General features: G+C 41.8%; 3 protein-coding genes and 1 pseudogene across 18 annotated transcripts; 2 read left to right on the top strand and 2 right to left on the bottom strand.

Annotated features, from left to right (window-relative positions):
- LOC127756262 (uncharacterized) overlaps nucleotides 1–36 on the top strand; it is an 8,382-nt pseudogene extending 8,346 nt beyond the window's left edge.
- A 12,100-nt stretch (nucleotides 37–12,136) lies between these two features.
- On the top strand, nucleotides 12,137–28,413 carry LOC127757003 (telomerase reverse transcriptase). Of its 11 annotated transcripts, XM_052282397.1 has the most exons (13): nucleotides 12,149–12,487; nucleotides 13,527–14,040; nucleotides 14,172–14,252; nucleotides 15,380–15,445; nucleotides 15,529–15,708; nucleotides 18,367–18,996; nucleotides 19,796–19,922; nucleotides 20,811–20,940; nucleotides 22,297–22,396; nucleotides 24,622–25,704; nucleotides 26,296–26,798; nucleotides 27,259–27,525; nucleotides 27,687–28,413. In XM_052282397.1, exons 2-13 carry the CDS (start codon nucleotides 13,705–13,707, stop codon nucleotides 27,958–27,960), a joined length of 3,777 nt encoding a protein of 1,258 aa, XP_052138357.1. In that variant the 5' UTR covers nucleotides 12,149–12,487; nucleotides 13,527–13,704; the 3' UTR covers nucleotides 27,961–28,413. The 11 variants fall into 11 exon arrangements, with proteins under 11 accessions (XP_052138366.1, XP_052138367.1, XP_052138369.1 ...); XM_052282398.1 differs by lacking the exon at nucleotides 27,259–27,525 and having other exon boundaries at nucleotides 12,148–12,487; XM_052282400.1 differs by lacking the exons at nucleotides 13,527–14,040; nucleotides 14,172–14,252 and having other exon boundaries at nucleotides 12,151–12,487.
- Nucleotides 28,414–33,238: 4,825 nt separating this feature from the next.
- Nucleotides 33,239–41,190, bottom strand: LOC127757631 (chloroplast sensor kinase, chloroplastic). Of its 6 annotated transcripts, none has more exons than XR_008013502.1 (11): nucleotides 40,580–41,190; nucleotides 39,272–39,439; nucleotides 38,520–38,831; nucleotides 38,097–38,162; nucleotides 37,957–38,025; nucleotides 37,751–37,843; nucleotides 37,176–37,378; nucleotides 35,012–35,285; nucleotides 34,227–34,510; nucleotides 34,062–34,137; nucleotides 33,239–33,846 (listed from the first exon to the last, which is right to left on the bottom strand). XR_008013502.1 is itself a non-coding variant. In XM_052283194.1 (10 exons), exons 1-9 carry the CDS (start codon nucleotides 40,982–40,984, stop codon nucleotides 34,265–34,267), a joined length of 1,836 nt encoding a protein of 611 aa, XP_052139154.1. In that variant the 5' UTR covers nucleotides 40,985–41,190; the 3' UTR covers nucleotides 33,320–33,846; nucleotides 34,227–34,264. The 6 variants fall into 6 exon arrangements, 4 of the variants coding, with proteins under 4 accessions (XP_052139154.1, XP_052139153.1, XP_052139152.1 ...); XR_008013501.1 differs by having other exon boundaries at nucleotides 33,321–33,846; nucleotides 34,062–34,134; XM_052283194.1 differs by lacking the exon at nucleotides 34,062–34,137 and having other exon boundaries at nucleotides 33,320–33,846.
- A 28,725-nt stretch (nucleotides 41,191–69,915) lies between these two features.
- LOC127757692 (ribulose bisphosphate carboxylase small subunit, chloroplastic-like) lies at nucleotides 69,916–70,880 on the bottom strand. The gene is made up of 2 exons (XM_052283258.1): nucleotides 70,656–70,880; nucleotides 69,916–70,552 (listed from the first exon to the last, which is right to left on the bottom strand). Exons 1-2 carry the CDS (start codon nucleotides 70,800–70,802, stop codon nucleotides 70,172–70,174), a joined length of 528 nt encoding a protein of 175 aa, XP_052139218.1. The 5' UTR covers nucleotides 70,803–70,880; the 3' UTR covers nucleotides 69,916–70,171.
- Nucleotides 70,881–71,557: the final 677 nt, after the last annotated feature.

Genomic DNA, 71,557 nt, shown 5'->3' with positions numbered 1-71,557 from the left:
TTTTGCCGAAGCCAGGAGTTCAATCATATAAGTTAGTCTTATTTCAACCTAGTTCACAAATCTAGATTAGTTAGATGGTTTAAGTCTATAGCAAAATATTAGAGTTGAGACACTCTATAGCTTCTGCTGTAATAGTTAGCCACAATCTTGTAAATTCCCCTATTAATTTATGTAATAACATCTCCTTTGGAGCCTTGTTCAATGTACGCAATGAAGATCCAGATTGTTGAAGCTGTATCAGTCTACTGATCCAGGGCTTGATACAGTTAAACATGTCGGTTTCCGAATCATTAGTTTTGGGATCCGACAGCACGTCCGGCTCGCTTCCCCCGTTTCGTTTTCTGATGCTCTTTTATTTTGGGGGATTCTTGAATTGAGGATAAAGGGATGACATGGAGGTGCTCAACGAGCCGCTCTACGCTAATTTCCTACACGTCACTGGCGTCGACAGGCCATATCACGCGGAGCTTCTTTCTAACATGGTAAACCTTGACAAAGGTTTGACCATTACTACTTATTGACGGTCGTTAGCGATCAGCTTTACCCGTCAATATTACTAAAATAAAGGAGAACTAGTTATGCTTACAATGCATATTCATGTTAGAATAAGAAATATTCCACTAGCACTAGGTTTTCTAACCTTTTGTATAGAATGAGCATAAATGGAGGAGAATCGATAGCAAAATAGACGATCAATCAATCCGACGCTGTCGTGAATCAGACTTAGAGGAAGATGGGCCAAGAACTCAGAAATAACATACTCACAAGTCTACGGGGAGAAACACACGAGGAGACCACTAGCCAAAACCTGGGCTGGTTGGGCCGACCCCTGGTTCAGCCAAATCTCAGGTTCGGCCAAACCCCTCTCGTAGCCGTTTGATCCAGGGCTTTGCCTGGACGTTGTAGATTAGACCCCAATGACGGTTGGAGGGTATTTCTGACCATTCCAACCGTCACAACCGTCATTGGGAGGCTATAAAAGGGGCTCTCATCCTCACTTCTTCCACACACCTCAAGCGAGAAGAATCAAGCTCTCTCTCTAGTTTAGTACTAGAATAGGAATAGAATAGGAGTCTTAATTCGAGAAGTCTTCAGAAGGATTCGGGTATGATTCTAGTAGCTCTGCTCTCTTTTGTAAGACTTATACTTTATTTAGAATATTCTTCTTTATACTACTCTGGTATTGTATTACTTTTCGAGTATATGTATACCAACTTTATTATATATTCAAGTTATATTGATTATGATGCTAGCTTATCTGGGAAATGCAATGGTGTGGGTATAATGATCGTGTATACGATTGCTCTATGTCATGACGATGATATTAGAGTAGTATTTGGTAATTTAAGCGTAGTGTTTAGATTACTGGATATCATTTTTTTGGGTTATATGCTGCGAATACGTTGAGGTGGGCCGCTGATGCTGACAGCTCAGTACGGGTATTCCATCGCGCGTGTATATAGTCCTAGGTTACTTTCATGGGGAGGGTACTCCTCCGTATTTAGCCCTATAATATACCATGAGTGTTTCTACGCCATTGCTGGAAATTATATTTCTAGTAATGTCGTTGAGAAATACCAACACTACTCCAATCACACTACTACTATTTCCAATCACACTACTATTATTGCTATTGGAGAATGAAATTTTTTGTTGTGTGATCTTTGCGGCATTTAGTAATGGATGTTATTTTGAAGTAGCGGTCGTTTGGAATTGAACCAAATCAGCTGTAATCATGCTCTTATGACATGATTAAAAGAATGGGGAGGTGGATTCGTGAATTACCTTTTTCTCTTTTTTTTTCTTCTAGCACTTTCCTGGCTATTTGGACCTTTCTGTCGAAATGTTCTCAATGTCTTAATTAGACTATTTCCATTTTAATATCGAAAATAATACAGTGCACCATATTCGTGTGTGCTTTTTTAAAATAGCTCTGCTAAGTTACCATAAATTTCTGTACTATCAATATGCATGCAGCATGGAGCCTTCTATATAATAGAATCACTAAGGAATACTTCTAGTCTGATCCTGATGGTAACAAAGTTATCAGTGAAGTCACCTTTTGGGCAGGGAAGAGAATATATTGTTACTACAAGGTAGATTTTTATTTTCTAAAATGTTGCTCAATGATATATAAATGATCCCTTAATCCCTTAATCTTTTGTTTGTAGCACATTGCAAAACAACACAATATCAGTTGCATGTAGCTAGAATAAGGTTAATGTGCTCTTCTTCTCGATTATTCCTTTTCGTTCCATAAAATATGTATGATTAGTCACAGTGGCATCTAACTTCTTCCCTTTATGAAGGAATGTAGAAATATACTTACTCAGATGGAGATATGATGGCTAACTGCTTACTATTGAGCTGATGTATTTCTGAAGTAGTAAAGTCGTTGGTAGGATGTTTCAAAGAAACTAATGATGTACCACGCAATGACATAAATCAGGAAAGGATTGTTGGCAACTTTTTGTGACAAGTTGGCAAGCACGATTGTAGCACCTAAAGCTTTGCGGTGATCCTAGATTCGCCAACCACCCTAATCTAGCAAGCGCTAAATCAAGATGGGTTTTGATAAACTAAACCGGCTTGTGGAGCCGATCTAGATGGAACGGTAGATAATTACCCGTCTCGTGGGCAAAACGGAAGGTTTTCAGGACAAACCTACAAAGAGGTGTCGCACTCTCGTAGTAGTGGCGGACGATTTACAGCACAAATCGACAAAGATGGACAAACTAAACTAGAACTAGAAGCAATATGAAAAAACGATTCTATTGATTGATTGTATGATTGTCTTTACAATTGAACCGGCCTTGTCCCTTATATAGGGGTTGGTCTTGCCCTCTACAGGCCCTCCTCCACGTCCAACTCGGGATAAAAACCAAAGGAAACCCGAAACATGCCTTCCCAAGCAAGGAAATCTCGAGACCCGACAAAACAGACTCGGGCTAGAACTTTGCCGGTCAGACCGGCCACACACCGCCGGTCTGACCGGCCAACACACGGCGGTTTGACTGGCCTTCTCAGAGGAAAACGGGCAAAACTTCCGAACTTTGGCAATTTCCCTATTTCAATCCTAGGTGCCAAATTTAGGTGTAAACAAGGATTAGTTGGAGTTGCATGCTATAGTCCTTATTTGTATGGTATTATTTGTTCAAGTTATGATATGGACATACCTCTTTCTTTTTTGAGGAAAAAGCAAGAGATGTGCATACAAAGAAATGAAATAATAGCATTTTCATATCCATTTGAATTTATGCTTCTTGGAGTTCTAAGCTACTATGTATTTTAAATAGTACTGCTAAATCATAACTAAATACATGTTTTTTGTATGATGGATTCACTATATTTAAAGTCCTTAATTTCATGATGATGCTATGTCATCTTGGCATATGGTTAATTAATTGAAATATGATTTACTTGGTGGGTTGTGGGTACATGCATGATTTCATTTGGTGGTCGTGCCCATGACAATTAAGGACCAGTTCTCGAGAATCCCTGGAAGATATACTCATACTAACCACAAGCCAGATGGGCTCCAGGCTGAATCTTAAGTATAATCTTTTCTAGCTGACACACCGTTGGCAAGGTGTTAACAATGAAATTTGGTAAGCCCCTAAGAGAATTATCACATTACCAATAGTCAAATTCTTGCTATATTCGGTTAAGGAAATTAATCGAATAAAAGGATGCATATCCAGAAGTGACCGAGTTCAAGGAGGATGCGGCATGGCAAGTTATCTATTAATTAGAAATAGTTTGTTAGTTTCCTTTTATCTTTAGGAAAGTGTGTTTAGTGTCCTATAAGGACTTTATGTTTTCCTTTTATCTTTAGGAAAGTTTCTTTCTTGTCCTATAAGGACTAGTATCTCCCCATGGGTATAAATATGTACACCCGGGGTCATTGTAATTTATCTCTCGATCAATACTACTCTCGGCGCATCGCCATCCTCTCTCCTGAGGTTTTTACTTATCAACCGGCGGAATTTGGCACCTAACGCGGGGCTGCATCGGGTCAGTTCGATCTCCGGCGAAGGGGTAAGTCCTACGTTCCGCCGCCTTAGTGAATCTATTGGCTAAATTGGTGTTGTTCAAGGCTGCATTGCTTTCGATCTCTTGGATCGCTCTAGTTTGGTTGATATATTTTCTTACCTGATATCTCAATTCTATCCCTAATTGCATTGTGTTTAGAGACACATCGGTTTAGTTAGGACTGTCTCGGTAAGGTATGATCTTTTGTCTTAGCCGATATATCTCTACAATCACAATGATGTTCTAGATAGATGATAAGGACACAACTAGCTCGGATATAACCATGACTACCTTATGTATTAATCAACTAAAGGTGCATATGTTTTATATTAGATTTACTTGTTATATATTTGAACAAACGTTACTACACAATGAGTTTCATGTGTTTTTGTTTGCAGAGGTACTTGCTTGGGCGAAGGAAAAGAAACTGAGCGTAATGAATTCATGGATGATCAAAGAAGTTGATTGGGACCAAACCAAGACCTTCTCCAAGTCCACTTCCATCTTAACACGTCACTTTTGGTCCATAGAAGACAAGAGATAATGTTCTACATGTTTTGAATTCGGATTCGGGCCTCCTGACAGCATCAACTTCAAACGGACCTAGCCGCTAATCTAGAAGGAATTTCGGGGCCCATGAGTACTTGTTGGAAAGCTTATGGAGTCTACTTTCATATGGATTTGGTCCCACGTCAAAATTCCTACCGAGCTGTCAAGAATTTGCAAAACAAGCCACGTATCTCATCCAGTCCGAATCTGATTTGGGTTTTGGGCCTTGTAATTGTGTCGTGGGCTTAGCCCAAGGGGGTATGCGCCCTAGGCCAACCCTAGGACGTCCCTAATCACATTTATTCAGTAGCCGTCATCGTTTAGAGTCGGGTTTTGCTTAGATTATTCAGTCAAGAACAGTTTTGCCGCTAGATCGGTTTGTGGAACCCCAAATTCGAGCGCTTAATCATTCATATGCAATTGTGTTGCAATCTATCTTGTTATTGATTGTGTTCTTCGATTCGCATGCAAGGATTAGCCTTCTCGGCGAGGTCAACCGGGTTTCGGCATGGTTGATAACTAGAGGAGACGTGGTGCTGTGATTGCGGGGCTCAGTAGCGTGTTTGTTCAGAAGCTGGATCGAGTTGTGTCGCGACTCCGCCCAAATCATTGTTTATCAGAACCTTTCGGAAGATCGGGACCTGACATCCCCTCATCAATAGATTTGTTATATCCATCACATTAGACAGATCTATCAGCTTATCGAGGATTAGATTATCATATCCAATCTCGTGCTGCATCGGTTAGTTTCGACCTACTAGATTGTTGTTGATAATATAAACCTTGTTAAGCTGACAGATTCATGCTAATGTTTTATCGGGGTGCTAGCCGATAAATTATCTGGACGTTGCATCGGCTTACAATGATTACATACAAGTTGGCTTATCCAATTGCAACAAAGCTTTCACTGTTTATCTAATCGTTTGGATTTTACGACATCGGACCTTCAGCCGATGTATACTTTAACCTTCGAATCTTTACATGTTCTATCATATCATTGTTAGCCGATTGGTTTCTACCAGACTATATTATTGTTATATTATATTATCAACAGTCGATTGCCTTTATATTGTTATTTATATCAAGCGTTAGAATCTACATCAGAATTATAGCCGATAGCTCAAAACCCTATCCCAATCGGCTAGTATCGGCATCGGCCGGAATTAATCTATCGGCTTGTTAGCCGATCGGCTATTTGATCCGTTGTTTACATATCTTGTCAGTTGTAGGGTCAAACTGACTGGCACGCCCGCATCTCATCAACCTTTGGACCTGCACTAGAGCTAAGCAGATCTCCCAGGCCAGTTTGTGTTTTTCGCATCAACACAAGGGTAGGCGTGATGGAGTTTGGATGGACCTGGATTTTGGTCTATGCTGCTTCCGGATTTACCTAGGCATGAGCGGGGCTGCCCGCCCCTGGATTTTGGGGTGGGGGTGAAACCGGAGGTGGGTGTGCTAGTTAGGGTGGTTATATGGATGGTTTTGTCATGATTTCCCCCTTTGCAGTATCATGGTGGTACTTCGGGGTATGGTTTCATGTGTGGAATCATGTCTTGTGGTTAAAGTTGTACACCTCTGATCAGAGTAAAACTATTCGAATAGCCGTGCCCGCAGTTATTGGGCGGTCAACCAGCTCACCGTGATTAGTCTCACCTTAATAATTTTGCCTTAATGAACTGGTGTAGTTCAAGTGGTTTTTGCTGGGCCTGTCGCAACGTGGTTTAGCGTTGGACAGTGATGATGTTAATACTGCTTAATTATCTACTGTTTTACTGCTTTCAACTTATGATTTACAAATGTTGCTTTTACTGCAAAAATATCCTATGAGCCAATCCTTTGATTATCCTTGCATCATACCTTCCCCTTGGTATGACTTGTTGAGTACGGTGGTTGTACTCAGGCTTGCTTTATTTTTTCCAATCCCCCAGAAGTAGAAGTTGGTTCAAATGGTGAGTTCTATGAAGATTAGGCTTGTGCCAGCCGTCAAGAGTTTGCCTGTGGAGTTTTGGAGGAAGCTTCGCTTTGCTGAGAAGATTAAGTTTAGTTCTCTAGTTTTTCCGCTGCATATGAGTTTTATCTTGTTATTTTTGTAAGACGTGGAACTGTATCAAATTGTCATCTATGTACTCTGGTTGATGCCTGGACAGAGGTTAAATGCACAGATAGCCGGTGATTCGGGTTGTCGAATCCCTGGGCATGACAGAGACCACCATGCCTCCTCCCACCGCAGCCACAGTCGCCACAGCAGCCGCTGCTGCCGTATTCCAACCACCTGCTGTCGCCGGCCAGCCGCTAACGCCACCGTCACCACGAGCTCCGCGCCTGCTATCACCACCACGACGACCTCTCCCGCCGCTAGTGCCCCCATTGCCACAGCAGCCAACAGTCGCTGCACGTCGGCCAGCCACTGTTGCCGCCGCCGTCCAGTTGCTGTCTTCGCGCCGTTGCCTCCGTGCCGTCAGCTGTCACGACAAAAAATTTAGCCCAAATTTCCAGACTATTTTGTGTATTAAATCCCTATCCAGGACCAGCAAGGGTACATAAACGACAAATTAATATATAGATCCAAGCGTAAATAAAGCGTAAAATACTTATAGAAGAGGCACTTAGTCCTCACACCGAAACAAAAGCAGCAGCAATGGAAAAAGGCGATCCTAGCAGGGCTTCAGCTACACTCCATAGGCAGAACTCAACTGGGGTCTGAGCCTTGGTCCTCTAACTTCGTCTTCAGCTCAGAAGCATTATACTTCTGAAAAAGGGGGAAATAGCAAGCTGAGTACAACCACCGTACTCAGCAAGCCACACCAATGATGCAGACGTGCAAAAGGAGACAAAGGGAGGTTTGCGGTTGTTTGCATAAAGGCGGTTGTAAATCATTTTATTGAGCAAAACAGTAAAATAGTTGATTAATTAAGGTAATATTAAATCTCCACTGATCAATGCTACACCACATTGAACAGGCCCAACCAAACCACCTGAACTACACCGGTTCATTAACCAATTATTAAGGATGGGACTAATCACGGTGAATCTGGTCAATCGCCCATAACCGCGGGCACGGCTATTCGAATAGTTTTACTCTGGCCAGAGGTGCACAACTGTACACACAAGACACAATCCATCGGCATATCACCGCGTCATCATGTGCCCATGATGAGCATGTCACCATATCGAGTGATTGTGATAAGACCCTTCGCATAACTCTCCCCTAACCATCCACACCACGCTAAGGTTTCACCCCCACCCCCTACCCCGGAGGTGGGCAGTCCCCTCGTGCGCCGCGGTGAATTCGGCAGCTGGACAACCGAACACCCGGCCGACCCAACTCCATTACGCCCAGCCTCGCCACCGGTGCCTAGGAAATTGTCGAGCTATAATATAGATCAAGTAGTTACCCATTCCAGCTTGTGATAAGCACAGTAAGTCTTCCAGGGTTTCTTGTGAACCGGTCCTTAATTGCCATGGGTGCAACTAGCAAAACCATGCACCCACAGCCCACCATTTGGTCGCATTTTAGTTGGATAATTACGACCAATGAAACATGTTCGGATGTCTCGAGCACGCAACTCGTCAAGGTACTATAGGTCTAATAATGTAATTATCCCATTATGTGAGCTAGTGGTAATTAAGCATGGCTAAGCATATATGATTTTAGCTAGATCAACATAAGTATCACGAGCTAGATAATTTATCACCTAAGGTTGACAAAGGACGGGTAACAAGTAAACATGGCAAAAGCGAGCAAATAGGTTATACCTGATCCCATGTAATTAGCAAAACATGCATATTTATTTGCAAACAGTAAAATATTTATAAATTAGGCTCAATATGCTTAAGGGGAATGTGTGACATGCCTTGCTTCTTCACTTGGATCTTCTGAACTCTTTCCCTCGCGACCGCGAACTTCCGGAACGACGGAGTCTACACGCTGGCATGCAAAATGAGGAAAAACTCTAATAAAAACCAAGTAAATAGTACATAAAAAGTAAACAAACATGTAGAGCTCAATTTTAGATGAATTTTGCAAGTTGAATGGACCAATATGGAGTTCGTATGAATTAGATATGAATTTTAGAAGTTTTGAGCCATTTAAATCAATTTCTAGAATTAAATACGATTTATTGCACAATTATTAATTAATTTCTCATAAGAAAAGGGCTGTCGCTGACATCATTAAGGGGAGAGGCGCGCCAACAGGCGGGCCCCGCATGTCAGTGGCATAAGGGGAGGCACACGGTGGACTCGGTCCACCGCGGCGGGGGCGGCACTGTGGACCTGTACCACGGGAGTGGTCCACGGGACCGACGGCCTAGATCGGCCTGAAGCCGATCCAACGGCCACGGGCGGCGCGACAGGACACGGGCACGGCACAAAGCCGGCCCGGCCGAGCCACGGCGCGCGGCGGCGCGGCAACCAACGGCGATGGCCGGCGACGCAAGTAGCGGCGGTGCATGGCACGGGAGGCGGCCAACGAAGGGGGAAGGAGGAAAAAGAGAGGAGGAGTGCTCACCGAGCGCCATGGCGGCAAGGGGGCAACGGGCGGCGGTGAGGCCTTCTCAGGAAGATGACGCGGCGGCGCCTCAGCGATGACCGACGAAGGCGGTGGAGCGGCCAAGGTTCGGAGAGGGGTGACGGAGCCGATGGGGTGGTGGCGCGTCGCGACGAAGGCGCGCGGAAGCAGCGGGAATTGGCGGCTAGTGACAGGGAAATGGCGGTGAGGGCTCGGGTGCACGGTAGAAGTGGTGTTTTGGTGGAGTTCCGGCGGCGAGGAACGGAGGCCGGGGTGTGGTGGGGCGCTGCGAACGCTGTGGAGGCAGTAGTGTGGCCGAGCGAGGCGATGCTCGCCGGCGGGGAGCGGCTGGAGGCAATAGAAACGGTGATGGCTCAGCCTCGCGGTGGGAGCGGCGTTTCGGTGGCTTTTGGGGAAAATGGAGCGGTGGACGGGGTGGAGTTCGGCACGGCGGTGCTGATGGCGGTGGCGGCCTAGAGCAGAGGTGGCTAGGGCAACGGTGGTGAGCGGCTGGAGCTCGCCGGAAAGAGGCGGAGGTTGGTTGCGCGGTGGGAGCGATGTTTCGGTGGTGGTGGGGAAAAACGGAGCGGTGGCCGGGCTTGATCTCGCGGCGGCGAAGCCGGCAGTGGACGACCCAGGATTTGAACCCAGGGTAGGCCTAGCCAAAGAAAATCCAAATACAATACAATATGATTCGATATAAAATATGGTAAACGATACGTATATAACTCTAAATGGTTCGATACAAGTAGAAAATAACAAATAAGTTTAACTTTTAGGATAAAAGCTTGTAAGTCTAACTATTTTTTTATCAAATGAGGCAAATGAATCGGATGGATTAAATGCTGACATATAAAGAAGCAACTCCATACTAACTTCATCAAACCGATTCTCAAGCTCTTGACGAATTCTATCGATGACACCAATGTACACTTCTCTCCTATAGTGGTCATCAATTGTTTGTTCCAGGTAAAAACGGTGGGATCTTCCATGAGGCATATATTTAGCATCCATTGCGGGAATATCAATGGAATATTTGATGCAAAATGATGTAACCTTTCCTAAGAAACCTTCCCAACCATGCAAAAATGTCATATGAAGGGGGTAGTATGCTAGTAGTGGTCTACTACTACTAGAACTCTAGATTCTAGAAGGGGGAGAGGGACTGAGGGACTGAGGAAGTGAGGAATTGCTCACTGGAGAGGTGGACTGGCGGAGAGCCGAAGAGGGAGTGGCCGGTGGAGCACTGGCGCTGGGCTCTTGGGCGGCTACCGGCTGGGTGCGTGCTGCCACCGACGCACGTCGGGCAGGACCGCGGGAGCCAGGAGGCCGCCGGCCGGTCGCGCTGACGCGGGACAGAGAGAGTGTGGCCAGGCGGGGCGCGCCGGCGAGGGGCGGAGAGGGCGCGGCCGCACGGGCTCCGACGCGGCACGAAAAGGCAGTAGGAGGCGTGGCGCTGCGAGTCGCGGCCTCGCGGGAGCGCCGGCCGCCGGATTCACGGGCTCGCGGGAGCGCCGTCGCCTATCGGGAGTGGGAGGCCAGGAGAGTAAGTGGAGAGGGGAGATAAGAGAGTTAGGGTTTTCTTTTGTTGGGCCAAGCTTTCTTATGGGCCAAGAAAAATAAATACCTGTTCCTATCTGGGCCAAATTATAGGGTAGTCCTGGGCCTACCTAGACTACCCTTTGGTCCCGCCACTGGAAGCCGGTGGTGGCGGTGGCGTAGCACGGCAACGATAGGAGCCGCGGTGGCTCGTGGTTGGAGGACGCCAGTGGGCGGCGGAGCTCAGGCTGGCGTGGGAAGAACGGGAGAGCGTGGGGAACGGCGAGGAGGGGAAACAAGAGAGGATGGCCGGGATGCGTTTTATAGCGCTCGGCGGCCGGGATTGTGGCCGAGAGAGGCGGATTCGGGGTGGCAACCGGTAAGAGGTGGGGCGCCGACGTGGAGGAAATGGCGGCCGGATTTCGCGGGAAGGGGTGGGGGATGTGGGCGCGAGGTGGAGGAGGACCACGTGCGCGCGGTTAGATGCGGGCGGGGAGCGGGATGGTGCCTGGAATTTCGGCGACGTGGGCGGCCATGGCGACTGAAGCTGGCCGGCTGGAGGAAGGAGGAGTTGACAGGTGGAGTCGCCGAGCCCACCTGTTGGCGAGGGAGGGACAGAGGAGGTCGGGAGGGAGGCCAAATAGACTTTAGGGGAGGGGGGAGAGGGCCGAGCGGCGAGCTGGGCCGGGAAAGGAGGGGAGGGAGGGGGAGGCTGGCCTGAGAAGGGGAGGGTCGAAAGGAGGCTCAAAGGAAGGAGGAGATCTTAAATTGGTTTTTCAATTAATTTAATTGATTAAATGAACTTTGTGATGTTAAAATTAGATGTTGAGCTCCAAAAATTCACAGAAAAATCAAGAGAGTATATTAGGGCATAGAGAATATTATAAAATATTTCCGGCCAATGATTTTTAAAGGAAACTTTTAATTTCCTCAATAATTCACTTGATTAAATTGCTTTAACTTTTATTTAATTTGTAGAAAATGATTTATTAATTGATTTTTAATCCGGAACGAAAATCGGGGCGTTACATTAGCCACCGCCGCTGCCACCACAGGCGCTGCCGCGGCTGTCTCAGGCCACATCCGTAGTTGTCTCAGCCGCCGCCGCTGTTGCCCATCACCAGCCGCGTGGTCGGCCACCATTGTCTCCGCGACGGTGGCAGGGGGCAGGGAGTTAGGAGGTGCAATGGAGGTGGAGGAGGCAGAAAGCCACGGATGAACGGTGCGGCGAGCTGGTGACCCTAACGTGGAGAGCGGCGCAAGTGGCAACACTGATGATGTAAGAGCATTTCGAAGAAAGGGCTAAACAGGTTCCTAAAAATTAATTTTTGGGAATTTGGTTAAAACTAGGTCTGTTAATCACGGTTCTAAATTTTATCCCCTCCTAAAATTTGGGAAATTTGGGAAGCAGAACGCCCTCCTAATCGCAGGAATCACGCCAATTGTTTTACTGTCGGCGCCAAAAGTTTTTTTTTCCGTCCGCTTCCTTTTCCTCGTCGCGCCGTTTTTTTTCGAGAATTTTTTTTTCCGCCCGCTTCCTTTCCCTTCTCGCGCCTTTCTCCTCTCGCCGTTTTCTTTTTCGCGAGAAACAACAGCGCCCACGCCGCCACGCCGCCAGGCTAGGGTTTTGGGGCTCCTCGCGCCAGCTCTGTCCCGAGCGCCCGTCCGTCCAGGGCTCTGCCGGCCGTCCGTCCAGGGCTCCGCCGGCCGCCTATCCGGGGGACCGCCGGCCTGCCAGCCGTCCGTCCAGGGGCAGCGCCGCCGGCCGCCCGTCCAGGGCACCACCACCTCGCCATCGACCGTCCATCCAGGTCACCCCGACGACGACGTGTGCTGCTACTGCTGATTCACTTTGAGGTATTTTCAGAGAAACTCATTTCTACCTGTGCTCGTATGGTTTATACGCACTGTACAAGTGCTTGTGCCTGTCACCAATCGTTGCTGCTCGCTGCCGTTGCCTGGTTGCTTATGCCGCCGGCGCTGACAGAGGAACAGCTCTGCGTGCGTCTGCAGCACTGTGTCCTTCGCAAGGTTGTCTGGATCGGGATATTAGGTAGTATTGTTTTGCTCCAAGTATTATCGTATCGTAGTATTGGAATACTATGAGATTTTCTTTTTTTAAGTTTAATTAATATTTATATTAATTACATATATATTATGCAAATATAGACATTTATCATGAGAAACCACGTTGGTTTTGATATATTTAACTGATTTCTATATATACTTGAGCATATTCATTTACATTATTTCCAAACCATCTTATTTTAAATAATATTTTGTAGTATCGTAGGGATCGTAGAATCGGGATACCACCTAAGATTTCGTAGGATCGTGTAGTAATGAATAGTAGGATCGAGATACTATGAAAATTAGGATACTAGGTGGGATCGGTATCGTTTCGGCTTGGTAGGATCGTAGTATCATAAGATACTAGAATACGAATCGGGATACTGACAACCGGACTTCGTTCGATATCATATCGCTGCGCCTTATATAGCCTCACGAATTCGGACGTCAAAGGGTTTTTAAGTTGTATTTGGACGTCAAATATTAAAACACGTTTCTTATTGTATAAGGACGTCATTTTGAGAAAATGAAGGAAGCATATACTTTACACACTGTAATTATATACATACCACGTTTTGATATTGTATTTTTAGGTTAAATGAAATGAAGAACATTTAATCAATGTTAGCTAATTTGTGTTCAATGAAATTTTCTACGTAAATTATGTTTGTTTTTGTGGCTGCGCACGCCGCGCTCTCCCTTCTAGTAAAAATAAGATTATATAATATTGGATATAATGTGCTCACATTGTGGAAAACTTAATACTAATATTTGAGTTTGTTTATATTATTGCTGTGACATATAATTTGGGAAACACACATTACAGGTGCACGATAGCTGGTGGAAGGGAAAGGCCAAAAGGGAGAAGAAAACGAGAAAATAAAAGTTTCAGGCGCCGCTTCAAAATCCCGCCTCAAACGGTCAAAAGCCCCCGATCCCCCTTTCCCCTACCAGGCCTCTCCGCTGCCGCCTCGTCCTCCAACCCCCCTCACTTTCCTGTCGCGATGCCACGGTGGCGGCGGCGGCGTGTGGCACCCGGCGGCCAAGTTCCCCCAGAGCTACGCCTGGCTTATGGCGCCCGCGCGCTCACGCTCGGCCGCGCGGTTTTCTCCCTCCTGCCCTCGCCTCGACATCGTGAGTCCCCCTGTCCTGCGTGCCGGGGAAGAGTGGCCTCGGGGTGCCTCGCGTGCCGCCGCTGGGAGCACCTCCTCCGTGACGGGGACCCCGTCGCTTATCGCCGCCTCATCACACGAGCCGTCTGCGCCATTGCGGCCGACGATCTGTCCGCGCCCCCGCCGCCCCGGTACACTCCGGGCAACTCCGGGCATTCGCAGGCCAGGGTTTGTCCTGCTGCTCTCCTACTCTCGATCTTGCCTTACTTATGTGCTGCTTAGGGTGTGTACATTTCTCGTCTTCTATTGGTTATCTGAGGCTGCCCTTCTTTTTTGCCTGCATGGTGTTCGACTCACAGCTCGTTCGGGAGATGATGAAGTCGATCGTTGCGGATCAGTCTCATGGAACCAAGAACGTCCTCTGCAATGGTTTGCACGAGGTAAAGTTAAAAAGTGTATACCATGAGTTGACACTTCTTATTGCATCCATTATCCGTCATTCTACCTGTGGTGGTGGCCCTTTTCATACAAAATGGGTTACTGGGATTCCCGCAGACTGAGATCCCGTTGAAGTGCTGCCATGCCAGTATACATGGTATGGTTGTTACTAGTGAAAGAATAATTTTCAGTTAAAAAACTGTAAAATTATCCTAACCTAATTTGTTGGATATCCTTGTCTCCTTGGTGTTGGTGGTGTGAGGCATCTCTACGAGCATGTTCAATCTTGTTGGTCAAAAGGGGTCATTTCTGGCAATGAGTGAAAAATGATGAGATAATAAACAAAGTTCACACTTAAACTACCAATTTTATTACCTGAACCAGCCATTTATAGAATCAGATCATTAGATGTGGTAGTTAGTAACTAGCCAGTAAGCATTGAAATAAACCAATTATTCCATTGAAATACTGATAAACTACCATTTATTTGGCTCAACGACAACTATTTGGAAAAATAGGATGTTTGGATTCTGTTGGGGCTATTAACAATGTCGTTTAAGATGTGCTAAAGTTAGCTAATATTGAATAAAGGTAAGGACGTAGGGTTTTGTGAATACTTGGTCTTCGGTGCCAATGACATTGGCGCCTATCCCCCTTCACATAAGTGGCTTAGCTTCCACGGGGAGGCTAGGGGTACGGTGCCAATGTCATTGGCGCCCTCATGTTGGACCATAACACCAATGACGTTAGCCCCACAAAAAAGGTCCATTCCCGGAATAAATTTTTCTGGGGTCTATTTGTAAAGTAAGTTTTCAAAAAGGACCAAAAAGTGAATTACAGGCTTATAATCGTTGATAACCACTCATCATATAGCTCTGAACAATATTAGGTTAGCCATACGGACTTATGTAAACTTGTACAAACTGGCCTTGGATGTGTCAAGGAAGCTGTGATGCAATTATATCTCTTTAGTTTGCTTCTTCGCACATACTATTGATTTTACTACTTCGAATCATTACGACCTGATAACTTCTTATATGATTGGTGGAGTGACATGTTGGCTACTTTGATATACACAGATATTATTTTTTACTTCCCATTAATAATATTAGGTTGTTATTGTTATTAGGGTGGCCAGTCTATATGTATCAGTGATCTTGTTTCTTCTTCATCTTGGAGTATTCTTTTGCACAGAGTAAGTTTAACAAAAATCCTTTTCTCTGATGATTATGGCTTGCAATCTTTTTTTATTTGATAAGATACTTGTTTGTGTTTCAGATCGGGGATCTTCTCATGTGCTATTTGCTGAGGTGCACATCAATCTTTCTGCCTGTTAAAAAGAATGATTATTTTCAGGTCTCTGGTGTTCCACTCAATGTGGTTCTGCGAAATCCTATATTTGCAAGTACTGTTGCGAGAAAACATCAACCCCAAACTACAAAAGCAAAATGTCATACAGTAAGCATTTATTTCCAGATTTTATAGTTTTTCGACTATTGAGTACAAGTCTTTGTCCAGTGAACCCCGTACAAATATTTGATTCCCAACTTAATGCTCTGAAGACACAAGTCAACAATTTATCTCAGTATGACTAGGTCTACCATTTAAACAAGTCTCAACATTCATAAATTTATTTTTTCATGTATAACTATAGGTGAAAATAGTTCTCAAATACAGAAGGAAATGTTTACCTCATCCAATAATGTGATATCCTGCGATGTTTTATGATATTCTTGAGTAAGCATATTTTTCTAAAGAACAATAGTTTTGTTGTGTGTGAAAACAATAACAATAACAATAACAATAAGTTATACATAAAAGCCTTTCAGAGGTGGGGAAAGGTGTCTTCTTTGGTAGAAAAAACAAAACTATCTTGATTAGCCTGATTAGTTATATGTGATTTTGGAATAAAAGCTAGACGGAGAACAGTGTCTGGGATTGCAGCGGAAACATGACTTATCTGACTTCATGTTGATTTCATTACTTCATAAATGTTGAGTTCCAACAAGGCCACAACTTTTCTGCAAGATTTTTAATTAAATAGGCAAAACACAGCAGAATTACGATGAAATGAGTATATCGCAATTTCTGGTTTTCATGAAGTTCCAGGAATACAAAACTAGTCCAAAGAATTGGCACATAAATTTAAATTTCCCGGTAATACCAAATATCCACATGGAGACATTTTTGTTTATAAAGTATTTTTATACTTTTGTCAATTTTGTCAGAGAAATCTTCAAATTGCATCGTCTCCATAACTCGTGCTATAAGAAACTAGACTTTACATATTAAATTGAAAAGCTGATGTGCACGAGGGTGTCCCGATCTTTCGATGAGAGGATAAGTCGATTGGATTGAGTGACGTTGGCGATCTGACTACAACTATCCAGGGATGTTGCTCCTTAGCAATCGTTACACCAACTCCAGAGGTGGTCGTGAATTGCATAGTCAGCCTAACCACGAGGGTATTTGTTCCTGCAAGCACTCGAGAACTAGCAAGAACAAGATGAACAAGCAACTCAATTTGCGAACTAAAGATGTAGGATTGAATCAACAGAAGTATCATAGGTGGGGTTCCGTACCGAGCAAACCGGCGATCTAACCGATCATGGGATTACACGGTTCGCTACTTTGATCTAAACAAAACCCAAATTGATCTATGGGGTCGTCCTCTAACCCTAAGACCTGCCCCTAACGGACTCAACTTGATACACAACCCATTGGGCCCAAATAAGTTGACGCAACACCGTTGGCAGAAAAAGGTCTAGTAGTAAAACGGCGATTGCAGCCTCTCCAGAACAGATTTGACATGAGGCCGGATCCATTTGAAATAGACTTGATAAGTTTTCGATGAAGTACTTGCACGCCAAATCGGAGTTCGTATGAAGTCGTGGCGATCGTCAGAAGTTGGTGCTGTCCTGCAGTCCGAATCCAGCCTGCGCGAATCCTCTCCCCTCTGGATCCTCTCCATTGTTCCTAAGTAAAACAAGAGTGCACGTGTCTCTGGGGTATAAAGAAGATGAACATGGACTCAAGAATGAACTCACCTGATAGTTGACTTGACGTGCACGAGCACGGGTAATAGGACTATGAAGTTGGACTTGTGGAGATGTGGATGTACCGAGGGTGTTGATGTCCTCATCAAAAACAAAGTGACTTTATCTGCTTGATCTGGTTGCCTTCACTTCAGAATGAGGAAAGTCAAACCAGGCAGTTTTTGTGAAACTAACGAACAAAGTGATGTCAGAAGGATTATATTACATTAGCTGACCGACTTGATTGACTCACATAATTGTTCCTAGAATGGGTGCCTCAGCAATCCCCTGCCTCAATTTTCAAATTCTCTCTTTCCACGTGCCCATATTCCTTTAAATGTAACTGTGTCCCCTTAACTACTAGCAGCTGGAACCTACTCTCATAAGACCATCAGTGTTATGTAACCACAATGCATGTCTTTCATTGCTATATCAGAAGCAAGTGCTAGGTAGTGAACATCCCAACACATGTATTGGTTCTTTTCTTTCTTTGTTTTTTGTACAACAATTGAATAAAGTAAGTTCCTAATTTTTTATATTAATCCTTTTGCTATTTCTCTCCACAATATGAGAAAAGATATGCCAAAGTAATAAAATATTAATATGTAACAAACTGCTGGTTCAAACCTATGAACGGTGGTGAACTGTGATTTGATGACCTGACTGTTTTAACTTTTGAGTACTGGAGATATTTTTAATTATAGATTTTGCAAGCTTCATTAATTTTGACTGTTGATTTGTATCTGATTCTAGTCCTATAAAATGTCATCAGTTATATTATTTGATGAGCCACATGATAATTATATTCTTTAATAATACAAGCACATGTAGAGTGTTCAGATGAATTACTCCATCACAAAATATAGCTACTTCTAGTGCTCAAATCTTGTCGTCGCAACCAATTACAACCTCCTCATTCAATTTCTCCACCTACCTTCTCCATCTCAACCAATCACAACAATCTCGTGTTTCACCTGTCTTCTTAATCTCAGTGAATTTTTTTTCTAGAAGTGCTTATATTTTGGGAACGGAGGGAGTATTAAATAAGCTGACAAGTCACTACATGTCTTTGTGTCATCAGTGCTACCTGTGGAAAAGTGCAAACATGGCGGAAAACATATCTATTTGTCATGACAGTTCAAATTCTGGAGTTAATTCTTCGTTTAGCAGCACTTGCAAAATTGTTACTCAACAAAGCTGTGAAACATGTGATTCCATAAGAAGAGCAGAATCCAAAGATCCAAGTGAAGGATGTAATTGTCCAAAATTTCCTTCTGATGGTAGATCAGGAGAGTGTTGCAACTGCTATACCCACAACACCAGGAAAAGAAAAAGGTTATACAGTTGGCAGCGCCGCAGCAAAAAGAAACAGGTCTGTTCTGTGGATGACTCTTCAGCAGAATGGAGTAAATTAAATGGCAGTAATTTCAATATGTCTAATGGTCCATCGGAGAACCTGGCTGGAAAAATGAATGATCAAGCACAATCTGTCGAGCTCACAGTAGATAATACTTCTTTGGCAAGGAGCAATGATGACAGTTCTTCAGAAATCAAAGTAATTAATGCAACTATCTTGTCATCAGAAAAATCACCTTGTTCAGTGTTCGACATAAGGGGTTCCCAGGGTTTATCTTGTCATTACAGCCTGTCAGAAGTCCAGTACCAATCTACATGTCCCCAAGTTGGGCCCTCCAGTTACTTACATCTGAATGTCAGCTTCCCAGCCTTCTATTCTTTTTTTTACCTCTTGCTTTTAAGCTTGCATTTCATTCATAATGGACAAATATCCATTTATTTAATATTTTTGTACTTCTGTAGTTAGTTTATTTTTTTATCAATTTAATTTCTTTGAGAACACAATTCCGTTTAGTTATTTTGAGAAAACATCTTTTACCGTTTAGAAAAACTGTTATTTACTGAAAATGTGCCAGAATCAATAGTTTGGATGTATAAATAGTCAATGTATGGGTTGGTGTACATATATTTTTTAAAATATACTCCAACAGTAGTCCTGTAAACCATACAACTGGAAATGTCATATTCTGTCTTGAGGATACCATTTTAGGACTCTAATCAGGTCAACGTCTTGAACAATATGCTTGCATTACTTGTTCCTTGATGAACTTACTGTAATAAAGCCATGCTGATGTTCTCTAGTAATTATAGTTTCTTTGGTTTGTATTGTTTTTAGAAAAAAAATTCCTTGGCATTGATCTGATGCACTATTCTCTTTTAGGATACTGTTGTTTATTGGGTATGAACTTAAAACTGGGCCCTTTGCTGGCCCTGGCATGTGGGTAGAAATTTTCACTCCTTTAGTGTATATCCACAAATCATTCATTCACTTTTTCTTGCACATATAATGTTTCTCATAATATGTTTTTCAATCTATTCTTCCTCCAGAGTATTCTTGAAATTCAAAAGCACATTTCTGTTGAATATTTTACTGCACACTATCATGGAACTTTTTAAATGTTCTAGTCGTTTCATCTTTATATTTTTTCTTGCAGAGTTGTTCCATCTGCTTCAATTGTATAATATCAAATGCATCCAAACATTTATCATTAGATTCCTTGATATCAAGAAATGGTATTTTCTATAACAGAAGGACAACCTATAGTGTCTTCCATTGCAAACGTATCCTTTTGCTGCTTCATGTACCCTCAAAATCTGTAACAAGATTTGTGAATGCAAAGAAGTGTTACTTGTCATAATGATGGGGAAAAATTGAGTGAAACCTGTGCATGAGTGCTTATTTTGTCTTTCCTGTTGGGGCCTAAGGTGAATAGGTGATGAGGTGTTTGGAGTTCTGGAGGAAACCAGAAGCAGTTTGTCTAGGAAAGGGAGGATTGTACGATGAGGTGATGAGGTGTATGGAGTTCTGGAGGAAACCAGAAACAGTTTTTGTCTAGGAAAGGGAGGTAACCAGAAACAGTTTTTGTCTAGGAAAGGGAGGAAACCAAATCTATAATGTTTTCTTGCTTGTTTCTGTTACACTAGCTAATGCGCTTTTTAATAGGGATTTAAATAGTACTAGATCTCCTACATTGCAATTCGAATATGGAATCTTCTGTTGTGTTACTCAGTAGCTTGTTGCTAGATGTAGATTGCAATACTGATTTCCTGTAATTTTGGTAGCAAAGGACACATTTGGCCATCATCTTTAGATAATTTTGTAGTCCCATTCAATTAGCTTTAATTAATGCAAAGAGTTCTTTTCTTTTCTTTAACATTCTGTGTCATTGTACTGTGCTAAAATTTTACTATTTTTATGTAGGCTAGGACATTTGATTTTATTACAAGTAGTTCTATCAATTCAGTTTTTGAACAAAGTTCAATGGGAAAAAAAATAGAGGATTATGCAATTGGTCCATTACCACTGTTGGATTAACATCTCCTATGTATGGAGCGATCTTTACATGGCATGTTATAGTCACATATCAGATCCCATGATGTGTTGAAATCTAGCATTGCCTATGATTACAGTATGTTGTCTGAGTGTTCCTTAATCCTTACTGCTGTTAGACATATTAAGCAAAAGGAAAAGGCCAGATGCTCTATCTCTTGTAAAGCACATATTTGGAATCAATAGTTGCTGTGCAAGCTTATTGAAATACAACTGCCACGAATCTACAATCAGAAAGTCTAATTGCTTGTGAGTCATTAGATATGGTTCTTCAGCGTTTCATATCATTAGTTACTCTTGCTGTTGGATGACGCACTTCTCACTAATATTTATGATTCTGTCCACATATTGTAACTGCAATGCACACATCAATGTGCTGTAGCAACACATAAGGTGTTGTTTAATACTAATGATATATTACAGTCGATTTCCTAGCATTAGGGATGCCGTATTTGGAAGATAATTCATCAACCCTGTGCAGCTCTGTGCCAAAACAATGTACTTTTGAGTATTGATCCAAATTGTTTTTTAAGAAAAAAGTATTGAATCATTTTTTTTTGTAAAGAGCTCACTGATTCAAATTTATGGAGAAATTATGTTGCTTGTCCTTCAATTTTTTACTTGGTTTAATTTTTCCTCTCCCAAATGCAAAACCGGACAAAACCAACCCTCAACCCTCAAAATCTGGCAAAATTAATGCCTCTGCCCTATCTAATACTTCCTCCATGCCAAAATGTAAGCATTTTTGAGGTTGGCACGAGTATTAAGAAAGAGGTGAGAATGATTGGAGGAAGTGTGATTGGTTGAGAAGAGAAAGTAGATGAAAGAGAATGATTGTGATTGGTTGAGAGGAGAATGGTAGGTGGAGAAATAACTTTATTTTGGGACAAGATACTGTGATAAAAATAACTACATTTTGGGATGGAGGTAGTCGTGGTTTTGACTTACATATGGAGGACCCACTTTTCATTGAGGATTTGACGGTTCACCATTCTTCTGTCCAGCGTTTGCCATATGGGCCCAATGTTAATTCTCTATCCCTCCATAGCATGTGTGCCCACCACCTATATGTTGGTAAAAACTGTTGAAAGGGAGCAGAGGGATGAGTTTTAGCTGGGTTTGGTTATGCACTTATGCATCTTTTTTGTACGGCTGGTTCGTGGTTTTGGGGGTCCTTTTGGTCCCTTCTGTGTAATTTCCTTTTCTTCTTAATGAAATGAAGTGCAGTCCTGTGTTTTCGAGAAAGAGGGACAAATCAAACTGAGAAGAATTGAGGGATGGTAAACAGTTTATTTTTTGTGAAAATAATTCCAACCTGACTTTACTACCATTATTACCATTAGTTAGGGTGGTGCGTCAGTACACAATTTTTTTTTGGCATACTTTGGTCAATTTCTAGACTGTCCTAATTAATCGTTTCTAGGCAAGTGAATGCAAATGCTTCTATGCATGTCTTGAAATCATGTGGTCTTTGCTTAGGAATTAGCTTCCATGTTTTTCACACTCGTGCAGGATCATAGGCTTGTCTTTATATTATTCTTTTCGAGTTACACCCTGCAAATGTGAAGTTTTGACATTTTTACTATGTACGGCTTTCACTACCAGGTGCTGTTGGCTGCCCAAATCAATTAAAAATCTCATAAGGAATTCTAAACGTTGCCAATATAAGAAATTATTTCTGAAGCATTGTTCTGTCAAGTGTAAGGTATGTTTGAGATAGTTCGACCTCATTTACTGAGTAATATCATAAAGATAATCCAATGTATCAGCTCATGAGTCATGACTATTCTGGGTCATGTCCTTTTGGTAAATTATCCTACTGATCTTTGCAACAAGTTGTTAATGTTAAACTTCAGTGCTTATCTGTTGCTTCCCACATTATACATTTTGTCAAGTATAGCAAGCCACATTTTTTGCAGCAATCTAACTGATTATCACACCTTTTGTCAAGGACATTTTATTCAACCATATAAAATGCCTCATTTCGTTCAATTGTATTTAAATGCCTCAACCCTCCACAAGCAAGTGGAATGATAGTACGTTGTCTATTTATAATCTATCCTATGCCACTGAGTTTATCCCAGTTGAACAATTTATCATTGACATTGTCTCTTTCTATAATATACCGGCGACTTTATCAATTGTTTTACAATACGCCATTGGGTTGGGCCTTTCCTTCAAAAATACTCAAAATACCATTAGAGACGTAAAAGGTTAACAATTGATTTATCTCACTAGAAATTTTTTAAAAAATGATTTTTTTATGTGGCCTCCTTACATAATATAGACGTTTTCGTATAAGTTTCAAGCATTTTGCATTTCTACTTTTTGTAAGATATTACCTCCGTCCCATAAAAATTGAAATTCTAGTTCTAAGGCTTAGTCCCACAAAAAATGTATTTCTAATCTCATGGGACCCAACAAGTAATTTAAGAATGCTAATTATGTGGGTTAATTGTCTCAAAATTCCTTTTAATCAATTTTATATATGGAATGTATGCATGTATGGGGTTCATTAAATAAGGTTATTGTGGTCATTTGTCTATCCTCCTAATATGTCCTAAATTAGCTAGAATTTCAATTTTTATGGGACAGAGGTAGTATAATTTATCTGTTATGCTGTATAAAATATTTTTTGTTGTTTCTTTTAATGTAAATCATCTTTCATGTGCTACATAAGATATTTTCGTGCTATTATCTTTTGTGTAAGCAAATTCTCTCCTATACCACATAAAAATATTTTTTTACAAAATAAAAATACCAAAAAAATCTTGAAACTTATAACAAACTTCTTTGTAATGTAAGGAGGCCACATAAAAAAATCATTTTTTTTAAACTTCTAATGAGATGAATCAAGTGTTAACCTTTTATTTTTCTAAGGGTATTTTGGGTATTTTTGAAAAAAAGGCTTAGCCCAATGGTGTATTGTAGAATAATTGATAAAATCACTGGTATATTATGGAAAGAGACAATGTTAGTGGCAAATCGTTGAACTGGAACAAACTCAGTGGCATAGAGTAGATTCTCTATTGAAATAATTTCTAGATGTTTCATACGTTGCGCTAATTCAAATTCAATAGACCTAGCAAGGATAAACAAATCATGTAGCTAATCTGTGATTAATATTGTAAGTCCATTAAATTTATAGAAAAATGCACCATTTGCGACATCAAATTGGTTTCATGAAATCCACCATGAAATATGTCTTGATAGTAGTGCATTCATTTATTATTGTAGATGTTGGTGAGTTTTTCTATAGACTTGGTCAGAGTTGAAGAAAAAAGTGACTTAGGAACAGAGGTAGTATAGAAATTCGTTAATGCACCTTAAGTAAAGGAAGGATTTATTGCTAAATATTAATTATTTTGTAACTATCTGATATTAAAATCATTAAAAAGATAACTTTTGTTCCATGATAGGCTCAACTAAATAGCCATTTTGTATTTACAAATATAACTATACTCAAATTTCAACAAACAAAAAACAAATTGCTGCTTCTGAGATTTTTAAACGCTTCATGCTATAAATTTTTTTAATCAACCATGCATCTAAATGGTTTGAACTAGTCATACTTTGTTCGTGTTTGTTTTAAAGTCATACTTTGTTATTATTCTTCATGCTGCAAAAATGCAGTGGAGTTATCAATTTATCTGTTAATTTTGCTACTTACAAAAAACATGCCAAGCCACCATGCAATATGTAATGCGAGCAAGAATTTTTTATACTAGATATATTCTAGTCTATTGACTAAAATGTTGATCAGACATGCCAAATAAAATTTGAACCTGTATAGCTTGCTGCCTGGAGTACTTATATTGGTTGCAATATTATCTGACATGAGTTTTTATGGACAGCCTGTCAAAATAGCAAAAATGTTGTATATAATGTTATAAGAGAAGAATGACATCACTTATTTTTGCTGTAAAACAGGTGGCACCTGATGTGACCAAGAATGATGGCAAGGCACATTATTCACCTGGAGGAAAAGCAGCATATTATGATCGATCATTTTCTCGATTGGAAGCGTATAGCACCCATCAACAAGTAGCTTCTTTTGTTTGGGCAGTGCTGAAACGAATAGTACCAAAGCCATTGCTTGGAAACTCTTTTGGCAAGAGATCTTTGAGGACAAATATATGGAAGTTCATAAAGTTACGTAGGTTTGAAACATTTCAATTAAGTGATTGTATTGGCGATCTGAAGGTATCACATTATTCTTGGTTATCAAATATTGAATTCTCTAACTGCTTTTGTTCTGCAATAATTGGGAAACAAACTGGGTCATCAACTAGTGCAGAAGAGCAGAAACAGAAAAATATTTTGCATTGCTGGATTAGCTGGTTATTTTCTGATATTGTGATTCCTGTGGTCCGTACATACTTTTATGTTACAGAAAGAGAATCAAAACGATATGATGTTTTTTATTACCCAAAGTCAGTATGGAGGGACTTAACTAGCAATGCCATTGCTTCCTTAAATAAGAAAAACTTCAGGATTTTGCGCGGTGAACCTAGGAAAGCAGTTAGGCATTTGAACTGTTCATCAAGAGTGAGGTTTCTTCCAAAAGCAAAAGATATGAGACCATTAGTAAACCTCAGAGCTAAATCGAAGGATGCCAATCTCAATAAATGTCATTTAATTATGAAAAAGCTAAGAGATGAGAAACCAGAGATGTTTGGTTCATCGGTTTTTGATTACAATAATGTTCACCAAAATCTTTCCCAATTTATTTCTTCAAAAAGAAGCCAGTTGATGAAGAAGTTAAAGGTATATATTGTTGTTGCTGATGTATCGAAGGCATTTGATTGTGTCAGTCATGACATGGTTCTAAAAATGATAGACGATGCTTTCAAGTGTGATGAGTACACAGTGAGGAAATGCTCAAAGGTAATTTGTAACAGGTCTAAGAATTCCTTGTACCGGTTTGATTCAAATGCTTCTATTGGCAATGGTAACAGTATCTATGATTTATCAATTCAGCTATCATCAGGTGGTGGCATTTTTGTTGATCAGGTAGTGTATCCTAACAAATGTCCTTTCTTTACCTGGTTGACTAATTAACGAATGTGATTGAAAATTTGATCTTCTATCCTTCTCATTGTGACATTGAACACAATTTTAATTGTTATTCTAATAGCGTATTGGAAATTTATTAAAAAAATAGTCATACCAGAGAAGTTTTTATTAAATTTCAAAGTTTTAAAATGTTTACTTTGCATACTATTGATGAGAAAAAAAAATAATGGAGCAAGCATCAATTGGTGTTACAACTAATAAACTGGCTGGACATTGAAGAACATGCTGAACCATCTCTTCCGTTGGTGGATGATTGATTTTCACAATTTCATTTTATTGTACAAGTTGACAGTAAGGAACTTGAAGGTTCACTTCTGTTAAGGAACTTGAAGGTTATTTTGTATGTTTAGAATTTTCCTGGATACTGAACTACAGAAATATCCTAGGCTGTACAGTTGAGACCAGGAATTGAAATTTCTTTTTTGTGCTGTAGCTGTATATTTCGTGTAATTCAATCAGCTCTTTTATTATTTTGCTACAAACAATCATCAATCAGGCTGGATAACACTTTTTGTTTTTACAAATCAGGGTACTATTTGTAGAATACTAAAGGAACAGTTTCATCATCTTCTGTATGAGCAAATAAAATGCAATATTTTGAAGATTGGGCAAAAGTATTACTTACAACAAGTAGGGATTGCTCAAGGAAGCAAGTTATCTCCCAACCTGTGTTCCCTGTACTATGGTCACCTGGAAAATTCAGTGCTATCAAAATTTCTGCATGATAGCAAGCTTAATGCAGGAGAGGCTTTTTCGGAACCTGAATATTTGTTAATGAGGTTCATTGATGATTTCATATTTATCTCTTTCTCACTGGAGCATGCTCAAAAATTCCTCAATAGGATGAGAAGAGGTTTTGTGTTCTACAATTGCTACATGAACGACAGCAAATATGGCTTTAATTTCTGTGCTGGAAATAGTGAGCCTTCCTCTAATAGACTCTACAGGGGTGATGATGGAGTCTCATTCATGCCATGGAGTGGTTTGCTAATAAATTGTGAAACTTTGGAAATTCAAGCTGATTATACGAGGTATGACTGTTGAAATTTGTTTTTAGCTCATTGGTCATTCTATATTTGTTAAATATAAATATCAAAGGGCATAGTATCAATTACTAGTTATCTTTTGTAATCCTGAGGCATAAATTGACCTTAAGACATCTGCAAACTGTTTTTTTCCTTTACTATTCAATGAAACGCCAGAAAATTATATTGGCTAAATATTTGTGAAAAATTGACTTGGACGATGTGTTTCCTTTTAGCCTTTATTTCTTTTTGGGAGACTCAAAGGTTGTTGAAATGTTAACCCTAGATATGTGCAGCCTAATACCAACCTGGTTTCTATCCACTTTCTGAATCTTGCTTTCTTAGTGAGCAAGAAACCGTAGTTACATTTTTCTTGTTTTAGGCATTAATGTTTGAGGAGTGCGAGAAATAACTTTCCTAACCAAGTGTGGAGAAATAGTAACGAATGGGTGCTTTTCTTAAACAGGTATTTAGATATCACCATTATCTCCACCATCACTGTTAAGATGCATTCTTCAACAAAGTATATCCACAGCAAGCTATGCCATTATATGCGTCCAAAATGCCATCCCATTTTCTATGACTCCAATATCAATTCACCTGGTACCATAAGAGTAAATATTTATCAAGCCTTCCTGTTATGTGCAATGAAGTTCCACTGTTATATTCGAAGCATTTCCGATGCCAACGTAAGCAAATTAGAACTGCTGCAAGTAATTAAGAGAACCTTCAGGTACCTGAATTATACCCTTTTTTTAATCCTACTAAAACCTATGAAGTAATTATCAGGTTTATTCTTTTAAGATGTATGGCGTAGAAGAACATGCTTTGAAATCATGCGATATATTGGAAATCATGTGTCTTTCTTAATAATTATACTTTGCTGTTAAGCAGATACATGCATAGCCTAATTGTCAGACGGATGCAAGATGTGGAGCTGCACTATAATGTGCGTCCAGTTCTGAAGCTTAGGCGAAAAGAAACCATTTGGCTTGGTTTAACTGCATACATTCGTGTGCTTCAGCAGAAACAATCACGTTACAAGGATATGCTGACTTTGTTGACAGCAGAGCTTGGGAGATATTGCCATTTAGGTCATGAATGTGATACCTTGCGCTATGCTGTGGATGATTCTCACTCGTCTATGTTCTGGAAATTTAAGTTCTAGAAACTAGAAGTTGCTTTCCTGGTGTACTGCAGAAACTACTGTTCTTTTGGATATTCTTTTGACAAGTCATTTTGGGACTTTACCTCCAATCTGCCGACGTGTCATCGCACGCAGTACCAATGCCTACCTCGCTAAAACATACTCCTGGTGTGTGCAAAACAAACCGGTGGATTCATGTCCTAACCTCATTCAAGGTGCGACTGTTGGCCCGTGTTCTCCAATCTAGTGTAACGAACGAGAACGAGCACCTCACTAGTCAAAGGTTAATGGTCTCCTGAGGTGACAGTGGGGTGCCGATCATGGTTTTTTTTTTTAAAGCATTTTACGACTGATTGCTCATTTCTTTAGGATACCTGGTAGCACTCGAGCAGTATTAACTTTTTGTATAATTTATTGTGGGCATTGATTTGTTTTCCTTAGGTTACTGCAATTGAAACGATTGCATTTTACTAATTGTTGCCAATCGGAATTGTACCCCTTCAATTTTCAGCAATTCCAACCTTTTGGCTCTTAATGCTAAATCTACTCAGGTCCCTACTAAAGATTTATAGAATACTCCCTCCATTCCAAATTGATCTAGATATAGTTTTTTTTTTTGAGATTATTCCTAAATGATCTACATATTTGTGCTCATTTATTGAGTCTATTCGTTATTTGTGCATTGGAGTAAATGGACATGCATGTATCCATGCACACAAGTATTTATAACCCACATGCAATATCTTGATTTGCTATTGGCTAGGAAATATTGGAGATGGTGCATGCATTGAGTTTGTTGCTAGAATAAATATAGTATGAGAGAGTTATTAGCTTTCTTGGTCTTGGTGTACCTATGAAATATATAGATCAATTTGTAATGGAGGGAGTACTCAATTAGTACTAAGCATAAAATGTAATTTGAGACATGCATAATGCTAGCCATTCTTAATTTAATTGAGCTTGTGCCATGCATCATTTAATTTGCTAGTTAATATCAGGAGATCCTTTTAATACTTAGCTTCAGTTATGAATTTTGTTGGGCTCAATTTTCCTCGGATGTATTTATTCTTCCTATATACTCCCTCCATTCTAAATTGATCTACATATAGTTTTTTTTGAGGTTATTCCTAAATGATCTACATATTTGTGTTCATTTATTAGAGTCTATTCGTTATTTATGCATTGGAATAAATGTACATTGATGCATGCATCCATGCACATAAGTATTTATAATCCATATGCAATATCTTGATTTACTATTAGCTAGAAAATATTGGGGATGGTGCATGCATTGAGTTTGTTGCTAGAGTAAATATAGTATGAGAGAGTTATTAGCTTTTCTTGGTCTTGATGTAGCTATGAAATATGTAGATCAATTTGGAATGGAGGGAGTAGTTGGTACCCACTAAGTGCAATTATGACTATAAAGCTGCATCTAGAAAGAGCCACGTCATCCAAATAATCCTAACCGTCAGATTTTATTTGGACTGCTAATTGCTATCTTAGATGTGAACTATCCCAGATCAGGCTCAGATGAAGAAATGGTTCAGCCCATGGAAGCCCAGCCGTTGCCACAGTCCATTGTCTTGCCCTCAACCTTTTCGGATCCCCTGTCCCCGATGCAATTATTTACATGATCTCCCCCTTCCCCTTCTCTTGAATTTCTATGGTTCTCCTGTTCACTGCTTTTTTTTTTTTTGGGTTCATGCATGGATTATTGATAATAATTATGAGTTCAAGATATCAATCTTTTGGGTGCATACCAGGAGATGGACTATGAGGCAAAATAAATTAACATATATGTATTTCATCCTCGCAGTTTTCTGTTCATCCAAGCTTCGTGCTGAAAATTTGTTTGGATTATGTATTTTTAACTTGCTTAGTTTGCACCAATACCAGATTGTGTAGATCAAAGTCTTTTATTACAGTAAATTTACGGATAGGAGGCTCTACGACCAAGTTTATACTCAGGACAAATCCGTTCTACTTTATTTCAAACTATGTCTGATCTTTAATACCTTTTAAATTAGCCTCATATATCTCTTTTTTTCATGCTGTGTAAGTTCCAATTCAGAATTACAATTGGCTACACCACGGGACATCTCACTAACTTAAAGGTGATTTTGTTCACTTTTCTTCGAGATCAACTGTATGTACAATTCTGAATGTGCCTCTTTTTTTTTTTCTATCAAGGTTTCATGTAGTCCATTTGGACTAATCATTCATGTCTCTTTTCCATATTATTTCCTCAAAGCAAGAATACCACTTTGGTAGGATACAGATATCCCGCAGTAACGCGCGAGGTACCCATCTAGTTTTCCTGAAGTCAGTGCCAGCTAGGGTTCTACCGAACCTTTGGTTTGGCTGAACCAGGCAAACTGTCTCTCTCCACCACCTTTGGTGAGAGGCTGCAAGGTGCGCCTCTCAGTCGGTTCCCAAGTGGTTGGCCCTACTTTGAGCCGGTTTGAACTAACTTGTGGGCTTTTCAATCCGTGTGCTCGACGTGATTCGTCGGATGTATGCTTCATTGTATGTCGGCTTCATTTCTTCTTCACTTTGATGTATAACTCCTGCATCCAAGTTAATTCTCTAATCCTAATACAACTACATTATTTATTATTGGTATTTTTCCCTTTACTAGTTGAGTGCCCATGCGATGCAACGGTGAAAAAGAAAATGTGATATAGTTAAGTAATCATGGTGGCTAGACCCTTCCAATAATCGCTGACTGTTGCTGGTCACAATTGAGCTGCCGCTAGCCACAAGCATTATGACCATTCGAACCATTTTCCTGTTATTATGGTTAGAGTAATGCATGTGCTGCATTAGATGCCATTGTCTGCAGCTCCTAGCCCCCTTCCAGTTGTCCATACAAGGATATGACAAAGCTCCGTAACAAAATATCAACTAAATAATCAATGCAGCAAATTAAACTGTAGAAGAGATTAATCATCACCTAGAACCAAACCTGTCAGATTAATTGGTGTCCATCATCTATACAAAAATTTCAAATATTGTCTTGCTAAATCTACACCTGTGCTAAAGGAACCTGTAGTGAATCCGATCCAAAGGAGCCATGCTTGTTCTGTACTAAATATGCTGAATTTTTGTTATAATTCTTTTTTCTGAAAAGAATGCTCTATGGCTCTACCTGCCTTAAAAGACCTTTTTTTTTTCTCTTAACCTTTATGTTCATTACCAGAGTTTCAGCTAACCTGTAATAATGCAAGCATTGTTATTATAGTACCATAATACATATTCAAAATGATTGTGATAGAAGTTAGATATATGACTTACTGTGATCCAAAAATAAGATGAGACTGTTGTTGAATCTCTTAGTTAAAAAAACTAAGAAGCCAGACATATATAAACCGATCATCCTTCTCCCATTCTTGCAACAACATCATCTTGGCCAGGATATTGTCTTGCACATTATATATACAGGCTTTATAATTTGGAATAAAATGAGCATGGGATCTTAAAAATTTCATAAACAGGTGCTCACTACTTACCATGGGATTAGATTGAGCAGTACCAAATTTAATATATTTAGCAGAGTGCTCAGCTGCCAACATGAGTAACATTATTACTCTCACGAATTTACATGGATTTTACCCGTTTAACAACCTTCTAAATGAAGAACCAATTTGTACAGAAGAATATTGTTATTAAAGAGGACATTAGGACAACCAAAGTTAGTGCTGCTAACTGGAAAGCAAATTACCTGTGCATGGAGTAATAGTAAAGGAACGCATACCTGTGTAACAAAAATTGATTAAAAATAGAATACAAATCTTTTTCATGCGGCTATTGAAGATTGAGAAAATCAAAGGCATGCTTCATGTGATAATTGCAATGCAGACACCAATTCTAGGTAACAAACAAATCAGGTGTTGCCTTACCCATATGGGCTTCGTTTCATAAGCCGATTCCCAATCGGACATGCGAAAGAATTTTGTCACCTGAGCATAACCTTTTGACAAATCATTCAGCCTCAAAGGCCATTTCAAATTTTAGACATTTGTGATTTTTATACCACCCACCAGCATGGCCATGCCAAATGCTATTCCATGGGATAAAGGTGGTTACCTGTTACCACACGACTTAAACTCAGACATGAGCATCCATGACAATTTAAAAACTCTGCAATTTTGTTTCAGTGACAATGTTAGTTTCAGCTGTAACTTCAGATCATGTGAGATACTCATAGAGAATATTTATATGTTACCTAGAGAATGATCTTTTCTTGTAAAAAAAATAATGTTAATTCAGGTCAAGGAATCAGAGAGATAATAAAATCAAAAACTCACCAAGCGAATGACCTTTTATGCTTGATTGTGACTCTCTAATATTTGATGGAGATTTAAATTGAAACTTGGTAAATCCGGAAACAATCAAGCATCAGCCTAACAGTAGTATATGGAAGCATGGGAAATCTAGCCTAAATTTGGGCAATTATTCGAATAGCAGGAACCATAGCATTTTTGTTTAATAAAGTTATATAATAAAATTAATTATGTTTCATAAAAGCATTCACAGGCAGCATGTTGCACAAAAAAAAAAAGACTCACACTTCCAGGCATTTTCTTCTTTCTTCAGTACCATGAGGCTGTTACCTACTTGGATCTTTCTACGCATTTATATAGAATAAGTAAAAGAAATTCAGGGAAACTGCTAATGTCCAATTCAGGTTGGTTAGATACCTTGATTTCCCCTCATAATTCAAGGTGCAAACAAAGAAATAAACAGGTGCGTTTACAACAACAGTGAGCAAGAGCAAATTAAGGAACCTGTTGACTGCTCAATCAGATTGGTTACACATACTTTGACTTCCCCTTGTAATTCACAGTGACAAAGAAAGAGATGAACGGCCGCTTTGACAATTACAACAGTGTGCAAAAAAAGCCAAATCATCATAAAAAAGGGGGCCGATGGGGCTGCAGTAGAAAAGGCTCCAGGAGCACGATGGAGGGGGCAGAGAGGGCGCCCGGGTCGCCACAAAGGCCACGTCTAGATCGCAGCGGAGGCTGAAGGTGGCGTGAGCGCCCGCCGTGCGACGGGGACCAGGGGGTGACGAATCCGGAGGTTGGGGCGGAGATGGATGGAGGCGTCGAGGGCGGCGGCAGCGGGGTGGCAACACGGACGGGGCTGCGACGGGAGAGAGCGGGCGAGCGAGAGGAGCGCGGGGCGTTGCGGAGGAATAGATGCGGTCATGCGGAGAAAGAGGAAGTCAGGAACAAATGCGGAGGAGCGTGGACCGTTGATTCTGCAGGAGGATCCTTCCAGCAATCTTAGCCTTCGATTGTTTAGGACTCACCACCACCACTACGCTTTTTTAAAATAGTAAAGATTCTCCAATACAAGTGAAACTACATTTTTTATAACTGAGATATACGTGTAAGAAATGTTAGTTCTCCCTTTATTTATTACAGTAGTCGATGTTCGAAATCGGTACTTAAGAACTGTCAACAATACCACATAGGTGATTAGATGATGAGATGGAGATAAGTAGAGAGATGATGAACCTATTGTATATGTTACCTTTTAATTTATTGATATATAATATGCATGAAAATAGAGATAATAGTCGCCTCTGCTATAAAAAGTTTGCTCTTGGACAGTACCAGAATAAATTAGAGGTGGACCATGCTTTAAAATGCGTGGCAAATATTGGCAAGAATCAAGATGGGGCCTCGGGAGGTTGGCTTCAAGGCCCTGTCCCATAGATTTTTTTTTTCCCGCTGAGACCTGATTAATGATCCGATCATATTCAGATACGCTGCTGCTCAATCCGGCCAGTTCGAGAGGACTGATTGGCCGGTTTGAAATGATCAAGTGATCGTTAAAACCCCCAAAACTTTCCTCTGGCGATCGATGATACTCATGAAGTTCCCATAGGCCATAGCTCTGCGAAACAACAAAAAAGTACTTCTTTTCATAAGTGCGGTATCTAGCTCTACCATACAAACTGTATACCGTGCTACAGTTCCTTATGCTACAAAAACGTCCAAAGATGTTCATATGGTGCTTTTTCCACAGGTAACATGCTTTACTGGAATGCGTGTAAAGATGTTCATATGGTGCTTCACTGATGACTGATCTAATCAGAAGTATAAGCTCACTTTGCAGCCGTCGTTCGAACATTTCCAAAACAGAAAAGGTGGTATGATCTCCATCATGCCAATTAAACATGACCTGCTACATAGCATGATGGATCTGACAAAGTAAGATTATGACAACAAAAAAAGCTTCAGTAAATGACCATAATAGCTTGAATGCATAATTACCTTTATCTTCTAAACATGCGTTGATTACTAAAATTCAGCTAAGCTCCTTCAGTGATCTCAGATAGTTCTGTCTGTGAAGTTGGCAACCATATCTCAATACGACTACCTCCAGTCCCTATAATTGCATCAGGTCTCCAAGGCGATATCACACGCAAAACACAGCCATAGTTCTCAAGTATCTCACGGGCAACTGTTAATCCTGCAATGAAATTCCATGTCATATTATCTTCATGCATACCATCCGCAAGGTCTGACCCGAATGGAGCAAGGCAATGCATCTGTGTCTGTAAAATGATAGAAATCAGAAATTTGAACCAATTGTCAATGATAAATAAAAACTTTGCTGGACATGAAAATATTCTTACAGTGCTTGAAGCAATACAAGCAAGTGAACCAAAGTTCAAACAAATTTAGGCCTCCAAAATATCGCATCTAAAATAAAATATCTCAATCTGGTGACCATCAGTTAACTTTAGGTTTCACTAGAAAATTGAAAACCGACACTATATTTCATTATTAGTACATTGCACAGTTTGAATGAGATGCTCTTGTATTGTTGTCCCAAAGGAATTCTTTGGCACACTGATGAAAAGTCATAATTACATTGGATTGATGTCCCATAATTCTCCCTATGTTTTATGTTTTCTTTTGTTTCAAAACTAGAGTGGGTGTGTGTTTTGGCTGTGTGCATCTTAGTTATGCAGAGGCCAATAAAGTTTCCATTATCTAAAAAAACATTATGAAACACTAAAGAGCCTTACAAATGAAAGAACAAATGTACTTACCATGTATTGCATGTCAGGACCATCATCATCAATGACAACGAGAATGCCTCCTGCAGGTGCTTCACCAGCATATATCTGAACTTGGCCACCAAGCTGAGTGCGTAGAAGAGCACCCTCTATGAGATTACTCAGCGCTTGTCTTAAAGCAGATTCCTCAACAGCAACTTGAAGCGGGTGTGAAATTCCTGTTACATCTAGAGTGCGTTGCTGCCTAAAAGCAAGCGGTTGAGCTGCTCCAACCAAATCTTCCAGTACAACAGAGAGATCACATGGTCTGCCTGACAACAAATAAAGTGACAAATAATGCACAATTGAATTGTTGGGGACTAACATCTAAGTTATTTTTTACTCAAGCAATTAAAAATATGGTAACTTGAGATATAAACAAATAAAGTACTGACATACAAGTACACGGGACATGGGCGACATGAGGTCCTCAAAAGAGCAAATACCCCAACACTATCCAAATCGATAAAAGTGATTTTTTTCAATATATACACTATTCATACAAACACCCCAATAAATCAAATGCAAAAAGAAAGATTTATGGGAAGGGACAAGATGGACGATTGTTTTGTCTTGATCAACACTGTGAAACAAGAAGACAGATGAAACAAAAATTAGTTCACAAAAGAACAAAGAATGTCAGAAAAACATAAATCTTTTCTAGCATCAATTGAATTTAAAATTTAAATCTTTACTGATGATGGTCCACTTTTTTCTGACTTTGTTTTTCTTCTTCTGTCCACCAACATATGTGAAAACCACTTCTAGTTGGTAGGAGGGACATTTTTTATCTGGTTTCTAGTTTTAAGAGTTAGGAGATGAGTTTTGTCTGGTTTTGTAGTTGAGAGACCAAAATTAAATAGATTCAACTGGGTAAGGGAAAAGAAATAAACTTTTCTGGACAAAAACATGGAGTTGGTGCTTGAGGTAAAAGAACAGTTTAGGCCGCGTTCTTTTGCAAGTGCTGGGACCACTTCCTCCAGCACACAAAATGGAGCTACGGATTATCGCATGATTAATTCAGTACTGTATTAGCTAAAAAAACTTGAAAATGGATTAATATGATTTTTAAAGCAACTTCTCAATATGATTTTAGCAGTTCACAAACCGTGTGCACGGAAAACAAGCATTGCGAATAGTAGTGTTTAATACATAGGCATTGATCAAGATATATGTAATGAAAATTTTCAGAAATTTGGTCAATGTAAATATGTTTTTTCTTTGGATCAGTAGATCTTTTTTTAAGAAAATGATGGTTTTATTCTCCACTTAATTTCAATGCTACATGCTTTCCTGTTCCCTTTTTAGTTGCATATTTGCATAGTACAATGGATTTAGATTTCACATATGTTTTGCATAATATCCTTCTACCTTTGTAATGGATCTCAAATGCAAAACTTTGTCAGTCTGAAACTCTGGCAATTAAGATAACATAAACTTGAAATGTACAGTAATATTTACTTGATATTCATGGTACCACAATAGAACTTTTGCTAGTACAGAAAAACAGACCATGAAATTTAGAGTATTATGGTTTTCTCAAATATTGAAATATAAGCATCGTTAGGAATAGTGTAGAATAACTAGGATATGATGTTTCATGAACCCAACAGCTAGATTTATTTGAAACCATTGAAATGTTATGTGCATTTTTATTTCAGTAAACAATAAAATAGTTATTACACAAGAAATGTTCCAGCATAAAATAATCTGTGCAAACAACTACTACCTCCATCCCTGAATACAAGGAGTTTTAGAGTTGGACACGGTTATTAAGAATTAGTTAGAATTAAATGGTGGAAGATTGTGATTGGTTGAGAAGGGAATGTTGGTGGAGAAGTTGTTATAATTTGGGGCAAATTCTAAAGGCTAAAGTTGTTATATTTTGGGACAGAGGGAGTACTTTAGAAGCACATGAAAACTATGACAAAAATAAGTTTTACTGAAAACAGGAGTGACACTATGCATTGGGTACTGGTAATCAATAGTTATTGGTCTGTGATAGACTACACTTATTTTGAAATAACTAAAACTGAACTACAAGTAAATCACAGCTACAACAATTTCTTGGTAAACAAAGCATTCAACGCATGAAATTAGTCTACTATGTAACTGAGAGTTCAACATCTTGGAATGGCAAATTGAAGCAAACTGTTACCTAGCGTCTTGGGGTTGAAGAGGGGCCAGCCAGAGAGGTGGCATGGGTATCACCATGTCTCCATTGTCAGAATCATGTGATGACAACGAATCAACTTTCTGTGAACTATTCTTAGGATCTGATTGATAGTGTGGTAGAGTTCTTGAAGAAGGTGACCCCTGAATTTTCTTTAAGGTTTCCTCATTGTACCTAACTATGTTCACCTGTTCAGATAACATGACAAAAATTCACTTAGGGATACGTGAGGAAAAATCATAAGAGATAATGGAATTATCCTTGTATGCTAAAACATTGTCTTAATTAAGTTTTATCATTTGGGATGTACATAGGTCTGCTCATTGGCCTACACCACTGAACTGATGGTTCACTTTTCACTTAATTTTGTTCCCATTTGTAGGCACTTTTCCCATTGCATCCCTATATGTACCCCATTACCCTTGGTATCCATTTCCAGCCTAACGCTTAGTAGCAGTACTTTCTTATTTTTTTTATTTTCCAAGCTAATAAGAAAGAGGTGTATTTAAGTAGAGCACACAGTTTTGTCAGTGATTTATGAAATGTCATTACAATGTTACCTTAGTCAGATAAACTGCATCTTGAATCTGTTGCAAAGCATCTTTCAAATGATCACCTTGGATCATAACGTCTTCAACAATATCATAAGAGATCTGCAAAAAATCAAATTAGGATACCCAACCAGGAAAGCGTCCAAGACAACTTAAAGATTCATTTAAACAAAGTGAAAAACAATGAACAGCTTAATGAGAATTGATCCACATACCTCATTTCTCTTTGTATGAACTGATAACATCTTTGCAAGAGCTCTTATATTAGCGAGGGGTCCTCGAATCTGCCAAAGGGATTCTTGTAAGATGAATACTATGATGTTTTTCAGTTGGTACTTTGAAGTTAAAAACTTGCCTGTTCTACTAAGCCACTCATTCTAATATTGTTTTGCCAGGAAGCTTGCTGAAGCAAATATGCTTTCTGCGAGGAATGCACTTATGTGAATAACCAAAATATATAACTAGCAATGTAAACTAGAGCAGGCGAGGAATTCAGTTATGGAATATTTTCTTCATTTTATCAAGAGCATATCTGTTACACATGCCCATGTTTTATGAATAAAACATCAGGAAATATTTCACATATGCCTGCTGTATATCAAAGGGGATGCCTCAAAACTGCATTCCTAATTGCATTTTTTCCCAAATTCCAAAATAATGTGTGTCTACAAGAAAGGTTATAGGCATTGGCTGGCAACAGTTAATGATTCCAGTCAAAAACAGTTAATGAATGATTTTATTTTGAATAAAAATTATCTAATGGTCATGAACAAACTACCTGGTCCATGACATAAGCCATTGCTAAAGTTCGAGAAATCATAAGTGCACTATTTTTCCATTCAGTAACTAACTGAGCATAACTATTAGCTTGGTCTCCAGAAGTTTGAAAATCCCAAGCTTCCCCTTTAGTATATGGAGTTATATCTGATGACTTGTCTAAGAATGAGTGTGATGGTATCTGAATATCAGAAGTCTCGGAGTTCTTTGTACATCCAACTAGCTCTGGGAGCTCCGCAACAAGGAAACCAACAACAAATGGGTGTTTCACCATTGGAAGGACTACAGCTCCAAATTCAGTTATGATTTCCATCTGCAGCATATGAGATATAGTAATCAATGAAATTAAAACAAATAGGAAGAACTGACATGATTAAACTTGAAAGCTCAATAGCTGCTGTAACTAAAACTGGATGAGCAGGTGTGGCCTGACAATCTCTTTAACGCTAACATTGCCCTACTATTTGCCAGTTGCATGTTCAGTTGATTAAAAAATAAATAATTTACTAAAACAAGTTTATACACTAAGTTTTAACCCACATAAATGGTAAATAATGTTGTTCCCGCTGTATGCACAAGTGAACTCTGCATTGGTTCATAGGCACATCCGCACATGTGGTGACAAGAATGAGGTCAGGTGTTCGTTAACCTTTTGTCCAATCAATACAATTCTTAAACGAAATAAGGTGCTTCATTGGCAGTATTACAACTATGAAAAGTACCATGTGGATTAAAAGGCAATGAATAATTTACCTGGTGTTTTACAAGAAAAGCTTCCGCTGCTCTTAGTCCAGCAGATATGGTGAAATTACCAACTAGAATCACTGTATCTCCTTTAGAAACATTAGTTTCAGGATATAAAGCAACTCGACGTAATTCAAGCTGATCCATAATATAACTGCCAGCAGGTCTTACATACACCTTCAAAATAAATAGATAAAAACATTTTCTTTATTAATTTATGACCACATAGGTTGAAATAAGCACCTAATAAATTCCTAACAAGAAAAGAATTTATTCATCTAAATGGCAGATAAGCTAAAAACGAAACAAATGGTGACATGATTGTTTCAGATTAATCGTGGAACTAGTTATTTGCTCTCATACTTTACACCTCCAAAGGATGAAATTCAGAATTTGCTACAAAAAACATGAAAACTGTTGGCACTCACAAACACTTTGCTACTCCATTTTTGTGGGCTGAGGAATCCTAGTGTCATTTGCAGGGGCTAATAGAAAATTTCCACAAATGAAAATATAGCAGTTACATTTCCTTTTGAAAGAAGAAGGGGATGCACTTCAAAACCTTTTCTACATAGTCTAGAAGAAAACAAACTTCTACACTCCTTATTAATTATTAGAGTAAATTTCACGAAACCACATATTTTACGGTGAAACTTACATAAAATCCTTGGTATTTTGACTGGTGGCACATAACCCCAGCCATCATGGTTCTAAAGTTTCACAAAACCTCGATGCATGTTGACTATGGATTTAATTACTTAAAATTTTAAAATATAGAGTGCATATAATTTTTTATAATTATTGCGTTCTTGACTAAGGTTGATAGTTTAACTCTTCACTAATTTGCAAAATATCGTTTCAGATATATTGAAATTAATCGAGATCTGTCTAAAGGTGGGTTTTATGAAACATAAGGACCATAAAACCTGTGGTTATATGCCACAAGTCAGAATATACATGTGGTTTTCTGCAACTTAAACTATAAAACTTGTGGTTTTCTGAATTTTACTATAACTATTATTCAGTTAAATTTAATCATCAACTGTTCATGAACAAATGTTGTGCACATAAGCACAATTGACCTGGATATTACCATCCTGGACTCCTGATATCATTTTGTTGTCATCCTTACCTTATTATATGTTCTCCAATGTTTCGATGTACTTTTTGTTCCTTAAAATAACATAAGATGGTAGTACCTATTCTCATCTAATAACTATATTGCTCATAGGTGACTTATTTTGAGCAGAACAAGACTGTAGGAGTAGCAAGCAAACCTATATAGTGCTATCAATACATAGGGAAAATATAGCTTACAGAGAGGACGGCGTCGCGGGAGACGACCACCCGGAACATCTCGAGCTGCTCCCCGCACAGTCGCCGGAAGTCGGCGCTGGGCTCCGTGAAGCCTCCCTCTCCTCGCAGCTTCTCATTCTCCTCCCGGTGCACCCTCCTGAAACGCACCGGCGACGCGCTCGAAGCACGCCGGATGGCCTCCGCCACGGCCGCAGCCGACGGCGTGCCGAGGTCCTCTACCTCTTCCCCCTCCCCCTCCGCTGGAGCCGCGACGTGACGGAGCGGCTGGCACGCGGCGCGGGCGAGCAGGCCGTGGGGAAAGGAGTGCTGGGCTTCGATGGCAACGGCGGGTCTGGGGTTGTGGGGGGTCGGGAAGCGGGGGAGGCGAACGCGGAGGGCGAGGTAGGGGGTGTCGAGGAGTGGCATCGCGGTGCGGGAGGAGGCGGTGGCAACAACGCCAAGGGGACTATTGGGACGACGACGTTGGTTTGGCCATTGGCGAGCCGCGAGCGCCAGAAACGACCGGCGTCGACCGGATTGCGGAGAGCACCGGACACAAGTTTCCGCTACCGCTTCCTGGTGTGGCTGAACAGTGGCTTCTTGCCGGGGCTGCGTGCCTGTGCCCACAAACCCACGACCGTCGCGTTAGCCAGAGAAACGTTATCCTTGTATGGATGGATTATAGTTTCTCCCTTTTTAAAAACTTATTTTACAAATAAATTATTAAAAATACCTATTCAATAACTAAACTATTTTCATGGCACAAACATCATTATGGCCATGGTCGACGCTGCCATTGATATTGCATCGTCCCCCTTGCCTTCCACATAACCCAAATTACGGTTGAGAAAGGGTTGTTGTCAGTGACACCAATCACTTGTTTATGAAAAATAGTTTTAAAAAAAACTAAAATGTAAATATTTTTTTCTTATAAATAGGTTGTCAGCACCAACTACTCTTGTGCTGAGAACCTATTTGTAAATATTTTTTATTAAATAAGTTGTTATATCTTCAATATATTTTTCTTTACGTTTAACTTGTCATTGATTTTGTGTTGAATTGTTTACTGTTGCTAAAGATTGGAATTTTTTTTCGATCACTAAACTAAGTTTTAGGCTTAGTATACGTTGGGAGAAATTTTTTCAGGATTTAAACGTTAAACGGAGGGTTCATTTTCAACACTAGCATAAACAAGTTAATGCATACGTATGTTTATATTAAAGTTCTCATCCCCGGAAGTTCTCAAGTACATCTACAGCTATTTCCCGAGCAAACTCCTAGGCTTCATCAATTAGCTCAAGTGCGTGCTCTTCTGACGTCCCATCGGCGAAGCCATCCTAGCGGCAGTTATATCCACTCGGGGATACAAAGATTTTGTCATCGCCAAGGCCTGGCTAGCTCCCCTGGTGGCATCCTCTTTGATACTCTTGAAATATTTGCTTGGAGAACTTCTTAACTTGTCAAAGATTTCTATGCCATCTTCCGAGTTGGAGCCCAAGCTATTTTGAAATATGGCAGGACTGGGGTCGGTGCACTAGCTATTTCATCCCGCACAGGCTCAGCCCTTTCTACCCTTTTAGCGAAGACATCAAATTGTGCCTAGGTTTTTGGCTTTATGGGCTACAAGTCAAGATTGACATTTTGTCACAAGGTATATAACGGCAACTATGGAAGCAGTGGGTTAGTATGCTTACCTGTCACGCCCAAAAATTTGAAAATAATTGAAGAAATGATGCCCCCTTAAAAGAAATAGAAGGAAGATGAAAGATGTGATACACTTTCTAGCTGAAGAACTTATTTAGATTGATTTCCATCAATTTAGAAGACATGCCTTAGTCTTATGTTCAGGAATTTTCGTTGAACTTTAGTTTTCCATTCAGTTGTGAACTCGGCTGTTTTGTGGATCTTTTTTTTTTTGGGCTGTCTACGTATATGTTGACAGAAAATCCTACCTCCTATCTTTCAAATTAATTTTGGACAATTGGATCTGCTTCAAGATTCGTGCAGACCCCTTAACCCTAACTCCTCTCCTCCTCCCCCATCCAGATCGCACCGCCACTGCTCCTACCGTCCCTTGCACGATCCCCCATCACCACCGCCCCACCGCGCCGCCGCCTGCCTCGCCAGCTAGATGGAGGGCGTCAACGGCGCCGGCGATGCCCCCCGGCCAGCCTCCTCCCCCTTCCCTCTCCTTCCTCCTCGAGCCGTCAGCAGCGTGATGCCCCTGCCACCAACGCCGGCCCACTGCTGTCCTCCAGCCCCACGGCTCTAGTGCCACCGTCAGCGCCTCGCCACCCACTGCCGGGCATCCCTCTAAGCCCGGCGAACTCCCCCTTCTTTCCCCTCCCCCTCCCACCCTTCCCACCCCACCCACCCCCAGGACCCTAATTCGTCGGCCCTTCGCTAGAGTTTGGGTTGTCGCCGGCGCTGGAGAAAGAAGAGGAGTTCGTTGGAGTTGGAGAAGAAGCAGTTGGAGCACGAATTGCGAAGCACATCCAGTGAACCAAAATTTGCAAGGTTTGGAGGTAGGTTTTCTGTCGACTGAAGTTTAGCAATTCTGTTTTTTTTTTCACCGTGCTGGATGGTTTAATTTTAACTACATTTTTTTATTGTATACAGAGCGTTGCTATTTTACAATTGTTGGTATTTCTTAACGACATTACAGAAATATAATTCTCAGCAATGCCACAGAAATACTTCTGGTATATTATGGTTACAGAGTTCATCCGCAAGCGCACGGATATACCATTGTAACATTTCACCCGAGAGTATTCCAAGGGTATCGTATTAATTTTATCCTGTGGAAGATCATATAGAGAGAACTTGACTAATAATTTATATGTTACTTGTGATAATCATAGCCTAAGCAGGGGTTAAGATAATCCAAGGGTAGAGTGACACACAAGCAGTAGCTACTCATATAATATATTATCTAAGCTAAGTGGAAAGAAATTAGTAAAGGAAATATATTCCTATACTTCTAGCATACATAGTATATATACATTCTAGTTATTTGATATACTAGCTAATACCCTCTATCCGATGCCCTCCTGGTACTTCGAGAAGCCACCCCTGACTGCCGAGTTCCTTACGACAGCCCGTCATGACCATACAACCGGGGCTAAATACGGAGGAATACCCTCCCAGGGAATTAACTTAGGATTATATACACATGTGGAGGAATACCTGTACTGAGCTGTCACCATCAGCGGCCCACCTCTCATCCGCAGCATATAACCCCAAATAATGATATCCCGTAACCTAGACACCATGTCTAAACTACCAGATACTACTCTAATATCATCGTCATGACATAGAGTAATTACATAAGCAAACATTATACCCGCACTAAAGCATCTCCCAGATAAGCTAGTAGTATATTCAGTATAACAAGAACATAATGTAAAGTAGGCATTCATATACTCGGAAAGTATTTCAATACCATAAATGTATATAGAAGAGTATTCTAATAATATTACAAAGCCATACCCGAAGGCTTATAGAAGAGAAGAGAAGAGCTAGTAGAGTCATACCCGAACTCTTCCAAAGGCTTTCGGACTCCTGATTTCTATTCTGTTCCTATTTCACTAGCTTGATACTACTAAAATAAACTTGAGAGAATATGAGAGAGCTTTGCTTGAGGTGTGTGTGTGAAGTAAGGAGAAGAGCTCCTTAAATAGGCAGGTAATGACGGTTATGGCGGTTGGAATGGTCGGTAATACCCTCCAACCGCCATAGGGGGTGAATCTCCACCGTTCCTTCAAAACCCTGCATCCATCGGCGCTGGCATTAGTTCGGCCGAATCCCCTGGTTTGGCCGAACCCTGGGCTGGCCCAACCAGCCCACAAGTTGGCTGGTGGCCTCCTGGACTTCTCCTCTCCATAGACTTGTGAATTTTGGCCCAATTAATCGTGTCATTTCTGAGTTCTTGGCCCATTCATACATAAGTCTGATTCTCGACATCGCTTGATTGATTTATCGTTTGTGTTGATATCGATTCTTCTCCACTTTATGGTCATTCTCTGCAAAAAGGTTAGTATACCTAATACTAGTGGAATATTATTATTCTAACATATATATGCATTGCAAGCCTTACTAGTTCTCCTTTATTTTGTTAATATTGACGGTCGAAACTGATCGATAACGACCGTCAACAACAATCACTAATTCTCTCTTTATAATATACTTGAGAACTCCAAAAAAGTGTATGTTCCCATAAAATTGTTGCATATACAGTTAACAAAATTAAATATGTACAAGTATTTATCCGAAGACATATATGTGTCTTTAGTACAACGTATGAACAAAAATAAAAATATGTATTAGACTGGGGCATCCAAATACATGCAAACATAATATTGAGATGTTATAAAGCGCCTCTAAGAGCGTCTCCACGTTAATTCAGTTATGGCGCAAATGTTTTTTCTAAAAATGATTATTTATTTATAGAGAAACAGCTAAAACTACTCTATGTGTTTATGGAGACGTGCTTCAAGCGTGTCCAGTGAACGTCTCAGATTTTGTAGAGGTGTTTTATAAAATGTCTCTATATTTTTGAGACGGTCCTGGGGGAGGCGTTCCTATAACGCTTTATAAAAATGCCTCAACTATCTACTAGAGATGAAACAAAACGTCTCTATTCTTTATAAAAATGTCTTCTTTGGGGGTGTTTTGTTTTAGTGGGGTCCCATTGCCACACCGATACAAGGTTCCAGACTTCTCCAAGTTTTTAGGGCAAGATGATATATCTACAATGGAACACATCAGCCGATTCTTAGCTCAATGTGGTGAAGCATTGGTTGAGGAGGCTCTAAAAGTTAGATTTTTTTTCCATCATCTTTGACTGGATTGGCTTTCACATGGTTTTCATCATTACCATCAAATTCTATCCGAGGATGGGCCGATCTTAAGAAGCAATTTCATGATTACTTCTTTGCTGGAATCAATGAGTTAAAACTTTTAGACTTAATATCGGTTGAGCAGTAAGAAGGAGAATCGGCTATGGAATATATTCAGAGATTTCGTAATATTCGCAGCCAATGTTATGATTTGAGCCTAAGTGATGAGCAGTTAGTAGATCTTGCATTACAAGGATTGTCAGCACCTATCAGAGAGATTTTTTTGCCACGAGTTTGACAGTCTGGCTCATCTAATGCAAACAGCATCGGCTCCAGTTTTGGAGTTATCAAGATTAGACAGAAATAATTTTGAAGCATGAGTTCTCATACTCTAAAATTGGGGGGCATGTGTTAACAGTGAAGTTTGGTAAGCCCCGAAGTCAACATCGGAGCTTCAGAGTCCTGGAATTGGCCGACGGGAATTATCAAGATCAGTTCTAGAGTTATCAAGACCAGAAAGAAGATAATTTTGAAGCATGAGTTCTCATACTCCAAAATTGGGGAGCATGTGTTAACGGTGAAATTTGGTAAGCACCGAAGTCATCATCGGCCTAGAGTCAGTATTGGCTTCAGAGTCCTGGAATTGGCCGACGGGAATTATCAAGTCGCCAATAGTCGGATTCTTGCTATATTCATTTTGTGTTTAGTGTCCGATTCGGACTTTATGATTTCCTTTTATCTTTAGAAAGTTTCTTTCTTGTCCAACCAGGACTAGTATCTACAAATGGGTGTAAATATGTATACCCGGGGCCATTGTAAACTATCTCTCAGATCAATACAACTACCCTCGTCGCATTGCCACCATCTCTACTGAGGTTTTTACTTATCATCCGGCGAAACTTGGCACTTGACGCGGGGCTGCATTGGCTTTCGATTTTCAGCGAAGGGGTAATGTCACACCCTGAAGTTCTTCTCCCAAGCCGAAATTAAATTAATAAATGATCTCAAGAAATTGTCTACGTAATGGCAAGAGAGAAACCCTAATTTAATAAATGCAAATAAAAATCGAAATTGGCATATGGAATTTTTCTTGGGTTCTACATGTCAAAATATGCTAACAGGATTTTTAATGGAATTTTCAGAGCTCTAGAAATAATTTTAACCAATTAAAACTTAGCACAAGCAATTATTAAATCCCTGGAAATTCTTTTTCCTTTTTCCTTTCCTTTTGGCCCCCTCCTTTTCCTTCTTGGGCCGCTGGCCCATTTCCCTCATCCCCTCCCGCGCGCCCCCTCCATTGGGCCGGCCCAGCCGCCCCGCGCCCCCTCCTCGCTCCAGGACACCGACAGGTGGGGCCCGCCTGTCGGGCCCGTCCCCAACCTCCGGCCGGCGCCCGCGCCGCGCCCGCAACCGTTGCCGCCTGCCTCTCCCGCGCGCGCACGTTGCTTGCTCCTACGCCCTCTCCCGCACGTGCCGCAACCGCCGCCCCACTTTCCCCCACCCCCCGCGCCGCGCCCGAGATGGCCGGGATTCGAAAATCGAATCCCGCCTCTCTCTCCTCCCCCACCTCCCCCACTTCACCGGCCACTCCCCGCCTCCCCCGGCCACATCTTGCCTCCCCGGCCCTATATAAAGCACACTCGCCCCCTCCTCCACCTTTTTCCCGTTCTCGCCGAGCTCTCCCGCCACTGCCGCTTTAGCCACCTCCGGCTGCCGCTCGCCGCCGTTAGAGTCATCGCCGAGCCTCGCCGTCGCGTTCGCCGCCTCAAGCGCCACACCGTCCACCCCTCCGTTGGCCGAATCTGCCGCCGGAACTTGCCTCCCACCGCGCACCGGTGAGCTTGCCATTGCCACCACCTTCGGCCGGCGTCTCCGCTCGTTTTGCTCCCCCTCTCCCCCTCTAGTCCCTCTCATTTGCTTCTTTAGGTTGCCCCGCAGTTCGTCCCGCCGTCGCCATCGCTTTCCGCCTGTCGCCATCGTCAATCGTCGTCGGTGAGGCCTCCTCCTCCCCTTCCTCTCTCTCTCGGGCCACTTAGCTGTCGGCCGCTCACTGTCGGTCGCCGCCTTGCGCCGTCGCTGCGTAGCACCGCGCCGCCGCGCGCCAGGGCCGCCGGGTCGGCTTCAGCCGCCCGCACGTGCCCGGCCGCGCGCCGCCTCTGCCGTCCGGGGCTGTTCATCGCCACCCGTGTGGCAGCCCACGTGGCCGCCACGTCAGCACCACGTGTGCGCCACGTGGCGCTCCCTTCCCCGGTCCCGTGGACTCGGTCCACCGTGGACCGGCGGCATTGAGCCGATGACATGTGGGGCCCGTATGTTGGCGCCGCGCCCCCCCCCCCCCTTTGCTGACGTCACCAGGGTTAATAATTGCACAATAAATCAATTAAGACTTTTCTTTTTATAGTAAAAACACAGTGAATCTTCTAAAATTCATAGAAAATTCATCAGTGCCCCGTTTAAGCCTATTCAAGTCTTAGTAAATCGAGAAAAATGTAAAGAATCCATTAAAAATTGTTTTGTTCTCTGTTTCAGTAGTCTTATAGCCTGTTTGCATTGTTTTCCTTGTATGTCGCATAGATTTCGTGTCTCCCGACGCTCCGGTGTACTTCGAAATAGTCGCCGAAGTTCCTCCAGCCACAGAGCAAGGCTAGTAATGCTTTTCTCTTGAACATATTGATCCCATATTGCAAATGCTCTACTATTTTCCTTTAAATATTGCATTGTTTTATAATGTTACTATCGGATGATTACCTACTGTCTCCGCCATACTATTTGTTATCCTGTTCCTTGCTAGCTTGGGTCGTAACATGACTAGATGTTGGATTAGGGATTGCTTAGCCATGCTTAGTTCAACTAGTACACAATGGGGGAACTACATTAATGCATAGACTTCAGATTCTAGTATTGATGTTGGATTAGTGCCACTGCTTTGGTGTTGGTTAATTAAAATATATTAAATGGTGGGCTGTGGGTGCATGGTTTTGATGGTCGCGCCCATGGCAATTAAGGACCGGTTCGCGGGATGCCCTGGAAGAATTTATCATACTTACCACAAGCCAGCGTAGGCAACGGCTGGGCTTGTAGTGTGGCTTTTCTCTAGCTGACGCATCCAGGCAAGGGTGGGCGTGATGGAGCGGGATGGGCCCTGTGACGGTCTTTGTCGCTTCCAGATTCACCTAGGCACGAGAGGGGACTGCCCGCTGCCTTGCGAGGAGTGGGGGTGAAACCTGAGGTGTGGTGTGCTTGGTTAGAGGGGCTTATGTGAAGGGTCCTTTCACGGCCTCTTTCCGGTATGTCGTGGTGGCATGCCGGCGCACGGGAACGTGTCATGGGGCTGTGTCTTGTGGGTACAGTTGTATACCTTTTATCAGAGTAAAACTATTCGAATAGCCATGCCCGCGGTTATGGGTGGTCAACCAGATTCACTGTGATTAGTCTCACCCTAGTTTAGCTCAATGGAACTGATTAGTTCAGGTGGTGGGTTGGGCCTGTCTCAACGTGGTGTAGTGTTGAGCAGTGATTGGTTTAATATTGGTTAATTACTACAACTGTTTTACTGCTTTCAACTACTGTTTATAAATGCTAGCTTTATGTAAATGAAACCCCTTTTAGCCTTCTTTGGTTATATCCTGCATCATACCCTCCGTTCCGGTATGACTTGCTGAGTACAGTGGATAGTACTCAGTCTTGCTCTATCTCCCAATCCCTCAGAGTTTGAGTATGCGTCCGATGGTGGTTTCTCCGAGGAGTAGGCTTCGTCCGTGCCATCGAGGATGCCTGTGGAGTGGTGTTCTCCGCTGCTATCCAAGTCAAGTCTTAGCTCCAGTTATCCTTTAATTTCCGTTGCATTTGTGTAAGACTTTTATAATGTTTGTAAGACGCGGATCTGTATGTCAACTTTGTCATTTGTATACCCTGGCCGGTCCTGGACAGGGGTTTTATTGCACATTCTACTTGGAATTCTATTCGGGAATTTCTGGGCGTGACAGGTAAGTCCTAAGTTCCGCCGGACTTAGCAATTGTATTGGCTACATTGGTGTTGTTGAAGGATGCATCGCTTCGACCCTTCGATCGTTCTGTTTTGGTTGATATATAGCCGATTGCTCAAAACCCTATCACTATCGGCTAGCATCGGCATCGGCTGGAATTACTCCATCGGTTTGTCAGCCGATCGGCTCTTTGATCTGCTATTTCTATCGCTTGTCATTTGTCAGATCAAACTGACTGGCACGCCCGCATCTCATCAACCTTTGGACCTGCACTGGAGCTAAGTAGATCTCCCAGGCCGTTGTGTTCATTGACTTAGTCCGCGCCTGTAAAGTTTTGGCACCATCGGCCGAGCGCGGATTTTTCGTTAACAATGTCATTTTTCTGGAAAAATGGAAATAAAGAGAATGCTACTCCTTCTATACCTTCTCCCCCAATTTCTTTTCCTTGCATAAATATGGAGAGGGCATGACTATTTCTTTTTCTCTCTGTTTTTTTTATCATGCTCCATATTTTGGAAGAGGATGTTTTTTTTATTGCTAAGCCTTTCCCTGCTTTTCTCTTTTTCTTTTACAAAGGATTTTTAGGAGAAGAAGGCATAATTGGAATTGGAGTATTTATTTGGATGGAAATGTGTGGAAATAGATGATACCAACTTCCAGTGTAGAAGCTTAGCTTATTTGTGCATCAATGGTGGATGAGTACCCTTGATCATGAAAGTATGAGAGACATCTAACATGAGTCACAATAATTTGGCAACGCATGTATATGTTTTAACATTGATATAGTTGTGTATGACCTTGGTACATAGTGATGAAGTCATTTGAGGAGTAAGCATCCAAAATTTTAGTTTTGAAAACAAAAATCCCAAGTGTCATCACAAAGATCATAAAACTTTCCTTCATCTTAACCATCTCTCATGTAACAATTACTTAGAGCAATTAGGTTCCCTAAAATGGATAGTTGTTCACAAGTGACAACTATAGTTGAATCACAGGAAAATTTCATTAGTTGAGAGTTCATCCTTTTCAATTTGGCCTTGAGTTGAATTTTCATTTAATCACTGCTCATGTACTGAACAAAAAAGGAAAGTATGAGGAAGTGGACGTGCTTACCTGTACACCTGACAAAATTAAGAGAGATTGGAGCCACGATGGGTTCAGCCGAACCAGGGGTTCGGCCAAACCCCTCTGACGCCCATTCTCTCTGTAATTTTCAGGGAAGTTCACTGATTGTCAGAAGTTCAGAGATATGCATTATTTTCAGATTTTGCACGTCAGGAGTCCGAAGTATCACCCCCACACTTATTTTTGAACCTAAACTTTATTGAATATCCTAGAAATAAATGGCTTCCATTGGGGTAAACACCAATGAGCCAAAATTATTATAATAAAGACATGCGCTTACATTGAACATTAAAGAAAGCAAAGATTGAAAATAAACTAAAGCGCCTCTAAACTACTTATTAAATGGGGAAGGCATCTAATTCGCATAATACTTGTCCTCCTTCCCCATTTCAGAGAATGCGCTTGTTCTTAGTGCACATTCCACGGCTAAAGGTGTTGAAGTCATGCCTAAGCTCAGCGAGCTCAACACCTAATATTGCGGTCACTCAACTCCTTGTTCTCCTTACGGAGCTTCTTCACTTGACTCACGAGTTTAGTGACCGAAGGCTTGTGCGATTTTCACTTCATCTTCTTGGTATCGCCCCGGTGCCCGAATGATAGGAAGAGGAGTCAAATGACGCCTCACCTTAGCAGGTGAGGAACCAACCGACTCTGCTGCCTCGTCCTTTTCCATGGGCGTCAAGGGGTGGCACAAGCCCTTGCCGTACCCACCGCTAGGGGTTCTCACTCCCATAATGCAAAACCTCTCCCCCTTAGGGGTTGATGGAGTGGCGGTGGGTGTCTTGTACTTGTTTAGCACCTCATCTCCTGCCTTGGTGTACAGAGTGCCCACATACTTCTTGGCGGGTAGCAGATTGGCCTTCAATTGCTCTTCGAACAACCCCCTCGCCGTTATTGGGCCTAGCTTGCCCGTCGTACTGGTGAATCACCCACACCTTGGTCCTTGTCATGTGGCACGGTGAGAGAGATCGTGCTGCCGAACACGTAGCCGAACGGGGCCGGGAAGGATTCGGGCAAACCAGGGAGTTCGCCGACCGGCCCCAAATCGGCCGAGGAGCTTGGCACGAAGATGATGGGTTGCGCCCACACAACGTTTACCCCCTCCATTGTGTAGTTTTTGACAGGAACTAATTGGTTAGCCGGAGTGGGTTCTCCCTCTAGGTTAAACGTGGCATTGGAGGTGGATCCGATGTAGGGCATGAGAGATTTTCCAGCCATGGGGGAACAATCACTAGTGTGAGGGGAATTGAGGGAACTTGGAAAGGAGAGAATGCAAAGGAGAAGGGAAGAAGAGAGGCTTGAGAGTGCTCTGCGAGTTCTAGATTGATCTACCCTGAAACTCGCATCACAAACGAACTAACACGAGCGGGGGAGGCATCCATTCAAAATTGGGGCCGGCAGGACGCCAAATTTTGCACATCTCTTGACTAGGCTAACTCAAGCTAGACATGATACAATTTTATAGAATTTAAGCAAATTTTAGATGAGATCATTATGGTTCGTAGTTGATTAATTCAATAATATCCACTTCTTTATCTAAATTTCATTCGGCTCAAGGAAAATTTTTAAGCGCTATCCTTTTACCTTGAATATGTTACCTGAGTCATCCCGGAGCGTGATTGCTCTGTGCGGCGAGGTATCGATGACATCATACGGCCCTTCCCATTTGTTGCGCAACTTTCCATGTCCAAATAGCCTTTCCCATTTCCTGGCTTGAATTTCTTGATGTTTTATCTGCTTGTCGTGCCAGCGTTTTGTTCTCTCCTTATAAGTCTTGGAATTGTGATATACCTTGTCTCTCCATTCTTCTAGTTCAGCTAACTGCATTTATCTCCATTCTCCGGCTCCCTCAAAATCCATATTCCAGTTTTGGATTGCCAAGTACGCTCAATGTTCGAGTTCTACAGGGAGTCGACATGACTTCCCGTAGATTATCTGGTATGTGGACAATTCCAATGGGTGTCTTATGGGCCGTCCGGTATGCCTAGAGAGCATCGGGTAGCTTGTCCTTCCATCCTGTGCCCAATTTGTTGATCATTTTCTGTAGAATATTCTTGATCTGTTTATTTGACGTTTCTGCTTGTCCACTTGTCTGAGGATAGTAGGGTGTAGCGACGTTGTGCTTGGTGCCCATTTCACGCAAAAGGTCTATGATGGTTTTGTCAATGAAATGTGATCCCCCATCACTTATGACCATTCTTGGGGCACTAAAGAGAGGAAAGATGATTTCCAAGAACATCTTCTTAGCATGTTTGGCATCCGTAGCCCTACGCGACATTGCTTCCACCCATTTAGACACATAGCCTACCGCTACCAGGATATACTCACAATTATGGGACTTAGGAAAGGTCCCATAAAGTCAATACCCCACACGTCGAATATCTCCACTTGTAGGTTATACATGAGAGGCATTGCATCGTGAGCAGTGATCCCTCCTTACCTTTGGCAGCTCTGGCATCGTTTGACAAACTCCTTGGAGTCTTCATATATTGTTGGCCAGAAGAATCCGCTCTGCCAGATCTTGGCTTGTGTGCGGAATGCACCGTAGTGTCCACCATAGGGCGAAGAGTGGCATCTCTCTATAATCTTGAGCCCTTAGCAATCCGTCCGAACAGACTCTATATAGGTATGGCTCATCCTAGATGTGACGTCGGCTCTCATATTTCAGCTTTCTCTGATTTTCTTCCAGTGATACGTACTTTAATACCATGTAGTTTACTATATTTGCGTAACATGGGTTGGAGTCGTGCACCGTCATTAGCATATCGTCTCATAGAAAGTCATTTATCGGGGGTTCCTGCATGTTAGTGATTTGCATCCTCGACAAATGATCTACTACAGTATTTTCTACTCTCTTTTTATCCTTAATTTCTAAGTCAAATTCTTGGAGCAGAAGAATCTATCTTAAAAGACTTGGCTTAGCATCTTTCTTAGTGAGCAGGTATTTTAAGGCAGCATGATCTGTGTAAACAATTACCTTAGCTCCTATCAAGTAAGATCTAAACTTATCGATAGCAAAAACAACCGTAAGAAGCTCTATTTCAGTTGTGGCATAATTTTTTTTGATGGTTAAAACAGCAGGAGAGGCTCCTACTGCGCTATATATATATATATGTATATATATATATATGTACAAGATTGAGATATTACAGGGGGGGAAGAATAAATTACAGTGCTATCTAATGGTTTGTATCCATGCTTGCCAACTGGGATTGTCTGCTGCCTTTACTCTGTGCATATGCCGAGTAAAATCATCGTTGAAATCTTTGGTCCATTTTCTGAAGCTGATTGGAGTTCCATTAAAGATGAGGTCATTTCTTATAGCCCAGATATTCCAACAGCTAATGCCCAGGATTTCCATGAAAAAAGAATGAGGGAACAGATTTTTAGCTGCCATGATCATATTCATGAATTCCATATTTAAGTTCCAAGTTATGCCAACATGGTTCCAACATTATTGTGCAAACGGACATGAGAAAAAAAGGTGGATATAATCTTCTGTGTTTGTCACATTGCACACCAGACATCTAATTCCTCCCTGAGTAGAGTAGTTCTTTCTTTGAAGCAGTTCTTTAGTGTTTAGTCTATCCATTAAGAGTAGCCAAAGAAAAACCTTTATTTTCATTGTGCTTTTACTTTTCCAAATGAGAGTAAGAGGGATTTCTGGTTGGATATGGGCGAAGAAGAGCTCATACAACTTTTTGGATTGAAACATATTTGGAGTCCAAAAGTAATTCCATTGATTAGGCTCAATATTGGATTGCATTTGCTGGATGTTATTTCATAGTGATTGCCACTGAGTTATAGCTCCTTTAGGAAGTGGGGTGTAGAAAAGGTCCTCTACATTATTCGTTAAGGTGAAGTGTCTGTAAGATAGGTATTCCTGTTTTGCATAGGAGAATAGAAGGCTGTGAGTGTCTTGAAGTATCTGACCATTCCAATTATCTTTCCAAAAGGGCAGTGATTTTCCAGTTCCAATAGTTACAGATGTGATGGCTCTAAAGATAGGGATCAGCCTGAAGATGTCTTTCCACCAAAAGGAGCCTTTTTCTTTATGTGCATGAGGAGGTTTTTCAGATTCAACATAGTATTTGTTCCAAATCAGATTGACCTAGGGTAGATCTTTGCAGTTAAAGAATTTATCTAGATGTTTTGTGAGGAGAGCAATATTTTGGATTTCTAGATTGACAATTCCTAATCCACCCTTGTTTTTCTGCTTACAAGCCAGTTCCCATGCTGCCAAAGATTGTACTGTTGCATTTGGGTCACTTGACTTTCTCCAGAGGCAGTGTCTACGAGCTCGATCAATATGTTGGATAACTTTTTTGGGGAGTTTGAGAGTACACATGTAGTAAGTTGGCAGAGCGGAGAGTACTGAATTAACCATTATCAACCTTTGGCCATGGGAGAGGAACACTGAAGTAGATGGTAGTCTTCTTTCAATTCTATCAATCAGGGGTGCAAAATCAACAATCTTTGGTTTATTAGTGCCCATTGGAAGTCCAAGGTATGTGAAGGGCATAGATCCAATATTGCATCCAAATGTGCCAGCTAGAACCTCCATTTTGTGGTTATCAACATTTATTGGAACCATGCATGACTTGTGATAATTGATTTTAAGACCTGTGCAAACAGAGAAAGTTTGAAGGAGTGCTCCTTGAGACAGAAAATTTCTTTCTGTATAGCTGGCATGATTATTAAAGTATCATCAGCATATTGGATTACTGGAAAATAGTTGCCATTAGTTGGGATGGGGAGTGAGATAATTCCTTCTTCTTTCGCCTTGTTTATAATGGATTGTAGGAGGTCAGCTGCCAGCACAAACAGGAGAGGGGAAAGAGAATCACCTTATCTTACTCCTCTTTTGCACTTAAATTCTTTCCCAGGAACTCCATTGAGTAGCACAGATGTGGAAGCGGTGGTGAGAATGTTTCTTACCCATGAAATCCAAGTATTGTCAAAACCTTTTGCTTGAAGGATTTGTATAATAGCCTCATGTTCCACTTGATCAAAGGCTTTTTCAAAGTCTATTTTCAGAATTACAATTTCTCTTTTGCTTTGATGGCATTGGTGGATGTACTCAAAACTCCAGGCTAGACAGTCTTGAATGGTTCTGCCCTTAATAAATCCATTTTGATTTTCATGGATTAGATTCAGAATGACTGATTGACATCTATTGGCCATTATCTTTGAAATAAATTTCAGAGCAGAGTTTTGTAGGGCAATTGGTCTGTAATCATTTGGGGTTTCTGGGTTGGGCTTCTTTGGGATTAAAGTAATGTAGGAGTTGTTTAGGTTCTGAATTGATGATCCTCCACTGAAGAAATGTTCTGCTAGAGAATAGAAATCTTCGGAGATGATATGCCAGCATTTCTTAAGAAAAAGTCCATTGAAGCCATCTGGTCTTGGGGCTCTGTCAATTGGCAGATTCTTGATAATTTGATCCATTTCATTCCTAGAAGGTATAGAGGATAGAGCTTCCAGGCCCTGAATTCTATGAAACAGACTGTTTAGGTTTAGGACCATTTGTATATGTTCAGTAGTACCCATTCTGTTTTTGAAAGAATTTAGTAAGACTTGTGCTTTTTCTTCATGAGCTGAGATTGTTCTGTTCTCCACCTTTAAGTGTGAGATCTTGTTCTTGTTCCTTCTGTGACTATCTGTTGCAGCAGCTTGAAAATATTTAGGATTTTCATCCCCAAATTTAACCCATCTAATTGTGCATCTTTTCTTCCAAAACTCATTCTGGTATTTCAACAGCTATAGAATATGTTCTTTCAAGATTATTCTAAAATTCCATTCTCGAATAAAAAGGGGTCTTTGTTCTTCAATATTATCTAGAAATAACAATACCTCATTGCAGTTTGAGATGATAGCATGAAGATTATAAAGCCTTTTACTCCAGCTTTTCAAACCTCTTCTCAAATTTTTCAACTTGCCATTCAGTTTTGTGGCCTGATTTGAACCTCTGACAGGAATACTCCAGAACTGGGAGACTACATCCATAAAGCTTGGCATATCAGTCCAAAAGTTTTTGAATCTGAATAATTTGGATTTAGGAACTGAAGTTTCAATTGAAATCATGCAGGGTGCATGATCCGAGATGTATTTAGCCAGAGCTGTGACTGAGGTGTGAGGAAATTTTAGGGTCCAAGCTGGAGATGTGAAAACCCAATCAAGTTGCTGTAAGAGAGGCTGTTCCTGCATGTTGCTCTAGGTGTAAGATAAACCTTTTAAAGGGACTTCAATCAACCCGATATTACTAATGATTTCGTTGAAGATCAGAATGTCATTCATATCTCCCCCAGGAAGATTCCTATTTTGCACTGACCGAATGAAGTTAAAATCACCCATTAGAATCCAATTATGATCTATGTTTATTTCAAGATTGTTCAGCCATGAAACAAACTGTCACACCCTAAAAATCCTAAATATATAAATTGTCGTTTAATTGGAATTATTAGAAATGATTTTAAAAGCCTAGAAGAGAAGATCTAATTTTAAATAATAAATTCCAATATAAAATGAGGCTAGATAAAATTTCATTAAATACTTTGCTTAATTCAATAATTCCTAGATTTTTCTGGGATTTATTTGAGCTAAGGAAGTATTTTTAATAAATGGAATTGCATTTCATGAATAATTTAAATTGGAAAAAGTTTTAAAAAGTCTCTTTTGGCTTTGGGCCGAAAGTCGGCCCAAAACCCTCTCTCTCTCTCTGGCCCTAGCCGGCCCAGTCCGCAGCCGAGCCGCCGCTCGCGCGCGCGCTCCCGCTCGCTGACAGGTGGGGCCCACCTGTCAGTCTTCGTCTTCCTCGCGCCGCCGCCGCCGCCCGAACCCTAGCCGAGCCACGCCGCCGTCTCCTTCCAAATCCGGCCGCCCCTTTCCGTTTCCGATGAAATCAATAGAGGGGAAATGATCCCCGTGATCCACTCTACCTTTTCCCTTTTGCAATCTTCATCTAAATCGTTTGGAAATTCGTGGATTCGATCTCGAATCGGATTCATCTCTCTCCTCCGAACCCTAGACTTTCCTTCTCATCGCCGGCCGCCGTGGGCCTTCGCCGCCGTGTCCTTGCCCCTATAAAAGGATCCCCGGTGTCTCCGCTACCCGTCGCCACCCTCGCCATCGCCTGTCGTCGCCGGTAGAGCTCTAGCACCGTGTAGCTTAGCGCCGCCGTCGCCGCCGTCACTCCAGCCGTGCGCCGCCGTCGCTCCGATCGTTGCCGTCGCTCGGGAAGGCCGCCGTCGTGATCGCCAAGCCGTCGCCGACCTCGTCCGCCCCTCCGTCGTCGCCGTAGACCGCCGGAGCACCGTCGCCGTCGTCAAGCCGAAGGTCGCCGTCGCTTCTTCTTCGCCGCTGTCGCTGACCGTTGTTCTTCCGCCGCTTCTTTGGTCACCGGTGAGTTCGCCGTGCTGTCCGCTACCCGTAGGTGCTCTCCGTTCGCGCCGCCGCGCCGTCGTTCGCCGGCGAGCTTGCGCGCCCGAGCCGCCGCCGGAGATGACGTCATCGCCGACGTCATCGATGCCGTCCGCCGTGGTCCGGTCGTGGACCGGTCGATCTCGGCCGTTCATTTTGGATGGATCGATCTCGGCCGTCCGTTCCCGTGAACCGTCGCCGTGCACCCGGTCCACCGCAAATCCTAGCCGCTGACGCAATAAATCCTCTTTTTCTTTTCAAAAATAATTCATTATTGCGTCATAATTCAATTAAAATCCATATAAGTGTTTTAATTCGATTTAATCTTTAAAAATTCATAACTAATTCATCTTAGCTCGGATTTAGTTGGTTCAAGTCTCTAAATTTTTCTAAAATTGAGATCTACATGTTAAAAATATCCACATGTACTGTTCATGCTTGTTTATGTGCTGTTTGGGTGATTTTTGCTCTTTTCTCTTTAGATTCCGACGTTTCCGGAGAGTCCGTTTTCGCAGGAGAAGAATTTGAAGAGTTCCAAGGCCAGCAAGGCAAGTCACACAGATCCCAAACAACCCTTTGAGCATGTTGATCCCGTTTAAAGCTATTATTTCTATTCAACTATTGCATTTATTTTCGAATGTCGTTGGGAGAAATTAACCTATTGTTTGTTATAGCCCTCTTGTTCTTGATTATTTTATTCCTTGATACCTCGGGTTATTATAACTTGACTAGTTGGGCTTTATATATTGGTTCAGCTAGATATTAGATGCGATTGCTTAGCCATGCTTAGAAACATTAGCACACTTTTGGGATAACTTATGACTCACTATTATTTAATGATGGCTTAATGATAACTCATGATGGTTAATCATGATTGGTTAATTAATTAATTTGTCAACTAAAACCTGATAATGGTGGGTTGTGAGCACATGGTTTTGATGGTCGTGCTCATGACAATTAAGGACCGGTTCACGAGTTTCGGTTGTGAAACATTAACCGTGCCAACCACAAGCCAGCGTGGGCAACGGCTTTACTTTTTGTATAGCATGGTTCATTGCGGGGCACCAGACTGAGAAGTGGCGGAGATAAGCCCACGGGGGTCGCTGGGGAGTCCATGCCTTGTTTGTAAGGGGGTGATTATGATCCAGGAACGGTGCGCTGTGGTGGATTGTGTTGTGCGAGGGGTACTGTCACAGCTCCTTTCCGAGGTACCGTGGTGGTATTGAGGCGCATGGTGACATGTCGTGGGGTTGTGTCTTGTGGGTACAGTAGTACACCTCTGGCCAGAGTAAAACTATTCGAATAGCCGTGCCCGCGGTTATGGGCGGGTCTAACAATGTCTTTCGTGATTAGTTTCACACTTCTCATCATAATAAAAGATACTATGACTGGTAATAATTTGATTAGCTCCTGGTTTGGAATGGTATATTCCTGGTTTGGAGATAGAACTGTGCAGCCGGGATGGTTGTTCAGAATGGTTGGGCCTATGCAACAGGGTATGTTGTATAGCGTTGGATTAATATTGTTTAATTATTACTTAACTGTTTTATTAAATTCTGAAATGTTTATTAAATGCTGTTTATGCAAATGAAACCCTACTGTGCCATCCTTTGTTATCCTGTGCACTTGCATAATTGCTGCGTGGCTTGCTGAGTATGTCATATACTCACCTTGCAATCATTCATCAGAGGAGGAGTTCTACAGTGATGCAGATGGTGTGGAGGATTAGGTGTAGCCCTGGTCAAGATGCCTGTGGGGTGGAGTCGTCTGCGCCGTTTATCTTATTTTCCGCTGCTTAGATCTTTATTGATTGAGAGGAACTATCTACCTCTGTAATGACATTTTATTCGCCTATTAATTAAGAGTAAAAATTGTACTCTATTATCAATTTGTTATTGTGTGCCTCGGCTGATTCCTGGACGAGGGTTCACACGCATGTAAGCGTTTGGAATTTTGGATAGAAATTCCGGGCGTGACAAGTTGGTGTAGACCGGGAGTGGTTACACAGCATGGCACATGCGCTGGCACTGGACACATGGACGTGGTCAAGAGAGGACGTTCCTGGCCTGGGGTTGATCGACGGGGGCGTCGATCTCTCTTAAGGGGGTGAGGGTGTAACATCCCGGCCTAGGGCTTAATAAGATTAATAGAATACTCATATCAACAAGTTGCAACTTCTTTTCCGGAAGCCAATCTCCAAAGAACTCCAGGGTTAAGCGTGCTTGGCCCGGAGCAATTTGGGATGGGTGACCGACCGGGAAATTCTTCCCGGGTGCACACGAGTCAGGACAAAGTGTGCAGAAAAGACATGTGTTGGTCTGTGAGGGTATTTTATGACCTATGAAAGCTATTAGATGTAAGCGGGCCCGCCCTGGGAGAGGCGGGACGTTACACAAACTCATCCCTTTGTTCTCTAGAACAGGGGCCGAGAGGCGGGACGTTACACAAACTCATCCCTTTGTTCTCCAGAACAGGGGCCATAGATATTAGACAGAGTCCAGACTTCATGTAAGGAGGAGTTAGAAGTAAACTCTATGGAGATTGCAAAAGGGAGGTTTTCAATCAAAGTTCTAGAAACTGTATTGTTGGGCAAAATGACTTCATGTAAGGAGGAGTTAGAAGTAAACTCTATGGAGATTGCAAAAGGGAGGTTTTCAATCAAAGTTCCAGAAACTGTATTGTTGGGCAAAATTTTCTGATGTAAGAATGATCAAAAAAATCTCTTTTGGTTTCCTGAAGACAGATTATTGAACAGGAAGATTCAGAAATCTTCTCAGAGAGTGCAAGCCACTTTTGAGCAGAGTTTAAGCCTCTGATATTCCAGCACAGGATATTACAGTTTCTGTTGTGATTTAGATTCATTTAACCAAAGAGAGAGAGATATATACTGAAATGGGTAGATAGCACCTAGCCTGAGAGCTTAAACATAACTTAAGAAGGGTCCAGAAGTAATACTGAAAGCAGTTTTGACAGAAAGAGATAACTACCCTATTACACTTTAGGGCAGCAGGGCTAAGCATAGCCACATTATTACAAACAAGAGTAAATTGATTCATTTTTTGGCCTTGAGGAGTTTTGCTTCAGCCACTTCCTCAGGAAGAAGGCCACACTTTTCCACCCCGATTTTCTGGAGTTGGGCAACAGGGACTGGAGGGGGTAGACCCTTGCTAATTGCAGGAAGAAGAGCTCTGACTGGCTGGACTTTGGATTTCTTTTTTGGATTGTCAAAGGCTAGGTCCTGCTTTTCTTGGCCCAGGAATCTTGGGCTTCTTCTAAGATTCTCAGTAGATATGGGCCCTTTCTGTCTCTGTTTCCTGGGCTTGGGAGTTGCTTGAATTTCATTTTGAAGGCTGGATTCATCATATGCAAATTGCAGCGATCTTGCTACATGTCTTCCTACAATGGCCACTTTCTACCTCTTTGCAGGACTTGGACTGACTTCCAGGTCTTGAAAGAAGATCACATTTATTTTCACCTCCCAAACAGTTCTGGCAAGGGACCATCTCTAAAGAACACTGACAGGCTTGCACAAAGGAGGCTGAAAGGCAAGAAGCAAAGGTCTGAAAATTCCCTGAGCGACCGCCCGGCAAAATGGTTCGGGTAAGTTGAGAATTGGGAGCGATGGAAGAGGCAGGCCATAAGGAATAATCTGCCAACCTAGATGCTGCTGCTGCTGCAAGTGCCAAGTTGTCTCTGAATCATATGTAGAGTAATCATGAACTGACAAAGAGTCTTGAGGTTGCTGCGCAGGGATGTCAACAGCCATGTGATTCTCTCCCTAAAATTCTTCATCATTCTGATCATCAGCATGAAAATCAAAATTTTCCCAAATGTTGTTTTTGTTGTTCTGCATTGATGTCCTGTGGAGCAGGGAGCATCTGCCATATGGGTAAGAGGTCCTCATCACCTGGCAAGATATATGTTGGCATACCGTTGAGGACAAAGACATGAAAAGTCCAAGATTGTCCTAATCCTCCAAAAGCCGTAGCATCACCCAAAACCAACTTAGCAAGGATATCATTAACAGATTTATATCTAGCCTTGACCAATACCCTTCCAAGCACCCTATCGCGGTAGTGCCAGTCAATGAATTCCCCACAGAGGTTAGTAGCCTGTTCAATAATAGCTCTAGTCTTAAGGTGTAGGGCAATGCCTAGAATCATTAACCATCCTTCTCTAGTGAATGGGGAGTTCCTCCAGTTTGCAAGTTGACCATGTTTAACAAAGTTTGCATGGAACCAATTACCGAGAAGCAAAGGTTCTGAATTCACTAGAACATCTCTTGCAAGAGTTGAGGCTAGCTCTACAATGCACAGGGCGAGAGGGTACCTTTGAATTCTGACTACTTGCATCTGATGTTGATCTGTGATGATGTTGGCTACTTCTTGAATCAGTTGGCCGAGCAAATGTGCTGGGGGTTGTGGCTCAACAACAACGGCAGCAAAGTTCTCATGAGTCTTGTGAATAGTACCTTGAAACGTGAAGTCTGCCCTAGGAGTTCTGGCTTCCCAGGGGACTTTGATGTTTGTCCCTGGCGGCAAGAACAGCTCCGGCTGAAACTCAGCATCCGGGAGGTTCGCCATTGGCGAAGCGAGAGGAGCAGAAAGAGGGTTTTTTCTTGTCTCAAGAAGAGAGCACTGTTTTGCAGGGGAGGAAACCTGAGAGAGAGGCGAAGACAAAGCGACGCTAGAAGGAAACCTGACCAAAGATTTTTCCGCTGATTTCGGGATCGACCGCAATTTCCAGACTTTTTTCTTTGAATGGGCCAAACAGGAACGGGCCAGATGGCCGTAATTGAAACAGGCCCGACATCTCACCGAGTTGGGGCAATCAGCATACCGATGACCAGCACCCAAATAGCGGGAGCAATTGAAACCCCCAGATAACGCCGAATTTAAGCCCGAATTTGAAAGGGAGCCCGAATGATGCACAAGAGTAATGGCGGGCATAGAAAATGGCATCTGATTCAAAAAAATGGGCGAAGAACATGGTAGAACAGGCTTTGGTAGGATTTTCGTACCTGAAGATGAAGCCTTGGGAGGGCGAATGTAAGAATCCCCATTGGAAAAGAACATCCTTTTGAACACCGAAGGTTTATTCACTTGAGATTTACCCTTTGACTGATTAAAATTTAAAACTTCTGTGGAGGCCTTAGTAGAATGAACGAGAAAATCACCCTTGGTGTCAGATAGCCTCTTGAACATTGAAAGATTATTCACTTGAGATTTACCTTTAGCCTGATCAATTTTAACAACTTCTGCATAAGAAATGAACTCCGATTAGAGTTTTGCTAGCGTAACAGATTGTGTGATGCTTTTTACCTTTGGTTTGGCCCAAGACCGTACCAACAGAGAAGTCGTTGGCATCACACATGATTTCGAAGGGTAACGTCCAATCGGGAGGTTGGATGATTGGAGCCAAGATGAGCACCTTTTTGAGGATTTCAAAGGACTTGAGGCACGCATCATCAAACTCAAAAGGAGCATCTTTAGCTAATAAGTTAGTGAGCGGCTTGACGATTGTAGAAAAGTCCTTAATGAACCTTCTATAAAAGCTAGCGTGACCTAAGAAGCTACGGATCCCTTTGATATTCATAGGAGGTGGGAGTTGATCAATCACCTCAATCTTAGCCCGATCAACTTCAATCCCCCTCTTGGACACTCAATGGCCAAGAACAATCCCTTCGCGGAACATGAAGTGGCACTTTTCCCAATTAAGCACTAGGTCATTTTCTTGGCATCGCTGCAAGACCTTGTCCAAATTCTAGAGGCAATGACCGAAGGTTTTTCCATAAACAGAGAAGTCATCCATGAAGACTTCCATAATATGTTCGATCATATCAGAGAAAATGGACATCATACAACTCTGAAAAGAGACCGGAGCATTGCACAGCCCGAATGACATCCTATAATAGGCATAGGTTCCATACGGGCATGTGAACGTGGTCTTGCTCTGATCATCAGGATGGATGGGAATTTGATGATAGCCAGAGTATCCATCAAGGAAACAAAAATAGGAATGATTTGCCAACCGTTCCAACATTTCATCAATGAAGGGTAGTGAAAAATGATCCTTTTTCGTAGCCTTGTTGAGTTTCCTGTAATCTATGCACATTCTCCATCCTGTGATGGTTCGTTGCAGGATAAGCTCATTTTTAGCATTTGCAACAACCGTCATTCCTCCTTTATTAGGCACTACTTGGACTGGGCTATCCCACTCGCTGTATTGCACAGGATAGATAATCCAGACGTGCAAGAGTTTCAAGACCTCTTTCTTAACGACTTCCCTCATCGCATTATTCAGCCGTCTTTGGGGTTCTCTGGACGGTGAGCTCTCAGGCTCGATGGGCTTGCGATGAGTATAGAGCACGGGATTAATCCATTTCAGATCCTGAAGGGAATAGCCTAGAACAGCGCGATGTTTTTCAAAGACGGCTAGAAGACGACTGGTTTTGCCATCAGAAAGCTTGTCACTGATAATGACTAGAGCTTCCTTATTACCGTATAGAAAAGCATAGCACATTCCTTGCGGAAGGGGTTTTAGCTCAATCGGAGGTCACGGCGGTGATTCTAAAATTGGAAGTTTGAAAGTTTCACAGTGCTCATCTTCTTTTACAATGAAATCTGGGACTTCATTTTCAAGAAGAGACTCCAGAGACTCATGCAGAAGAACAGCCATTACTTCCTCCGCATATTCTTCTTCTGGTAAGGAATCGGTTAGGGCAAACCTTGCCCGCGAGGATGGAATTGAGAATTCATTCCCTCCTATAGAAATTTTGAGGCTGTCTAATCGAGCAGTATTAATGAGGAGCTACTCAATCGGGTGCTCGATTAGAACATCAAAATCTTGGATTTCAAAGACATGGAAATCCAAGATCACCTCCTTGCCGTCATGAATGACAAGCACTCTTGCACAATCCCAAATCCTTCAATAAGATTTCCGTTGGGATGCTTGAAGAATTTGTTTGTCGACATAATTGTCTTGTCATGATGCGACCATGGCTACCATGGATACAACCTTTGCTCACATCATGGATCAAGAATAACACTTCAAGAACAAGCCGTCCAAATTCTGAAATCCAATTCGGCCACCTGCTACTGTGCTGAATTCAAATGGTGGCCAGATGTGCATACAACCTCCGTTTTGGGTCCGTGAGTACTTGATGGAAAGCTCTCGGAATCCTCTTTCCAACAGATCCAGCCTTGTTCCAAAATTCCTTCTCAGTCGACGGAAATTGCAAAAACAAGGTGCTACATCCCCTATATTGGGCCAATGGGCTTGTAACTTCGTTTGGGACTCCGGCCCAAGTGGGGCCCATGTGGGGTGCGCCCTAACCAGGTGGAGCATGACCTTAGAGTCGCCTTGGTCGTCCTTCCTACCTCTTTAAATAGTTAGGTACCCCTTCAGGGTTTCTCGGGTTTTGTTTAGATCAAAGTATAGCGTCGCTACTTTGCCGAGTTGATCCCGTGGTCGATTAGATCGCCGGATTGCTTGTTACTGAACCCCACTTGTTACTTCTGTTGATTCAATCCAACATCTTTGATTCGCAAATTTAGTTGCTTGTTCATCTTATTCTTGCTGGTTCTCGATTGCTTGCAGGAACAAATACCCTCGTGGTTGGGCTGATCGTGCATCCGTCGAGATTCACGACCGCCTCTGAAGTTAGTGTAACGATTGCTAAGGCGCAACATCCCTGGATAGTTGTAGTTGGATCGCCAACGTCACTCCATCAATCGACTTATCCCTCTCATTGAAAGATCGGGACACCCTCGAGCACATCATGTCGCTCAGATAAGCGAAGGCAAAGGATTCCGAGACAATATGAGCACCAACAGTTGGACCGTAAAGAATACTAACATTATTCCCGTCTAAATGATACGGAATGGTTCGAGAAGCGCTATTTATCCGAATTACTTCGGATGAAAGCTCTGCCTTCATGATCACTCATAATCGATGTCAACTCCTGAACTGTTCCCTTTAGATACCCAAGCTCTATTGGATCGAGAGGTGGCAAGGGAATAGGCGGTCTCTTCTTACTAAAGTAGTTCAAGGTATTTCCATAATTTTCATCAAGATCATACCTGAAATTGGAGCACATCCTGGAGTTCGAATTTCTTTTTTATCAACAGATGATGGCTCAGAGACATGTTCCTCGGTCGAATTGATCGAAGTAGACGGTTCAGTCTTTGATTCGATTATCAAGGGTTCCTCGATCCTAGCCGCGGATGCCTCAGGGAGGGGTTCATTGCACTGTTCCATGAAGTAAGTTTTTTCCATAATTCAGTCTAGGATTACTTTTCCTTCGGATGGAGTTTTATGTATGAACGACCCTCCGGCAGTAATGTCTAGATAAAATGCAGACTCCTTATCTAAACCCGTGCGAAAATGATGCAACAGCACGTATTCGGGTATGGATAACCTTGGATCGAATCGCACTAAATTAGTAACTCTGGACCTGGCTGCACTGATTGATTCTTTATTTAACTACTAGAAACTGAGGATTTCCACACGAAGCGCAGTAATACGGGTTACAAGAAAAAAGGCGAGGCAGAACCTGTCTCGTAATTTCTCCCAGTTACCACTTACACACCTGACGATAGATGTGTACCATTGTTTTGCTCTCTCTTGAAGGTAGAACAGAAACAATTTCCACTGTACAATTTCTTGCTTCATGCCTCGAATCTAAAGGCATGAGCAAAGCTGCTCAAATTCCCGCAGATGATGGTAGGAGTTTTCTTGGTCAAGACCAAAGAAAGGTTTTTCCCTAACCATACTTATTAATTTGGGGCGAATTTCGTAGCCAATTGTAAAAATTGGCTCTTATGAAGGAGGTGGCTCGTAGAATTCGCCCCTAGGAGCTGATTGTTGATGGCTGTTTAGTACCAAATTAACGCCGTCAATACCTGCATAAAACCATAACTACAAAACATCCAACATAGTATTAGGGTTTATTTCTAACAGTTTCCACGAGTGTTGGTATATATTCATATACAGGTGACAAACTACCAAGGTTGAGAGGAAATATACATGAAGGAGGATGAGAATCAAACTCGTATCCGAACTTAAGGAGTTTTGGACCCATAAACCCAATTAAACACCTCCAAATGGGCCAAACATTCATACCAATGAATTGAGGGGCCCAAAATGAGTGTCCAAGACGAAAACCGGAGCGAACGGAGTCGTCCCGGGTTCAGCCGAACCCCTGAGTTCGGCCGAACCCTGGTAGAGGCCGTTCGCCCCGGCCCAAGTCCAGTTTGGTAGATAACTGCTTCCCAATGACGGTTATGACCGTTTCCGGCGCTCCAACCGTCATCCAAATGGACACTTGGCATGAGGAGAGTGAATATGCTCATTGGATGCCATGGAGGATCTCCACACTCCCAAGCAAGCTCCACACTATAAATACCCCTCTCCTCTCCCTCATTTGACACACACCAAGATGTAGAGCTCAATTACAAGAGGCTCTAAGTATGCTTTAGCTTCTTTACATGTTCTATAGTATACTTAGAATAGGGAGAGAGTGAAGTAGAAGAAGTCGGAGGAATCCCGGAGTTATCGGTAATGCTCTCTTTATTCTTGTACTTTGGTAATTACTCTGCTTCAATAGAAATATCATTCTGAGTAATTAAGATTTGCTTAGTGAGAATTATTCTTGGTTAGTTCCTAATTAGCATACGGGATCATTGTTCACTATAGTCCATTAATTATATAGTGTTTGCTTTAGTGCTTGGCTAGTGCTAGAGTAGTAATTAATTGCGTAAACGCGGTGTCTGGGTAATTAATTGCCAGTGGTTGCTGCGTATCCCACAGTACGTTAGAGGTGGGTGTAGAGGTGGTGACAGCCCTCAAGAGCACTTAAGTCCTGCCTGGCCGGGTACGTAGTAGAGCAATATATGGGAACAGCGGGTTACAAGTGCCTGAAGTATTGTGTTAGGATTAAACTTAAGCTTTCCTTAGACACTGTTTCTCACTAAGAAATCCTCTCTACCCTCTACCCATATTTATCTTGTGTCCTTGAATGAATGGGAGGAAGAGATAATTATACACGTTCTCTTGGATTTGGTACCCTTGGAATACTCCGTAGGGGAAGCGCTACATCGGTATATCCGTGCGCTTGCGGATTCTATCTGTGATCGTAAGAAATACCAACACTGATAATTCAAAGATGGGTTGCTCCATGGTCAAGAAGAGTTTTACGAGAATACTTCTCTAGGGTAGTAGGGGTAAAGGTAGAAGAAAGAAAAATAAAAAAGGGTATGAGGATGAACATGGTTCGGAGATAAACAACAACCGTTCGCCGGCAAGGACGCCAAAAATGTTTGTTGGTATTTCTTAATGTTACTGTAAAATCCCCTAGTACACGGAAGATGCCGATGTAGCACTTCACCTAGGAGTATTCCAAGGTATTGATTTCCTCATGGAACGTGTGTGTTCAGTTCCTCTTCAGGTTCACCAAGGATACAAAGCAAATGTGGGTAGAGGGTAGAGAAGATTTACTAATGAGAAACAGTGTCTAAGAAAAGTAGAATTTTAATCCTAACATGGTACTTCAGGCACTGGTAACCCACTGTTCCCAGATGTCGCTCTACCACGTACACAAACAAGGAGGAATTAAGTGCTCTTGAGGGCTGTCACCACCTCTACACCCACCTCTAACGTACTATGGGATACGCAGCAACCACTAGAAATTAACTACCTAAACACTACGTTTAAGCAATTAATAACTACTGTAGTGTTTGTAACTCACTAAAGCAATCACTATATTTTAACGGATTATAGTGAACAGTGATCTCATACGCTAATTAGGAACTAGCCAATAATAGTTCTCACTAAACAAATCTTAATTACTCGAAATGATATTTCTATTAAAGCAAATAACAAAGTATAAGAAATAGAAAAGGATCACCGATAACTCCGGAATTCCTCCGATTTCTTCTACGACCTTAATCTTTCCCTAATTCTAGTATACAATAAAATACAATAGAGCCTCTTATAATTCAGCTCAAGATTGGAGTGTGTGATGTGAAGTGAGGATGAGAGCTCCTTAAATAGGTAGGTATGACGGTTGTAGAGCATGCGAATGATCGGAAATGCCCCGCAACTGCCATCAGGAGTAAATCAAGAGCGTCCATGCCAAACCCTGAGATCAACAGCGATGATCAGGATTTGGCCGAAACCTGGCTTGGCCCAACTGGCCCAAGTTTTGGCCTGGGCCTCCTTCTCAGTCTGCCTTATCCATTTCGCAGGTTTTTGGGCTTGCATTTTGGTGTTAAAATGGAGTTAAAAAGCCCAACACTTGTATGGATGAAAATTTCCTTCAACTTAGTCTAGATTTCCTCCTAATTCGGTGGTTTATTACCTGCATCCAAATATACACCAACACTTATGGAATATGTTAGAATTAAAGCCTACCACTATGTTGAATGTTTTATTATTTCTGTATTATGCAGGTATTGACGGCATAAAATCGGCATTTAACAGCCGCCAACAATAATCATAACTCGATCGTCAGATTGATACAACATCTGACAAATATAATCCCCAAAACAGGAGTATAGTATTACTTCTCATCGAGAAGGCCTGAACATGTCTAAAATTTTGTCCCTTTACTCATCCAGTTTAGATTTTATGTGCTACTCGCTTTTCTTATTGCCAAAAATCAACAACTATTTTAGCTAAGTCCGTATGCACAATTGGTCCGTCAATTCCGTATGGTTCTGCGGTCAAGCGGCACAGCCGCGCGCACAGCACGTCCTGGCCTGGCGGTACAGCTTGATCAACCGAATCTTTGCTAGCCTCCTTCTCTCACAACCGAATTTCTCTAACTAAATCAACCTTCATATATACGAATCAAAAGTTGATATGGCTATATATGCTGGTAATTTCTGGCATTTGGGCCGTATCAGTTTGTTGACGCGCACATTTCGTAAAAGTGATTTAGATGCTCTAGGCAAATATCACGTGCCAGGATGATAAACAAATACCAGAATTTTGCAAAACCAAAATTTCATTGTCGACGGATTCAGATATGCTCTAGGCATCATATTACATGAGTACGTGTGTATAGCCGGAGATCTTGCATTCACGTGCCCTGTCTCACCGTCACCGAACGATAGACCGATAGTTGTAGTAGTACTCTTGCAACAACGGCAGGTCGGAGCGCGAGAGAACAATTACGTGCAGCTTAACACGGACACACAAAAAAAAAAGAAAAAGAAAGAACATGCACGAAGGAACGAAAGCGCTTAGTTGCCGCCTGACTCCTCGCAACCCGGTGGCTTATACGCGATGAAGCTGATTAACTGCACCTGCCTAACGTTGTCAAAGCCAATGATGCGAACGAAGGCATCAGGGTATGCCTTCTTTGCCTCCTCGAGCTCCTTGAGCACTTGGGTGGCATCGGTGCATCCAAACATGGGCAGTTTCCACATGGTCCAGTACCTACCGTCATAGTATCCGGGTGATCTGTGATTCTCACGGTAGACGAATCCGACCTTGCTGAACTCCAAGCAAGGCACCCACTTAGATCGGAGCAGGTACTCGATCTGCTTCAAAAGGTCCTCCACTGTCAATGGCGGCAAGTACGACAGAGTCTCGAACTTCTTAATGCCCTCAATCGGCCACACCTGATTGAATGAATTGATGCAGACAATAGAATCGGGCCAACATTTAATATATATGAACAACGAGCACTTTGAAGGAGAAATTGAAACGTATCGTTTCTGATACCTGCATGCATCTGATCCTTCCGCCATTGCTGACGTTGCCAAAGCTCGAGCTGCTGGAGCGGCGGTTCACCGGGAGGCCCGCAGTGGACTTGAGCCCCTGGAAGGGAGCCACGGAGGTGGCCGACGAAGCCATCACCGAGGGAGCCATTGCTAGCTTGCTAGGAGCTATAGAAAAACTTAAGTTGCAGTGTGCTGCCTCCGGCTTGAGTACTGAGGCTCTCTCTGCACAGATTCGTCATTATATAACCAAGGGTGAGGTCACTATTGGATGGTTGGAAGGCAATGCTTCGTGGATGCAAGGATGTGGAAGGATTGGCCATGGTTTGCCTATCCAAGCATGTGGTGCCTGATCCACCGACGGTCTTCGCTTGTGGACGAAGAGAGCCATATTATCAAGGAGGAGATGGAAGCATCCAGTGGGCCACTGGACTTGCGGCGACGAGTGAGAACGTCCATCGAATTAATTCATGACCAAAAGGATATTTAATGGACTGTCTATGTGGCACACGGCTGAAAATATTTGTGATTACAGCCGAATTCCTAAACGTCGGATTCAACACGTGTTTGCATCGCGCGCGCTGCACGTAGCATAGCGTTTCTCTGCAGTTTGTTTTGTCAGATCAAAGCATGAAGCCCTTTTTCGTTTTGTCTATTAGATAAGCCCAAAAAACAAACGGGCTTAAATATCATACATATTTGATGCCCAACAAACAAACAAACGGGCTTAAAATGGCCCTCACGGCCTCACCTATCCACAAAAAACAAATTCAAAAAAAAATTTGAAGCCCAACTTGGGTTCTTCCATCCTCATCCTCTTGATTGCTTCATCCCCGCATGTTATAGATTTAATCTGTGCTTCAGAACCTCCAAATGAACTTTTTGTGTGTTCTTTTTCAATCTGTG

The sequence above is a fragment of the Oryza glaberrima genome, chromosome 12, assembly GCF_000147395.1.
Source record: "Oryza glaberrima chromosome 12, OglaRS2, whole genome shotgun sequence".
NCBI lineage: Eukaryota > Viridiplantae > Streptophyta > Magnoliopsida > Poales > Poaceae > Oryza > Oryza glaberrima.
The sequence above is the reverse complement of the archived record's forward strand: the minus strand, read 5'-3'. Positions and strand labels throughout refer to the sequence as shown.

Bases quoted from the DNA above. Each gene is read 5' to 3' on its own strand.
- LOC127757003 (XM_052282397.1), top strand. From the start codon at position 13,705: ATGCCACGGTGGCGGCGGCGGCGTGTGGCACCCGGCGGCCAAGTTCCC. The intron at 14,253-15,379 runs GTAAAGTTAAAA...TATTGTTATTAG, and splicing joins TCTGCAATGGTTTGCACGAG to GGTGGCCAGTCTATATGTAT. The intron at 25,705-26,295 runs GTAGTGTATCCT...TTTACAAATCAG, and splicing joins GTGGCATTTTTGTTGATCAG to GGTACTATTTGTAGAATACT.
- LOC127757631 (XM_052283194.1), bottom strand. From the start codon at position 40,984: ATGCCACTCCTCGACACCCCCTACCTCGCCCTCCGCGTTCGCCTCCCC. The intron at 35,286-37,175 runs GTAACAGTTTGC...GTTGTCAGGCAG, and splicing joins CTTCAACCCCAAGACGCTAG to ACCATGTGATCTCTCTGTTG. The intron at 34,511-35,011 runs GTAAGTACATTT...ATCATTTTACAG, and splicing joins GTCCTGACATGCAATACATG to ACACAGATGCATTGCCTTGC.
- LOC127757692 (XM_052283258.1), bottom strand. From the start codon at position 70,802: ATGGCTCCCTCGGTGATGGCTTCGTCGGCCACCTCCGTGGCTCCCTTC. The intron at 70,553-70,655 runs GTATCAGAAACG...TCATTCAATCAG, and splicing joins GAAGGATCAGATGCATGCAG to GTGTGGCCGATTGAGGGCAT.